Source organism: Lolium perenne, chromosome 4 (assembly GCF_019359855.2).
Source record: "Lolium perenne isolate Kyuss_39 chromosome 4, Kyuss_2.0, whole genome shotgun sequence".
Lineage (NCBI taxonomy): Eukaryota > Viridiplantae > Streptophyta > Magnoliopsida > Poales > Poaceae > Lolium > Lolium perenne.
Window position 1 is genome coordinate 292,651,941 of NC_067247.2, and position 71,530 is coordinate 292,723,470.

Sequence of the window (71,530 nt, forward strand, 5' to 3'; positions counted from 1 at the left end):
TATGTTGATTATGATATGCCTCCCATATATGATGATTATAATGATAGTGGTCTTTTGGTGCCGCCTACTATGGAGAGTAAATTTTATTATGATTATACTATGCCTCCAACACTTGATGAGAATAATAATGATAGCTACTTTGTTGAATTTGCTCCCACTACAACTAATAAAATTGATTATGCTTATGTGGAGAGTAATAATTTTATGCATGTAGCTCATGATAAGAATGTTTCATGTGATAGTTATATTGTTGAATTTGTTCATGATGCTACTGAAAGTTATTATGAGAGAGGAAAATATGGTTGTAGAAATTTTCATGTTACTAAAACACCTCTCTTTTTGTTGAGAATCTTGAAGCTACTCGTGTTTTATCTTCCTATGCTTGTCACTTTGCTCCTCATGAATTTATTTGTGTACAAGATTCCTTTTCATAGGAAGTGGGTTAGGCTTAAAATTTGTTTCATACTTGCTTTTGATGCTCTCTTTTGCTTCAACTCCTATTTCTTGCGAGTGCATCATTGAAATTGCTGAGCCCATCTTAATGGCTATAAAGAAAGCACTTCTTGGGAGATAACCCATGTTTTATTTTGCTACTGTTTTGTTGTGTCTTGGAAGTTGTTTACTACTGTAGCAACCTCTCCTTATCTTATTTTATTGCATTGTTGTGTGATGTCTACGGGTGCTTCTATTCTTGTAGACAGTGTTGGGCCTCCAAGAGCAGAGGTTTGTAGAACAGCAGCAAGTTTCCCTTAAGTGGATCACCCAAGGTTTATCGAACTCAGGGAGGAAGAGGTCAAAGATATCCCTCTCATGCAACCCTGCAACCACAAAGCAAGAAGTCTCTTGTGTCCCCAACACACCTAATAGGTACACTAGTTCGGCGAAGAGATAGTGAAATACAAGTGGTATGAATGAATATGAGCAGTAGTAACGGCGTCAGAAAAGTGCTTGCTGGCGTGCAGTTGATGGTAGTAATATTGCAGGAAGTAAACAAGCGGTAAAACAGTAAACAAGCAGCGATTTCAGTATTTGGGAACAAGGCCTAGGGATCATATTTTCACTAGTGGACACTCTCAACATTGATCACATAACAGAATAAATAAATAGATGCTAGACTCTACACCCTCTTGTTGGATGATGAACACCACTAACTGTGTAGGATTACACGAACCCTCAATGCCGGAGTTAACAAGCTCCACAATATTCAATGTTCATATTTAAATAACCTTAGAGTGCATGACAGATCAACATAACCAAACCAAGTACTAACATAGCATGCACACTGTCACCTTCACACTACGAAAGGAGGAATAGATCACATCAATACCATCATAGCAATAGTTAACTTCATAATCTACAAGAGATCACAATCATAGCCTACGCCTAGTACTACACGATGCACACACTGTCACCATTACACCGTGCAGGAGGAATAAACTACTTTAATAACATCACTAGAGTAGTACACAGATAAATTGTGATACAAAACACATTGCAATCATAAAGAGATATAAATAAGCACTTCACTATGCTACTCTGAATTACTCTCTGGCAAGATAACGAACACTAATTCATCATGTAGGAAAACCTTAAAGATGCATTCCCAAGTACTAATGAACACCCCACGCTGTCACTTTGAGCATTCACAGGAGGTACTAACACACCACAATTTCATAGAGACATCCAACTCAAATCATAACTCAGTGAATAAGTATTCTGTGAAATATAGCCTAAGAGACCCACACGGTGCACACACTGTCACCTTTACACACGTGGGACAAGGAGTCTCCGGAGATCACATAAGTAAAATCCACTTGACTAGCATAATGACATCTAGATTACAAGCATCATCATATGAATCTCAATCATGTAAGGCAGCTCATGAGATTATTGTATTGAAGTACATAGGAGAGAGATGAACCACATAGCTACCGGTACAGCCCCGAGCCTCGATGGAGAACTACTCCCTCCTCATGGGATACAGCAGCGTTGATGAAGATGGCGGTGGTGTTGATGGAGAAGCCTTCCGGGGGCACTTCCCCGTCCCGGCGGCGTGCCGGAACAGAGACTCCTGTCCCCCAGATCTTGGCTTCGCGATGGCGGCGGCTCTGCAAGGTTTTCTCTGGTTTCGTCGAACGTGGTAGGGTTTTCGCGACGGAGGCTTTAAGTAGGCGGAAGGGCAAGGTCGGTGGAGTCACGAGGGACCCACACAACAGGGCGGCGCGGGCCCTAGCCTGGCCGCGCCGCCTTAGTGTGGCGCCACCTCGTGGCCCCACTTCGTATCTCCTCCGGTCTTCTGGAAGCTTCGTGTGAAAATAGGACCCTGGGCGTTGATTTCGTCCAATTCCGAGAATATTTCCTTACTAGGATTTCTGAAACCAAAAACAGCAGAAAACAGGAACTAGCACTTCGGCATCTCGTCAATAGGTTAGTTCCAGAAAACGCATAAATATGACATATAATGTGTAAAACATGTAGATATCATCAATAATGTGGCATGGAACATAAGAAATTATCGATACGTCAGAGACGTATCAGCATCCCCAAGCTTAGTTCCTGCTCGTCCCGAGCAGGTAAACGATAACAAAGATAATTTCTGGAGTGACATGCCATCATAACCTTGATCATACTATTGTAAGCATATGTAATGAATGCAGCGATCAAAACAATGGTAATGATATGAGTAAACAACTGAATCATAAAGCAAAGACTTTTCATGAATAGTACTTTCAAGACAAGCATCAATAAGTCTTGCATAAGAGTTAACTCATGAAGCAATAAATCAAAGTAAAGGTATTGAAGCAACACAAAGGAAGATTGAGTTTCAGCGGTTGCTTTCAACTTATAACATGTATATCTCATGGATAGTTGTCAATGCAAAGTAATATAACAAGTGCAATATGCAAGTATGTAGGAATCAATGCACAGTTCACACAAGTGTTTGCTTCTTGAGATGTAGAGAAATAGGTGAACTGACTCAACATAAAAGGTAAAAGAATGGTCCTTCAAAGAGGAAAGCATCGATTGCTATATTTGTGCTAGAGCTTTTATTTTGAAAACATGAAACAATTTTGTCAACGGTAGTAATAAAGCATATGTATCATGTAAATTATATCTTACAAGTTGCAAGCCTCATGCATAGTATACTAGTAGTGTCCGCACCTTGTCCTAATTAGCTTGGGTTAACACTGATTATCATTGCATAACATATGTTTCAATCAAGTGTCACAAAGGGGTACCTCTATGCCGCCTGTACAAGGGTCTAAGGAGAAAGTTCGCATTGGATTTCTCGCTTTTGATCATTCTTCAACTTAGACACCCATACCGGGACAACATAGACAACAGATAATGGACTCCTCTTTTAATGCTTAAGCATTCAACAACAGTTATTATTCTCATAAGAGATTGAGATTTTATGTCCAAACTGAAACTTCCACCATGATTCATGGCTTTAGTTAGCGGCCCAATGTTCTTCTCTAACAGTATGCATACTCAAACCATTTGATTGTGAAAACCGCCCTTACTTCAGACAAGACGAACATGCATAGCAACTCACATGATATTCAACAAAGAGTAGTTGATGGCGTCCCCAGGAACATGGTTATCGCACAACAAGCAACTTAATAAGAGATAAAGTGCATAAGTACATATTCAATACCACAATAGTTTTTAAGGCTATTTTGTCCCATGAGCTATATATTGCAAAGGCGAATGATGGAAATTTAAAGGTAGCACTCAAGCAATTTACTTTGGAATGGCGGAGAAATACCATGTAGTAGGTAGGTATGGTGGACACAAATGGCATAGTGGTTGGCTCAAGGATTTTGGATGCATGAGAAGTATTCCCTCTCGATACAAGGTTTAGGCTAGCAAGGTTATTTGAAACAAACACAAGGATGAACCGGTGCAGCAAAACTCACATAAAAGACATATTGTAAACATTATAAGACTCTACACCGTCTTCCTTGTTGTTCAAAACTCAATACTAGAAATTATCTAGACTTTAGAGAGACCAATTATGCAAACCAAATTTTAGCAAGCTCTATGTATTTCTTCATTAATGGGTGCAAAGTATATGATGCAAGAGCTTAAACATGAGCACAACAATTGCCAAGTATCAAATTATTCAAGACATTTTATCAATTACTACATGTAGCATTTCCCATTTCCAACCATATAACAATTAACGAAGCAGTTTCAACCTTCGCCATGAACATTAAGATAGAACTAAGAACACATGTGTTCATATGCAACAGCGGAGCGTGTCTATCTCCCACACAAGAATGATGGATCAGATCTTATTCAAACACAAAACAAAAATAAAAGCACACAGACGCTCCAAGTAAAGTACATAAGATGTGACCGAATAAAAATATAGTTTCAAGAGAAGAAACCTGATAAATTGTTGATGAAGAAGGGGATGCCTTGGGCATCCCCAAGCTTAGATACTTGAGTCTTCTTTAAATATGCAGGGATGAACCACCGGGGCATCCCCAAGCTTAGACTTTTCACTCTTCTTGATAGTAGTATATCATCCTCCTCTCTTGACCATTGAAAACTTCCTCCACACCAAACTCGAAACAAACTCATTAGAGGGTTAGTGCATAATCAAAAATTCACATGTTCAGAGGTGACACAATCATTCTTAACACTTCTGGACATTGCACCAAGCTTCTGAAAGTTAATGGAACAAAGAAATCCATCAAACATAGCAAAAGAGGCAATGCGAAATAAAAGGCAGAATCTATCAAAACAGAACAGTCCGTAAAGACGAATTTTAAAGTGGCACCAGACTTGCTCAGATGAAAAAGCTCAAATTGAATGAAAGTTGCGTACATATCTGAGGATCACGCACGTAAATTGGCAGATTTTTCTGAGTTACCTACAGAGAATTCTGCCCAGATTCGTGACAGACAGAAATCTGTTTCTGCGCAGTAATCCAAATCTAGTATGAACCTTGCTATCAAAGACTTTACTTGGCACAACAATGCAATAAAATAAAGATAAGGAGAGGTTGATACAGTAGTAACAACTTCCAAGACTCAAATATAAAACAAAAGTACTGTAGCAAAATAAACACATGGGTTATCTCCCAAGAAGTTCTTTCTTTATAGCCATTAAGATGGGCTCAGCAGTTTTAATGATGCACTTGCAAGAAATAGTAGTTGAAGCAAAAGAGAGCATCAAGAGGCAAATTCAAAACAAATTTAAGTCTAACATGCTTCCTATGCATAGGAGTTTTGTAAATAAACAAGTTCATGAAGAAAAAAGTAACAAGCATAGGAAGATAGAACAAGTGTAGCTTCAAAAATTTCAGCACATAGAGAGGTGTTTTAGTAACATGAAAATTTCTACAACCATATTTTCCTCTCTCATAATAACTTTCAGAGGCATCATGAACAAACTCAACAATATAACTATCACATAAAGCATTCTTATCATGAGTCTCATGCATAAAATTATTACTCTCCACATAAGCATAATCAATTTTATTAGTTGTAGTGGGAGCAAATTCAACAAAGTAGCTATCATTATTATTCTCATCATCAAATATAGGAGGCATATTGTAATCATAATCAAATTTATCCTCCATAACAGGCGGTACAAGAAGACCACTATCATTATAATCATCATAAATAGGAGGCAAAGTATCATCAAAGTAAATTTTCTCCTCAATGCTTGGGGGACTAAAAAGATCATGCTCATCAGAACCAGCTTCCCCAAGCTTAGAACTTTCTATATCATTAGCAACAATGGTATTCAAAGTGTTCATACTAATATGTTCCATGGGTTTTTTAATTTTCGCATCAACCCATCCATGTCTTAAATCAGGAAATAGAATAAGAAGCACATTGTTGTCCATTATGCCTAACTAGTGTAAACAAGAAATAAAAAGATGCAATTGCAGGATCTAAAGGAAATAGCTTCGAGCACACACACAACGGCAACAGAAAAGTACTTTACCTGGGACCAGAGTATGAGAGCCTTTTACCTTTCCTCCCCGGCAACGGCGCCAGAAAAGTGCTTGATGTCTACGGGTGCTTCTATTCTTGTAGACAGTGTTGGGCCTCCAAGAGCAAAGGTTTGTAGAACAGCAGCAAGTTTCCCTTAAGTGGATCACCCAAGGTTTATCGAACTCAGGGAGGAAGAGGTCAAAGATATCCCTCTCATGCAACCCTGCAACCACAAAGCAAGAAGTCTCTTGTGTCCCCAACACACCTAATAGGTGCACTAGTTCGGCGAAAAGATAGTGAAATACAAGTGGTATGAATGAATATGAGCAGTAGTAACGGCGCCAGAAAAGTGCTTGCTGGCGTGCAGTTGATGGTAGTAATATTGCAGGAAGTAAACAAGCGGTAAAACAGTAAACAAGCAGCGATTTCAGTATTTGGGAACAAGGCCTAGGGATCATACTTTCACTAGTGGACACTCTCAACATTGATCACATAACAGAATAAATAAATAGATGCTAGACTCTACACCCTCTTGTTGGATGATGAACACCACTAACTGTGTAGGATTACACGAACCCTCAATGCCGGAGTTAACAAGCTCCACAATATTCAATGTTCATATTTAAATAACCTTAGAGTGCATGACAGATCAACATAACCAAACCAAGTACTAACATAGCATGCACACTGTCACCTTCACACTACGAAAGGAGGAATAGATCACATCAATACCATCATAGCAATAGTTAACTTCATAATCTACAAGAGATCACAATCATAGCCTACGCCAAGTACTACACGATGCACACACTGTCACCATTACACCGTGCAGGAGGAATAAACTACTTTAATAACATCACTAGAGTAGCACACAGATAAATTGTGATACAAAACACATTGCAATCATAAACAGATATAAATAAGCACTTCACTATGCTACTCTGAATTACTCTCTGGCAAGATAACGAACACTAATTCATCATGTAGGCAAACCTTAAAGATGCATTCCCAAGTACTAATGAACACCCCACGCTGTCACTTTGAGCATTCACAGGAGGTACCAACACACCACAATTTCATAGAGACATCGAACTCAAATCATAACTCAGTGAATAAGTATTCTGTGAAATATAGCCTAAGAGACCCATACGGTGCACACACTGTCACCTTTACACACGTGGGACAAGGAGTCTCCGGAGATCACATAAGTAAAATCCACTTGACTAGCATAATGACATCTAGATTACAAGCATCATCATATGAATCTCAATCATGTAAGGCAGCTCATGAGATTATTGTATTGAAGTACATAGGAGAGAGATGAACCACATAGCTACCGGTACAGCCCCGAGCCTCGATGGAGAACTACTCCCTCCTCATGGGAGACAGCAGCGTTGATGAAGATGATGGTGGTGTTGATGGAGAAGCCTTCCGGGGGCACTTCCCCGTCCTGGCGGCGTGCCGGAACAGAGACTCCTGTCCCCCAGATCTTGGCTTCGCGATGGCGGCGGCTCTAGAAGGTTTTCTCTGGTTTCGTCGAACGTGGTAGGGTTTTCGCGACGGAGGCTTTAAGTAGGCGGAAGGGCAAGGTCGGTGGAGTCACGAGGGACCCACACAACAGGGCGGCGCGGGCCCTAGCCTGGCCGCGCCGCCTTAGTGTGGCGCCACCTCGTGGCCCCACTTCGTATCTCCTCCGGTCTTCTGGAAGCTTCGTGTGAAAATAGGACCCTGGGCGTTGATTTCGTCCAATTCCGAGAATATTTCCTTACTAGGATTTCTGAAACCAAAAACAGCAGAAAACAGGAACTGGCACTTCGGCATCTCGTCAATAGGTTAGTTCCGGAAAACGCATAAATATGACATATAATGTGTAAAACATGTAGATATCATCAATAATGTGGCATGGAACATAAGAAATTATCGATATGTCGGAGACGTATCATTGTGCCAAGTAAAGTCTTTGATAGCAAGGTTGATACTAGATTTGGATTACTGCGCAGAAACAGATTTCTTGCTGTCACAAATTTGGGCAGGGTTCTTTGTAGGTAACTCAGAAAAATCTGCCAATTTACGTGCGTGATCCTCAGATATGTACGCAACTTTCATTTTATTTGAGCATTTTCATCTGAGCAAGTCCAGTGCCCCTAAAAAATTCGTCTTTACGGACTGTTCTGTTTTGACAGATTCTGCCTTTTATTTCGCATTGCCTCTTTTGCTGTGTTGGATGGATTTCTTTGTTCCATTAACTTCCAGTAGCTTTGGGCAATGTCCAGAAGTGTTAAGAATGATTGTGTCACCTCTGAACATGTGAACTTTTGATTATGCACTAACCCTCTAATGAGTTTGTTTTAAGTTTGGTGTGGAGGAAGTTTTCAAGGGTCAAGAGAGGAGGATGATATACTATGATCAAGAAGAGTGAAAAGTCTAAGCTTGGGGATGCCCCCGTGGTTCATCCCTGCATATTTCAAGAAGACTCAAGCGTCTAAGCTTGGGGATGCCCAAGGCATCCTCTTCTTTATCAACAATTTATCAGGTTTCTTCTATTGAAACTATATTTTTATTCGGTCACATCTTATGTACTTTACTTGGAGCGTCTGTGTGCTTTTATTTTTGTTTTGTTATTTTCATTCTCTGAATAAATTCATGCTTGTGTGGGAGAGAGACACGCTCCGCTGTTGCGTATGAACACATGTGTTCTTAGCTTTACTCTTAATGTTCATGGCGAAGGTTGAAACTGCTTCGTTCATTGTTATATGGTTGGAAACAGAAAATGCTTCATGTGGTAATTGGTATAATGTCTTGAATAATTTGACACTTGGCAATTGTTGTGCTCATATAGATCATGTTTAAGCTCTTGCATCATGTACTTTGTACCCATTAATGAAGAACTACATAGAGCTTGTTAAAATTTGGTTTGCATGATTGGTCTCTAGAGTCTAGATATTTTCTGGTTAAGGTGTTTGAACAACAAGGAAGACGATGTAAAGTCTTATAATGCTTACAATATGTTCATATGTGAGTCTTCCTGCACCGTTTTATACTTGAGTTTGCTTCAAACAACCTTGCTAGCCTAGCCTTGTATTGAGAGGAATTCTTCTCGTGCATCCAAATCCTTGAGCCAAAAACTATGCCACTTGTGTCCACCATACCTACCTACTACATGGTATTTCTCTGCCATTCCAAGCAAATACTTCATGTGCTACCTTTAAACAATTCAAAAGCTATTATCTCTTATTTGTGTCAATGTTTTATACCTCATGAGGAAGTATGTGGTGTTTATCTTTCGATCTTGTCATTTACTTCGGACAGACTTTCACCAATGGACTAGTGGCATATCCGCTTATCCAATAATTTTGCAAAAAGAGCTGGCAATGGGGTTCCCAGCCCCAATTAATTAACTTGCATTAATAATTCTCTTCACATGCTTTGCCCTGATCTATCAGTAAGCAGCTTAATTTTGCAAATAGACACTCCTCCATGGTATGTGAATGTTGGAAGGCACCCGAGGATTCGGTTAGCCATGGCTTGTGTAAGCAAAAGGTTGGGAGGAGTGTCATCTATAAATAATGAAACTAAAATACATGTGTAAACAAAAGAGAAGAGGGATGATCTACCTTGCTGGTAGAGATAACGTCCTTCATGGGAGCCGCTCTTGAAAGTCTGGTTGATAAGGTAGTTAGAGTACCCGCTGATACGTCTCCGACGTATCGATAATTTCTTGTGTTCCATGCCACATTATTGATGTTATCTACATGTTTTATGCACACTTTATGTCATACTAGATGACCCGTTGCGCTATCGCGCAAATGGCAGAATTCAATCAGAATGTGAACCATAAGTTTTGACTTATTTTAATATCAGAGGCTCGGAGCGGAGCTCTACTCTTCTTGCCACTGTCGTCACCATAGTGGTAAAGGGAGGGCATTCGGGTTGGGTGGCCATCCAGGCGAGCTATAACATCATCCGATGGCGTGAGTTGGATCCGATGGTGTGAGTTGGAGAAAATGTTCTCGATGGTCCATCCACCGTCCTTTGGCTACTCCATTTGCTCCCATGCCACGGCTCCTTCTGCCCCTCGTATGATCTGCTGCGCTATCGTGCAAATGACAGAATTTAATCAAAATTTGAACCATAAGTTTTGGCTTATTTTGATACCGGAGGCTCAGAGTGGAGCTTAGCTCTTCTTGCCGCCACCATCATCGTAGCGGTGAAGGGAGGGCATTCGGGTTGGGTGGCCATCCGGGCGAGCTATAGCAGTATCAGATGGCGTGAGTTGGAGAAAATGTCCTCGACGGTCCCTCCACCTTCCTTTGGCTACTCACTTTGCTCCCATGCGACGGCTCCTTCTGCCCCTTGTACGCCCTCCTTTTCCTCTTCCGACCCCTTAGACGCACTTGGCATCCGTGATGCTAGTAGCCGTCCTCAGACGAATTTATGTTAATTGTACAACAGTTTAAGACCTCTATCAATCAATGGTAGAGTTATATCTGCATGGTATCTTAATCTATGAAAGTGTAAGAATACAACAATGGTATTGAAGATGAAAGGTAAGTAAGATATAGCAAATCGGTTAGTGGGTAAATCAAGTGAGTTCGTGGTCAGACAACACGTAAGCTCCATGTTTATGTATGTATGCACACGTAAAAAAAGTGGGGAAAAAAATGAGATAATATTGTAACCATTCTGATAGATCCCTCATACGGAAACAGAAAGGAAAAAAGATGGCACAAAACAGAGCACATAGACACATAGCTGATCACATACAGAGCAAGCATATGAGCTACTCCGGCTCTGTGAACACGACCACCAACAACAAGTGGTCTTCGGCAGTTTTTGAGACTGGTGCTTCCGTTCTCACAAAGATCTCGAGATTCAGTCGAAAATTCAGACATAACACAATTGCACCGCCGATAATGCACGACATATCAAAACAGATTAACAAATGTGTAATGCTCACGGTAGTTGCAGAATCTTACAACTTCCAGCAAAGTAATAATAATGTAGAAAAAGCACCACCAAAAAGAAGAAAAGAAGTGCAAAAAGAAAAACCTCCCAGAGCAAGATATGAAATGCAGAAATAGGCCTCTCACTAAGTTAAACAACAGATATAGCACTACAGGTTCAACTTGGCTACATGGTACTACAAAAATAATCTAGGGAACAACGAACAGATCAGATCAGATACATAGTACATAATGAAGTATAGGAGCTAGGTCTAGCCTAACTTGCAGCCCATTTCGATTTCCCTTGTCTGAGAAGGTTATAATGGAGCTTCCTCCGCTTGTTTGACTTGTGGTTCCCAAAACCTGTGGTCTTCGGCAGCTTTCGAGATGGTGGTGTTTCCCTCTCAAGCTCAGGTTCTTTTCTCCAGTTTGCTCAAGGATATGCTTTCTGAACTGGCAATATTAAAGTCTCTGAATATTGATGTCGTTGATACGTCATCAGTTCTGCAGTTTCGTTACAAATTGGCGTCATATTGAGAAACATCAAAACTACATGTCAAAGAAAGGTTGATGCATAAATCCATCTGTAAATACAAGTGCTCTAGTGAATATGCTGTCCATGGCACAACCCTTTATATGCCGTACTGGCAGGATTCAAGAGATCAAGCTGAATCTAATTGTTATCAGTAGTTTGAAAAAAAAGAACTGACATGAGATCATAACTAAATGAAAATTTTCCCATTATGTACGAAACTCCTACAGTTTTTAATTCCATGAACCCATAACTTAATGAAACAAAAAAGTAAAATGCAATCATTCTTCACTACACCATGACAATATACACTTCTATATAGTTCCTTTGAAAACATATATGATATTTGAGCACTTCAAAAGACATGTCCAACTCAACGAAAAAGCTAGAGCCTACATGTTTCCTTAACATGCCGATTACCATAGTGGCCCATATTCACCGATGATAACTAAATGTCAATTACCATAGTGGCCCATATAAATAAAAAAAGTAAGTAAGTATCATAGCATACCAGTAAAGGACATGCTAGAGCATTGTCGATGCTTCCATCTCCCTGAATCATGAGTATGAGACTCCGAATCATCAGGGAAGCTGGAGAAATGCAGAATGCAAAAAATGGAACAAGCAAGAGGAGTAAGGAGACAAATCATGGCACAATGTGAGCAAAGAAAAGGCGATCTGCAAACTGGCCTTAACATAAGGGCCCTCTTTTGGAACAAAGAATCTCAAGAAATTTCAAAGCAACAACTCAATTAATGCGAAAATGAAAAAAAAATACATGTACAATGCACCAGACAGGGACTATGAAAGAAATCCAATTCAAGGCAGTGCTATGTTGACACCATATGAGCAAAAGCTACCCTGTCAACATAGCCAATAAATATATGGAAAACACTGCTAATCATCCGGCGGATCGCATGCATTGCGTCGTCCGGGCACGCGACCATCGGATCAAATCCATCGAGCAAACTCATTTTCGTCTGCCCCACTGCATTATCCTCTTCCTCGTCTTCTCCCCACGGGCGGCCCTCAATGCTGCCATCCTCCGTGGGCGTTGCTGCAGAGTGCCCACGCCGCCACCGACGCAGAGAATGAAGGTAAACACATCAAAACTCTAAGCCTTGCGTTAGGAGCTGCGCCCATATTAACATGTAGATTGCACAAATGTTGGCTCCACATATGAACTTCTGTGAAAAAATATATCTAACACTATTTCGAATTAACAATTGCTGCTACCGAATGGCGGCTTAAGTATAAATGCAGCACTAAGAGAATATCAATGTAGGACCTGACATCATCGTCGTCACTATCAAACATGATATCCTTAGGCTCCAACATCATCATAAGCATATATACTCGTTTGATTGCAAATATGTGAGTGAATGCAATAGAGGATTGATTGTCAGCAAGAATGCTTTGTTAAATCTTGCGCAGCACTAATTAATCACACGAAAAAAGGGATGCAGAAGGTTTGAAGTGGCTAAATTCTGATCCCAAATGGTCAGGCAAAAAACATGGAGCTGCGGGAGGGGTGCACACAAAGAGAAGAACATGGAGGAATAAAACCCTGAGAGCGGAAACTGCTGCAAGCCTATAAGCATATAAAATATCAGGTATGTGATAGTTTTGGTATCAGAAAAGATGAATAACACACAAAATCATGTTAGAAGTTATTAAATATCAGATATATGGAAAACGCTTAATTGCAGCATGCCGGACATTTTGTAAGTGATAATATGATCATCTGTCAGTGCTAACGAATTCAAGTCTTCTTTAACTAAGTTACCACTGCAATTTCTAAGTGACAAAGCAAAGAGCATGCGAGTAGGGAAATAACATCGGCAACAAAAAAAACTGCTCTCCTGCATTACAACTGGACGGTTCAACCAGTGGGGCAGTGGAGGTAAACATGGCCGGGTGTTCAAGTTATTTTTCAGCTTCTACTTTACTGCTAGAACTACACTTGACAGACTACAATGAATGGATACACCTTCAATCATGTGTGTTTGTGATGAACAAGCAGAACTGTATCAGAATTAAGAATGGAGTAAGGAGAATAGGAGATAGGTGACCTGAGTTGATTGCTTGATCCCCTCATGGTGGGGACGGTGGAGATTTCTATCGTCACAAGGTCCAGGGAGATGCTAGCAGATGGTACAGTTACATGGAGAACTAATAGTTACCATTAGCGTATCAGGGACATGAATAGTTCTGTAGTAGGATCCTCGTGACCTGGCACAAAAACAAATAACGCACAAAATAAACAAACAGCCAGGGGCTTCATTATTAGCCTAGAACTGGAAGACATTTAAACTTTGTTGCTGGTTTCAGTAACAGAGGCAAATATATGTAATTTGTGGGTGATGCAAAAATTGTCACATCAAGAAGAAAACATATGTGTTCATTATCAATACAGAAGAGAGGAAATGTGACGATGTACCTTGTTGCCTGGTGCTTGATGTGGAGGATCAGACCTGAATTATTTTCACAGTTTCCTACTTGCTCCCTTCCTATTCCACCAAACAGAGAGAGCCATTCCTAGGAGGAGAGGAAGAAGTCGATCCTAAACTGACAGAAAACAAACCGAAGGGCATTAAGACATGATTATAAAATTAGACAACCACCTCCACCCGTGAAAAAAGACAAGCATGATGGAATAGAGGAGAAGAGAGGTGAGTGGGATAATCATACCTACAGATGGTTGTTGTCGATGTCTGTGAATCTCCTGGATAACCAAACTGTAGTGGCTCAGAGAGTTTCTGAACATGACCTAACACCAGTTGATAAGGTAGTAATGCAGGGGTACCTAAGGAAGACCTCACAGTCGATTCACAGCTGCCAGAACACTTCCAGGTACTGCCTGCATCATAGTAATATTATCATCAGCCAAAATTAACCGTGACGCAAAATTACACACATCAGCGATGTGTCGACCAACTACACCATTGAATCAACCATTTGGTTTTCGAACCATATAAATAAAGGGCGCATTAAAATAAATAGCACATTAATTCATCCATATAGTCAAGCTTTACACATCACATATATAAATAACTCCAAATGAGATTTGTTTTACACAAATCAGCTTGCTAAATAGTAGCTTCAGTTGTTATTCTAGTTAGTAGTAGCAGCAAGTAGCTGGGTGTCCGAAATCTAGAGCTTCATACTCACCGGTTGGAATTTCTTGCATGTGAACTGCATGCATATGCAAAAGCTCTAGATAGTAGTAGCAACTGGGTGTCTGAAATCTAAAGCTTCATACTCACTGGTTGGAATTTCTTGCGTGTGAACTGCACGCACATGCATGACTTGCTGCTGCAAAAATCAAAGACGTTGAAAAACAAGATGCATCAGATACCAAAGGCTAAATCAATCAATATAATGAACCTGAAACTCATAGAGTAAATAGTCACAAGGACAAAATGTTGCAAGGACAAGGCTAAAACAACTTCAATTTCAATATGTTCCTGAGATGCACATTTCTTTAAGCAAGGACACAATATTGCAGGGAATGTTCGCAAATTACTAAGTATTTACTCCACAAACTATTCTTTTGTATTGAAGGACTGAGGTCCATTACGTGGTTCTTGCGATGTGCTTAACATTATCTGTCCATGGTGAGGAAATAAAACTTTGTTACTCATCTAAGTATACCAGACTAAATGTAACACTTCGAAATTTAATGAATGTCCTACTTCTACAACCTTTCATCTCATATATTTTGCACCGCGAAAACATATATATCCTTAGCAGGTAGCCAAACAACCAATAATCTAAAACCAGCTCAGACCGACGAAGGCGACGGAATACGTAAACATAACCTGAGCAATATAATCACAGAATACAAAGCTTGACGAGTAAGATAAATCACACGTTAGCAGCATGAGTGCAGGCTCTTATACCTTGGTGGAGGTAGTGTCATTCTGGCGCAGCGGCGACAGGAAGGGTACCTACAGAGGACACGCATAAAATCATATATTTGCTTTTGAAGATGAATCAGATACTACAAATTTTGTACTACAACATAAAACATAAGTTATCATTTGTATATAGTCCAAATACACCTTGCATATAGAAGTAGCAAAGGGAGTGAACTATGAAGAGGCAAACCTGGCATATTATCTCACTGCATCATAAGCAGAATATTTGAACTACATCAGCAAAATAAAGAAGTCAGAATACACATAACAAATGTAAAAAGGGAAAAAATTAGTAATCATTGTATTGCCTAAGTATTATTGGTACAGATTTGAAAATTACTATGATATTAGATGTCAACATTCTCACCTCAAATAGAGTATGACCAGCTGCCAATCCAAGTTCATGACGGAGGTAATGGCGGTCACTCGATGCAGTGACGCTGCTATTCAATAAACCACAAGAAGGCCAAGAAGATAGTTGCTTGTCGTGCTCCATATCCAACAGAAGGGTTCGACATGACCAAAAAGACCTATATCAACATCATTCAGAGGAAGTGATCAACATCACCATAGGGGAACCAATCCTTTTTTTAGCAGCTCACCATGCATAGACCTTTCCATCGTCTGGGTATTGGATCATGGACGAGCTCCTCAAGGCGAGCGCCACCCTGCTCCGTGCGCCCTCATGCATCGTCGTCCTGCTGCGAGCTACTGTGGCCATCCGTCACCCTCCTCCGGGACTCCCGCCCGTCATGTCTGCCATTAGAGCAAGATAATTCCAACAACAGTGAAAAATATAGCTAGAAAAACATTAATTACCGCTACAAATATGGCATTGTAAGGTAAGGAAATAATAATCAGCACTGAAACTATAAAAGTAATGGTACATCATGAAGATGAGTTATACCGTGGTAGATATTAGCATAGTACACACTTGGGTGAGTGCTACATGGGCAATGTCCAACCAATATTCAGAGAAATCAACAAACGCCTGCAGAAAAAAAAAGGTAGAGCTAGCTAGGATAATGCGAACAAAATGAACACACTCATACAAGGAAAACAGAGAGCGAAGTATACCTGAGCAAGGAAGAAGCGCAGCTGAGTTGAGACCTTTCCAGAGCAGCTCGAACCGTGATTTCTATAAAATTAGATGTGGATCTCATCTCCTGCAGCAAAAGATCGTTCAATTAGATGTGGATCTCATCTCCAGCAGCAAATATCTTTCAATTAGATATGGATCTCATCTCCAGCAGCAAAGATTGTTCAATGGCTAAAAGTGGAAAACAAACTCAACTAGATGGATTAAAAGAAGAAGGAGAGGGGATCCCGGACGGCCGTAAGGAACGCCACTGAGCCTCGAGTCCTCCCCGGGTTGGCTCCTTGCAACCCAAGGTCGTAGAGGACAAGAAGAAGGGACACCCAACCCTAGCTGCGAAATCCAAATTAAATTAGAGGCGGAAATCCAGGGAGGGTGGAAGAAGGGAGAAGAGGAGGTGTTGGTTACCGGCGTCGCTGTAGATGTAGGAGGAGGAGGACGTAGCCGGCGTGGAAAGATTCGCTCACCTTGGCTCACCATTGATTCACATCGCCCGATCCGGCGCTCCGACGCACTAGAGAGGGCGACCACCCTGTGGGGAGAGAGAGAAGACCGCTGGGGCGGCGGCTGATGCGGCCACGGCCTGATGCCCGCGACCGGTGGCTACCATGGCCTCCTGGCGCTCTACGCAGCGGCCCGAGCGAGGCACGAGGCGGCGGCGCCCGCGCTGCCTCCCGACCATGCTTCTCCAACGCTCGGAAGAGGAGCGGCGAGGTCGATGCGCGGTCCACTGTGCTCCGACCTCCTGGGCGACCTGAGTTGGGCAAAATGGGAGGAGGAGAGAATGCGGCGGATTGGGGAAGACAGGAGGAAGCGGAGCCAATCGTGGTGTCTAGGTTTTCAGCTTAGGCAAGAGAAATGACAGACTCACAGCACGAGCCCTCTTGCCTCTGCCACGCGACCCCACTCAAAGAAGACCCCAAATTTCATAGACTTCTCAGCACAGCGCTAACGTGAACGAGGAAGAGGTAAAATGGACGGTGGTCAATCGCTGCGGGAGGCAAAATTTACTGTCCAGCACCGATCGGACGACCAACGAAGGTTTGCCCCTTTGGATGCCCTGGTTGGCCGGGTAGTCTAGGAACATTTATAGAAGTAATTCGTGCATTTTCTGGAACTAACCTATTAACAAGATGCCGAAGTGCCAGTTGCTGTTTTCTGCTGTTTTTGGTTTCAGAAATCCTAGTAACGAAATATTCTCGGAATCGGACGAAATCAACGCCCAGGTTTCTATTTTGCTCGGAAGCATCCAGAACACACGAGAAGGACCAGAGGGGGGGGGCACTGGGCCCCCAGACCATAGGCCGGCGCGGCCCAGGCCCTAGCCGCGCCGCCCTATAGTGTCGGTGCCCCTTCGACCTTCTGACACCGCCTCTTCGCCTATTTAAGGGCCCTCGACCTAAAACCTCGATACGGAAAAACCACGGTACGAGAAACCTTCCAGAGCCGCCGCCATCGCGAAGCCAAGATCTGGGGGACAGGAGTCTCTGTTCCGGCACGCCGCCGGAACGGGGAAGTGCCCCCGGAAGGCTTCTCCATCGACACCGCTGCCATCTCCACCGCCATCTTCATCACCGCTGCTGCTCCCATGAGGAGGGAGTAGTTCTCCATCGAGGCTCGGGGCTGTACCGGTAGCTATGTGGTTCATCTCTCTCCTATGTACTTCAATACAATAATCTCATGAGCTGCCTTACATGATTGAGATTCATATGATGATGCTTGTAATCTAGATGTCATTATGCTAGTCAAGTGAATTTTACTTATGTGATCTCCGGAGACTCCTTGTCCCACGTGTATAAAGGTGACAGTGTGTGCACCGTGTGGGTCTCTTAGGCTATATTTTACAGAATACTTATTCACTGTTATGAATGGCATAGTAAAGTGCTTATTTATATCTCTTTATGATTGCAATGTGTTTGTATCACAATTTATCTATGTGCTACTCTAGCAATGTTATTAAAGTAGTTTTATTCCACCTATACGGTGTAATGTGCAACCGTGTTAGTACTTGGTTTATGCTATGATTATGATCTCTTGTAGATTATGAAGTTAACTATTGCTATGATAGTATTGATATGATCTATTCCTCCTACATAGTGTGAAGGTGACAGTGTGCATACTATGTTAGTACTTGGTTTAGTCGAATTGATCTTTCATGCACTCTAAGGTTTTTAAATATGAACATTGAATTGTGGAGCTTGTTAACTCCGGCATTGAGGATTCGTGTAATCCTACGCAATGTGTTCATCATCCAACAAGAGTGTAGAGTATGCATTTATCTATTCTGTTATGTGATCAAAGTTGAGAGTGTCCACTAGTGAAAGTCTAATCCCTAGGCCTTGTTCCTAAATACTGCTGTCGCTACTTGTTTACTACTGCTGCGTTACTACTGCTGCGTTACTACTGCTGCGTTACTACTGCTTGTTTACTGTCCTGGGCAAAGCACTTTTCTGGTGCCGTTGCCACTACTCATACTTATTTATACCACCTGTATTTCACTATCTCTTCACCGAACTAGTACACCTATTTGGTGTGTTGGGGACACAAGAGACTTCTTGCTTTGTGGTTGTAGGGTTACATGAGAGGGATATCTTTGACCTCTTCCTCCCTGAGTTCGATAAACCTTGGGTGATCCACTTAAGGGAAACTTGCTGCTGTTCTACAAACCTCTGCTCTTGGAGGCTCAACACTGTCTACAGGAAAAGGAGGGGGCGTAGACATCAAGCTATTTTCTGGCGCCGTTACCGGGGAGGAAAGGTAAAAGGTACTCACACTCCGGATCTCGGCTACTAAGCTATTTTCCGGCGCCGTAAGTACTCGAAGCTATTTCCTTTAGATCCTGCAATTGCATCTTTTTATTTCTTGTTTACACTAGTTTGGCATAATGGACAAGAATGAGCTTATTATTCTATTTCCTGATTTAAAACATGGATTGTTTGATGCGAAAATTAAAAAACCTATGGAATCTTATTTGCATGCTGGTAGTAATATTAGTATGAACGCTTTGAACACCATTGTTGATAATGATATAGAAAGTTCTAAGCTTGGGGAAGCTGGTTTTCATGATCTTTTTAGTCCCCCAAGCATTGAGGAGAAAATTTTCTTTGATGATACTTTGCCTCCCATATATGATGATTATAATGATAGTGGTCTTTTGGTGCCACCTACTATGGAGAGTAATATTTGTTGTGATTATACTATGCCTCCAACACTTGATGAGAATAATAATGATAGCTACTTTGTTGAATTTGCTCCTATTACAATTAATAAGAATAACTATGCTTATGTGGATGAGACTCATGATAAGAATGCTTTATGTGATAGTTATATTGTTAAGTTTGCTCATGATTCTACTGAAAGTTATTATGAGAGAGGAAAATATGGTTGTAGAAATTTTCATGTTACTAAAACACCTCTCTATGTGCTGAAATTTTTGAAACTACACGTGTTTTATCTTCCTATGCTTGTTACTTTGCTCTTCATGAACTTGTTTATTTACAAGATTCCTATGCATAGGAATCATGTTAGACTTAAATGTGTTTTGAATTTGCCTCTTGATGCTCTCTTTTACTTCAAATACTATTTCTTGCGAGTGCATCATTAAAACTGCTGAGCCCATCTTAATGGCTATAAAGAAAAGAACTTCTTGAGAGATAACCCATGTGTTATTTTGCTACAGTACTTTGTTTTATTTTTGTGTCATGGAAGTTGTTTACTACTGTAGCAACCTATCCTTATCTTAGTTTTGTGTTTTGTTATGCCAAGTGAAGCCTCTAATCGAAGGTTGATACTAGATTTGGATTTCTGCGCAGAAACAGATTTCTATCTGTCACGAATCTGGGCTATTTTCTCTGTAGAAAAATCAGAAAAATATGCCAATTTACGTGCGTGTTCCTCAGATATGTACGCAACTTTCATTAGTTTTGAGTTTTCTGATCTGAGCAACGGAAGTATTTATTAAAAATTCGTCTTTACGGACTGTTCTGTTTTGACAGATTCTGCCTTTTATTTCGCATTGCTTCTTTCGCTGTGTTGGGTGGATTTCTTTGTTCCATTACCTTCCAGTAGCTTTGAGCAATGTCCAGAAGTGTTAAGAATGATTGTGTCACCTCTGAACATGTGAGTTTTTGATTATGTACTAACCCCTCTAATGAAGTTTATGAGAAGTTTGGTGTGAAGGAAGTTTTCAAGGGTCAAGAGAGGAGGATGATATACTATGATCAAGAAGAGTGAAAGCTCTAAGCTTGGGGATGCCCCGGTGGTTCACCCCTGCATATATCAAGAAGACTCAAGCGTCTAAGCTTGGGGATGCCCAAGGCATCCCCTTCTTCATCGACAACATTATCAGGTTCCTCCCCTGAAACTATATTTTTATTCCGTCACATCTTATGTGCTTTACTTGGAGCGTCTGTATGCTTTTATTTTTGTTTGTGTTTGAATAAAATTGGATTACATCATTCTTGTGTGGGAGAGAGACACGCTCCGCTGTAGCATATGGACAAGTATGTCCTTAGGCTCTACTCATAGTATTCATGGCGAAGTTTCTTCTTCGTTAAATTGTTATATGGTTGGAATTGGAAAATGATACATGTAGTAATTGCTATAATGTCTTGGATAATGTGATACTTGGCAATTTTTGTGCTCATGTTTAAGCTCTTGCATCATATACTTTGCACCCATTAATGAAGAAATACATAAAGCATGCTAAAATTTGGTTTGCAAATTTGGTCTCTCTAAGGTCTAGATAATTTCTAGTATTGAGTTTGAACAACAAGGAAGACGGTGTAGAGTCTTATAATGTTTTCAATATGTCTTTTATGTGAGTTTTGCTGCACCGTTCATCCTTGTGTTTGTTTCAAAATAACCTTGCTAGCCTAAACCTTGTATCGAGAGGGAACACTTCTCATGCATCCAAAATCCTTGAGCCAACCACTATGCCATTTGTGTCCACCATACCTACCTACTACATGGTATTTCTCCGCCATTCCAAAGTAAATTGCTTGAGTGCTACCTTTAAAATTCCATCATTCACCTTTACAATATATAGCTCATGGGACAAATAGCTTAAAAACTATTGTGGTATTGAATATGTACTTATGCACTTTATCTCTTATTAAGTTGCTTGTTGTGCGATAACCATGTTCACTGGGGACGCCATCAACTATTCTTTGTTGAATTTCATGTGAGTTGCTATGCATGTTCGTCTTGTCTGAAGTAAGGGAGATCTACCACCTTATGGTTAAGCATGCATATTGTTAGAGAAGAACATTGGGCCGCTAACTAAAGCCATGATCCATGGTGGAAGTTTCAGTTTTGGACAATATCCTCAATCTCACATGAGAATAATAATTGTTGCTACATGCTTATGCATAAAAGAGGAGTCCATTATCTGTTGTCTATGTTGTCCCGGTATGGATGTCTAAGTTGAGAATAATCAATAGCGAGAAATCCAATGCGAGCTTTCTCCTTAGACCTTTGTACAGGCGGCATAGAGGTACCCCTTTGTGACACTTGGTTAAAACATGTGCATTGCGATGATCCGGTAGTCCAAGCTAATTAGGACAAGGTGCGGGCACTATTAGTATTCTATGCATGAGGCTTGCAACTTGTAAGATATAATTTACATGATACATATGCTTTATTACTACCGTTGACAAAATTGTTTCATGTTTTCAAAATCAAAGCTCTAGCACAAATATAGCAATCGATGCTTTTCCTCTATGGAGGACCATTCTTTTACTTTTATGTTGAGTCAGTTCACCTATTTCTCTCCACCTCAAGAAGCAAACACTTGTGTGAACTGTGCATTGATTCCTACATACTTGCATATTACACTTATTATATTACTCTATGTTGACAATATCCATGAGATATACATGTTACAAGTTGAAAGCAACCGCTGAAACTTAATCTTCCTTTGTGTTGCTTCAATGCTTTTACTTTGAATTATTGCTTTATGAGTTAACTCCTATGCAAGACTTATTGATGCTTGTCTTGAAGTACTATTCATGAAAAGTCTTTGCTATATGATTCACTTGTTTACTCATGTCATATACATTGTTTTGATCGCTGCATTCACTACATATGCTTTACAAATAGTATGATCAAGGTTATGATGGCATGTCACTCCAGAAATTATCTTTGTTATCGTTTTACACCTTTCGGACGAGCAGAACTAAGCTTGGGGATGCTGATACGTCTCCGACGTATCGATAATTTCTTGTGTTCCATGCCACATTATTGATGTTATCTACATGTTTTATGCACACTTTATGTCATATTCGTGCATTTTCTGGAACTAACCTATTAACAAGATGCCGAAGTGCTAGTTGCTGTTTTCTGCTGTTTTTGGTTTCAGAAATCCTAGTAACGAAATATTCTCGGAATCAGACGAAATCAACGCCCAGGTTCCTATTTTGCCCGGAAGCATCCAGAACACACGAGAAGGACCAGAGGGGGGGCACTGGGCCCCCAGACCATAGGCCGGCGCGGCCCAGGCCCTGGCCGCGCCGCCCTATAGTGTCGGCGCCCCTTCGACCTTCTGACGCCGCCTCTTCGCCTATTTAAGGGCCCTCGACCTAAAACCTCGATACGGAAAAACCACGGTACGAGAAACCTTCCAGAGCCGCCGCCATCGCGAAGCCAAGATCTGGGGGACAGGAGTCTCTGTTCCGGCACGCCGCCGGAACGGGGAAGTGCCCCCGGAAGGCTTCTCCATCGACACCGCTGCCATCTCCACCGCCATCTTCATCACCGCTGCTGCTCCCATGAGGAGGGAGTAGTTCTCCATCGAGGCTCGGGGCTGTACCGGTAGCTATGTGGTTCATCTCTCTCCTATGTACTTCAATACAATAATCTCATGAGCTGCCTTACATGATTGAGATTCATATGATGATGCTTGTAATCTAGATGTCATTATGCTAGTCAAGTGAATTTTACTTATGTGATCTCCGGAGACTCCTTGTCCCACGTGTGTAAAGGTGACAGTGTGTGCACCGTGTGGGTCTCTTAGGCTATATTTCACAGAATACTTATTCACTGTTATGAATGGCGTAGTGAAGTGCTTATTTATATCTCTTTATGATTGCAATGTGTTTGTATCACAATTTATCTATGTACTACCCTAGCAATGTTATTAAAGTAGTTTTATTCCTCCTACACGGTGTAATGTGCATCCGTGTTAGTACTTGGTTTATGCTATGATTATGATCTCTTGTAGATTATGAAGTTAACTATTGCTATGATAGTATTGATATGATCTATTCCTCCTACATAGTGTGAAGGTGACAGTGTGCATACTATGTTAGTACTTGGTTTAGTCGAATTGATCTTTCATGCACTCTAAGGTTATTTAAATATGAACATTGAATTGTGGAGCTTGTTAACTCCGGCATTGAGGATTCGTGTAATCCTACGCAATGTGTTCATCATCCAACAAGAGTGTAGAGTATGCATTTATCTATTCTGTTATGTGATCAAAGTTGAGAGTGTCCACTAGTGAAAGTCTAATCCCTAGGCCTTGTTCCTAAATACTGCTATCGCTACTTGTTTACTACTGCTGCGTTACTACTGCTGCGTTACTACTGCTTGTTTACTGTCCTGGGCAAAGCACTTTTCTGGTGCCGTTGCCACTACTCATACTTATTTATACCACCTGTATTTCACTATCTCTTCGCCGAACTAGTACACCTATTTGGTGTGTTGGGGACACAAGAGACTTCTTGCTTTGTGGTTGCAGGGTTAAATGAGAGGGATATCTTTGACCTCTTCCTCCCTGAGTTCGATAAACCTTGGGTGATCCACTTAAGGGAAACTTGCTGCTGTTCTACAAACCTCTGCTCTTGGAGGCCCAACACTGTCTACAGGAAAAGGAGGGGGCGTAGACATCACCCGCTACCATTCGTTGACAACAACAAACACCTCTCAAAACTTTACTTTTATGCTCTCTATATGATTTCAAAACTTAAAAATCTCTAGCACATGATTTAATCCCTGCTTCCCTCTGCGAAGGGCCTTTCTTTTACTTTATGTTGAGTCAGTTTACCTACTTCTTTCTATCTTAGAAGCAAACACTTGTGTCAACTGTGTGCATTGATTCTTACATGTTTACCTATTGCACTTGTTATATTGCTTTATGTTGACAACTATTCATGAAAAGTCTTTGCTATATGATTCATTTGTTTACTCATTGTCTCCATCATTGCTTTGAATCGCTGCATTCATCTCATATGCTTTACAATAGTATTGATCAAGATCATGTTGGTAGCATGTCACTTAAGAAATTATCTTTGTTATCGTTTACCTACTCGAGGGCGAGTAGGAACTAAGCTTGGGGATGCTTGATACGTCTCAAACGTATCTATAATTTCTTATGTTCCATGCTAGTTTTATGACAATACCTACATGTTTTGTTCACACTTTATGTCATTATTATGCATTTTCCGGAACTAACCTATTAACGAGATGCCGAAGTGCCAGTTCCTGTTTTCTGCTATTTTTGGTTTCAGAAATCCTAGTTAGGAAATATTCTCGGAATTGGACGAAATCAACGCCCAGCATCTTAGAATTCCACGAAGCTTCCAGAACACCCGAGAGCCACCAGAGGAGAGCCACAGGGGACCCACACATGGGGCTGGCGCGGCCAGGCTAGGGCCCGTGCCCCCCTATTGTGTGGCGGCCCCGTGGCCCCTCCGACTCCGCCTCTTCGCCTATAAGATGCCTCCTGACCTAAATCTTCGACACGGATTGACGAAACACCAGAAAACCTTCCAGAGCCGCCGCCATCGCGCAACTCCAATTCGGGGGACAGAAGTCTCTGTTCTGGCACCCTGCCGGGACGGGGAAGTGCCCCCGGAACGCATCTCCACCGCCATCTTCACCGCCATCGCTGCCTCCATGATGACTCTCCCGAGGCTAAGGGCTGTACCGGTAGCTATGTGGTTAATCTCTCTCCTATGTACTTCAATACAATGATCTCATGAGCTGCCTTACATGATTGAGATTCATATGAGCTTTGTATCACTATTAGTCTATGTGCTACTCTTGTGATGTTATTAAAGTAGTCTATTCCTCCTTCACGGTGTAATGGTGACAGTGTGTGCACCGTGTAGTACTTGGCGTAGGTTATGATCATAATCTCTTGTAGGTTATGGAGTTAATTATTACTATGATAGTATTGATGTGATTTATTCCCCCTTCATAGTGTAAAGGTGACAGTGTGTATGCTATGTTAGTACTCGGTTTAAATTGCAAAGATCTATTATGCTCTAAAGGTTACTTAAATATGAATGCCGAATGTTGTGGAGCTTGTTAACTCCGGCATTGAGGTGCTCTTGTAGCCCTACACAACGAATGGTGTTCATTATCAAACAAGAGTATATGTAGCACAAAGGAAGAGAACTTATTTATTTATGTGATCAATGTTGAGAGTGTCCACTAGTGAAAGTATGATCCCTAGGCCTTGTTTCCAAATACTGCAATCATCGCTTGTTTAATGCTTTTACCGCATCTTTACTTCTGCAATATTACTACCATCAATCGCACGCCAGACAAGCACTTTTTCGCGCCGTTACTACTGCTCATATTCATTCATACCACTTGTATTTCACTATCTCTTCGCCGAACTAGTGCACCTATACATCTGACAAGTGTATTAGGTGTGTTGGGGACACAAGAGACTTCTTGTATCGTGATTGCAGGGTTGCTTGAGAGGGATATCTTTGACCTCTTCCTCCCTGAGTTCGATAAACCTTGGGTGATCCACTTAAGGGAAACTTGCTGCTGTTCTACAAACCTCTGCTCTTGGAGGCCCAACACTGTCTACAAGAATAGAAGCACCCGTAGACATCAATGAGGTGATGATCTTGAGGGGGTGCTGGAGTCAATGATGGTCGTCTCCCTCTTCAGATATGATCTCCTCTATTCTGGGGCGAATGGTGGCTGCTGCGTTGCGTTTCTTCTGTTGTGTCCTTCACGAAAGATTCTTGCCTTAATATGGGAAGGAAACGGCGTGCAGTGCGAGCGGGCGGTACGATCGGCCTCGCCTGTACAGGTGCCCGCTAGAGTCTCTGCTGTGCCCGGATGGAATTGGCCTCAAAAGGAAATCTTCTTATTTCGTTGCAATCAGCTCATAATTAAATGTCCTAGGATCCTCCATAAATGATGGTTTCCTGAAATACATAACTCAAAAAAAGGTTTTGCCTGGATTGCGATATTAACATTAGTAGAAACACAAAATCCAATGAAACCAAGTGGTAGATAGTGAAGAATCCGTAGTAAAAAACATCAAAATTGGAGCTATCACTGCCCTGTCGCGTTGACCGAGCTCACTGGCCCACGTGTGATTGTGCGCTGGTATCGGCACTACCGGCCCACCTATGACAGTACTACCGGCCCATGCCGCAAACCCCAACGGGCAGAAAAACAGGGCTCCTTTTTAATGCATCTTCCTCTCTCTTTTTGCTATGCTTCTTCTCCCCCTCTCTCTCTCTCTCAAGATCCTCCACCATTGTTGTTGATCTTTGAGCTTGAGATCTTTCTCCCCATCCAATGATTCTTGCATCTATTTGAGAGAAAGTTTGAGGAGATGTAGATCAACATTTTGACCAAACCAAATCATCTCCTTGTGAGTAAATCTTTGGGATCTAGATCTTGGAGAATTTTGTGTTCTCCTATTTGTTCTTCCTCTCCTATTCCCCCAATATCTTTTTTAGCTTTGTTGGAATTTGAGAGAGAAGGATCTGAGCATCTTTGTGGTTTTCTTACCATTGTATTTGGTGCATCGGTTTGACTTCTCCGCGATGATACGTGGAGGTGCAAGTTCGTGAGATAGTACCTTCGGGAGCTTGTTCCCGGAGCTTGTTCCTCTTGGGTATTTGGTCCCTAGACGGCTTAGTGGTCTTTGTGGTGTTCTTGGGGACTGCAATTAAGTTGTGGAGATTCTTCAAGTATAAGACCTCTGTGGCGGTATATTGGGAGCCTCCAATTAAGTTGTGGAGATTTCCCAAAGCTTTGTGCAGGTACGGTGACCACCCTTAAGGTTCCATAGTGGATCGAGGTCTTCCCATGTGGTGGGAAGGCTCGAAGAGAATATGGTGAGAACTTCATAGCGTTTGGAGTGCTTTGTCCTCCATACCGCTCTAACAGAGACTAGCACTCACAAGATTGTGAACTTCAGGATACATTGTCATCTCCGCGTCACCTCAATTATTCTATACCTGAGCTATTTACTTATGCACTTTACTTTATGATAACCTTTGTGCTTGAAGTTATATATCTTGCTATCATATAGTTGCTTGTCTTGCTTAGCATAAGTTGTTGGTGCACATAGGTGAACCCTAATTATTACGCACTTGTTAAGCCATATTCGTAAAAGTTTTAAACCACATATTCACCCCCCTCTAGGCGGCATCCGTGTACTTTCAAGTGTTTTCTAAAAACTTCATATAAGCAGTGTTCTGTCACACTTTTGTTTAATAGTCAGACCATCACATGTTTTTTTATCAAATAGATAAAAATAAAGTTAAATATTGCACCAGCAAAAAGTCTCGACTTGCGTCGATCTTATTAGATCTAGCTTTTATATGGGTTTGGTTGATTGTTTTGCCAACTTCATAATATTTAATACAACTATATTATCAAGCAGAACAAATTGTGTTTACAATCAATTTTGGTAAAACCCCTTCCTTCCAAGAACCCCAGCACAAATGTTTTAGATAAATGATAAACGCTTCCCAAATTTTATTAGAAGTATTATTAACAAATGAATACTCCATCCGTCCCAATTATAAGTCATGTAAGGTTTTTAGCACAAAAATTAGCGCAAGATAATTTGGCCTCTTTTGCCTCTAAGAACCAAATGAAAAGCAAGGAATGTGCAAACGGTAAACCCTAGAACCTTGGCAAAGAACTCATACTACCAATATAAATCTACTCCCTTCTCCCCATTTGGCATCACAACACCAAAAAGGAATAAAGAATAGGAGATGCTAGCATGACCCCGCTAGAAGAAACGGCAAGGATGATCATCCTCCAAAACGTATTCCTCCTCTTCCTCCTTTCTCTCATCTGCAGTTCCTACACCTTGGGAAGCGCTTGAAGAGACATGATCAACTGGCGGCATTGGAGGCATTGGGTAGCCGTCCAGAGGCGAAAAAATCATTCATAGGATGCATCACATAGTGGTTGTATTGAAATGTATCCATCTCGGGACCATCTTCTTGAGTTGGGGGAATTCTTGGAGCCAAAGAACTCATTTTGTCTCCTAATAGTCTCTTGGCTCAACTCTAGAGCCTTGTGGTTCACATTGTAGGAGGAGCGACACACTTCTTAAAGACGGTTGAAAAAATCTAGCCGCTCCACTTGAAATCTTGGAACCTCCACGAAGAGAGCTATAAGAACAAAGTGGATCATGGCTAGCCTGGTGCCATGCTCATGTGGAGACATACATCTCAGGAACATCTGCAATGGTACCATGAAGTTTGCAAGCAAGAAATTATTGAGAGACTCTCCACAGGTGAACTCCGGAGGTACGATGCATCTTGTTGATAAACCTTTTCACGAAGGTACAATAGTTGGGAGTCATGCGACTCTCCATGGTCCTCTGATCTCACCATAAATATAGTCACAACAATTAATCTTTAATTGGCGTTGAACATGGAAATAGTATATGAGCTTGAGAAGATGCATGCGGTAATTGACCAAGTCTCCTGCCTTGCTCACAAGATTCCCACATAAATTCTTTGCATAACTGTGGTAAAAATAGTACATGCCTGAGATACTTGGTGGCTTATACTTGGGGTTTGGAGGATAGTAGAATGCAATGTTGCTAGAATACTTGGCCTTCTCCGAATACATCTAAATACCTCTATCCCTTGCTCCACCAAAGCCCAAAGCATCCAAAAAAAATCCTCAAATTGCCTGAAAACTATTTATTACCGGTCATCCAAGTCATAGTGCGGACACCATCATCATGGAAATAGACTTTGCAGAATACATGATGTCAGGGTAATAGTTGTTATAGTTGTGATCCAAATTCAGTAAGAAGGCCAATGATAGAGCGAAGTAAGGCCCGTCCTCGGGAGGCATGGGCCGAACAAGGAGAAAAGAAACTATCACTCCTAAAATTGGGCCGAACAAGGCTTGAGCGAAACGACAGAGTTCTGCAAGTATTGTAAGAAAAGTAGAAAACTAATCACAACACACTGATGATTGTTGGAAGCTGCACAACAAGGAGAAATTAAATGATACCTACTAACCAAAACACAAATCTTATGGTGGTGTTAAGGTTGTTGTTATTTCCAGTAATAATTCAGATGGTGAATGCCTCACTGTTTTAATTGCATGTGTTTCTTGTAATGATGAGTGGATACATTATACAGAATGTTCTTTTTATACTTTCTATAACAAAGTTTGGTTCGGTTCATATGAGTTTGTAAAGATCGGAGATTTTGTGGGGGGGGTGGGGGGGCGGTGAAATCCATTATCATATTGTTGGCATTCATTTAGTTCGGATCAGGACACATGATGACATGACACGCACATTGACTAGGGTGAAACACATACCCACCATGGCAAGAAATTTGATCTCCATCACTCCCTTTATGTTGATGGGTACAAGTACGCTGGTGGGCGTAGAGTTCTAAAGGTATCAAAATGTTCTCTCATTCACATGATATGTGATATGAATTATGTAAAATTATATGTTTTCAGAGGTAGCACTTTGCTTGGCATTCTTGTTGTTGTTATTCCTTATGACATGGTAAAACTCATATGTGCATATGTGTATTGGGCATATGAATGAAAGAATTGCGCAAGAAAGACATGTTGGATGGATGCAACATCAGTAAGTTGGAATTCTATGAGCACTGCATTTTTGGTAAGCATAAGAGGGAAAAATTCAATGCTTCCGTTCATACCACCAAAGTGATTTTAGATTTCATATCACTAAAAGGAATTTTTGATTTCATACCGTTAAAGGGATTTTAGATTATGTGCATGCTAATGGCGGGGACCTTCCCGCAAGACTTCTATTGGTGATGCAAATTATAAGCTTACTATTATTGATGGTTACTCTAGAAAAGCATGGCCTTTCTTTATGAAACATGAATCTAATGTGTTTGATACTTTTAGAAAGTAGGAAGTAATGGTAGAGAAGCAAACTGAAAAAGAAAGTAAATTTCTCTATTGTCAATGGGATGGAATTTTGTTCTACTAAATTTAATGATTACTGCAGCAATGAAGGCATTGTCAGGCACCATACCATCACATATACTCCTCAACAAAATGGTGTGGCTCTGTGTATAAACAGAACCATCATCTCCAAGGCTTGATGCATGCTTTCAAATTTTTGCATGGGTAATTTTTTGGGGGCAAAGCAACCTACACCACATGTTACTTGCTAAACAGGTCACTATGCATTCCACTTGATAAGAAAACTCCCATTAAGGTATGGTCATGTTAACCTGCTAAGTATTCATAGTTGGAAGTTTTCGGGTGCACTGCTTGTGCACCTGTTGATAATGGAAAGCTAGATCCTAGGATTGTTAAGTGTGTGTTCCTTAATTATAGTTCAGGAGTTAAGGCATTAAAGTTATGGAATCTTGAAACTAAAAAGGTTTTGATGAGCCATAATGTAGTTTCTAATTAGGATTTTATGTTTAACTACATATGTTTCTGATGCTTTTGATATTTCTGATGTTTTTGATGATGAGCAATAGAAGATTAGTGTGTAGGTGGAGCACATGGAGGAGAAAGTAAATGAGGTTGCTAAAAATAATAATGATAATATTGATGTTCCACATTCAACACCTCTTTTGCGGCAAACAAATAATTTCGTTGATGTTAATAGACCGAGTCATAACAAAGATCCACGTTGTTCATTATGCTTTGAGTTGTGCTGAATAGGTGGCGAACAATTCTGAACCTGCTACATATAATGAAGCCGCTGCATCCATAACGACCGGAAGTGGATTTCTGATACACAATAGGAGATAAAGTTGCTTGAGAAAAAAGACACATGGGATGTTGTGCACTTACCTGAACAAAAGAGGGATGTTAGCTGTAAGTGGATTTTCAAGAGAAATAAAGCTTTGTCTCCTAATAACCCTCCAAGGTTTAAGGCAAAGTTAGTAGCAAAAGGTTTCATCTAGATTCCACATATTGGTTATGATGATGTATTCTCTCCGGTTGTCAAACATAGTTCAATTAGTGCATTTTTTTGGGTACCGTGGCTATGAATGATCTTAAGCTTGAGTAGTTAGATGTGAAGATTGCTTATCTGCATCGAGAACTTGAGGATGGGATATACATGGACCCTTCTATTTTTGTTGTGCTCGATAAGAAGGATCTTGTTTGCAAGTTATAGAGGCCCATTTATGGTATAAAATAGTCTCAAAGACAATGGTATAAAAGGTTTGATTTATTTGTGCTTGCACATGATTATAAGAGATCTCAATATGATAGGTGAATTTATATCAAATTTGTTAATGGATCACCTATATAATTGATGTTATATGTTGATGATATGTTAGTTGCTGCCAAGAGCTAGAAAGAGATCACTACTTCAAAGGAACAATTAAGTAGTGAGTTTGATATGAAGGATGTTGGTGCTGCTAAGAAAATTGTAGGTATGGTAGTTTATTATTTTTTAGTCAACAAAGTTACATTAAGAAAGTCCTTCAACGTTTTAATATGCTTGATGCTAAGTTTGTTGGTACTCCTATTGCTCCTCACTTTAACTTGTCGGCATTGCAATGTCCTAGTTTTGATAAAGGTTTATAGTACATGTCACGAGTTCCATATTCTAGTGATGTTTGTTCCTTGATGTATGCCATGGTTTGTTCTGATCCTGCTTTATCATGTGCTATGAGTTTGGTCAGTCGATACATGGCTAATCCTAAAAAAAAATTGTAAAGTTGGTCTGTGGATTTTCAGCTACCTTTATAGCACATCCAATGCTTGCTTGAAATTTAGCAAGACTGGTGAGGGGACTCACTGGGGATGTGAGTTGGAAGGCAACACTGCAAGCAGTTGTTGTGAAATTTACTACTGAGACTGGATACATTGTTATTGCTAAAAAATGAAAAGAATTTGTTCGGTTGAAATATTTTGCTAAGCTTTGTAGAGATGATTCTTGAGTTAATATGTTTTGTGACAGTTAAAGTGTCATATAGTAAGCTAGAGATCAAATATTTCATGAGAGAATGAAGCACATTAATATCAAATAGTATTATGCTCGTAACATTGTTGCACAAGGTAATCTGGTGGCTGTGATGACAAAACCAGAGCTTCGCTCAAGCTTAACTGGTAACTGTTTAGTCTAATCAGTTGTTCGCGTTAGAATTTTTTTATTTTGTAATTCAGGATATTGTTAATGTTCATGCTAAAGGATGGAAAATTTGTATTAAGATGGAGTATGTTGAAATAAAGTTGCGGAGAGTGAAACTATAACAAGGAAGGTTTGTGGAGTATACTATTCTTTTTTTTTCGAATAAGTAGTATTCGACTGCTCCGGTCCTTGGAAATTAGCATGCATTTTCTTCTACTACTAATAATACAACTGTCAGGTTCACATCCGTGGCGTTAACACAACTGTCAAGACGGTAGTACAGAAATGATGAGCAGAGGCGCCTGGGATATGATCCCCTCGCCAGCTCCCAGCTGGTTAAAACCGATTCCGCGGCGCTGATGTCGTGAAAATCATCATGTCGAACTCGTGAAACTATTTGAATGGAACACCATGCATCAACCCGGCCGCTCTCATCACAACGTCGGATTAGTAGAATAACCCACCAACCCGCATCTAATCCCTCACAGGGCTGTTGATTTGCCGGAAGGAAGCAGTTGCCCGGGCGATAAACTAGGACTAAACAAGAACCTCGAGTCTCTTCTCTAATCAAACACATAAAAGAACCGTTTCCTTGGGATCGTCACTAACCCATGCCATTGCTAGTTAAATGAGGAGGGGGGAGCTCATGCTTCCGTCGCGTGCGTCTCCACCATCTCGACATGTTGTTACCGTGCCCATCTCACCGGAGCCCCACTATATGTATGCTGGTACCACCACCCTGCGGTGATCTCATCAGGGGGCACCAGAGGTTGGTGCTGGTACTTGTAGCTCGAGTTCGATCGGTCACCATTAGGAAGAAGGTGCCGGGGATGGGGCGGCCACCGTGCTGCGACAAGGCGAACGTGAAGAAGGGGCCGTGGACGCCAGAGGAGGACGCCAAGCTGCTGGCGTACACCTCCAACCATGGCACCGGCAACTGGACCTCCGTTCCCCAGAGGGCAGGTCGTCATCTTGCTTTACAGCGCTGGAATGCGGCTGGCCGGACTTTGCCATCGAAATGGTGTCGAGTGTGCATGGTTTTTGGCTGATATGTTCCATCATTTCATGGATGCAGGGTTGAAGCGGTGCGGGAAGAGCTGCCGGCTGAGGTACACCAACTACCTGAGGCCAAACCTGAAGCATGAGAACTTCACGCAGGAGGAGGAGGACCTCATCGTCACCCTCCACGCCATGCTCGGAAGCAGGTGCCTCTGCAATTTACTTTCCTCCATCATCATTCAATCATCTTGTCATGACTGTTGTCCAAGCTTGTTTTGGATCTCTCAATGATACTACTACACAACTAAAGTTCAGATCTTAATTAGGAGTACTGTAGTAACCTTGCAATCATACATAACCTGAGACGTTTTGTATCTTACACTAGTATTTCTGAGGTTCAGTACAACCTAGAAAGCATCCCAAAGAATCATAATTTTCCTATGATTTGGTCTAGTCTAACAGGGTTATTCGTTTTGCAAAAAAATTGACAAACAAGCTATCTCGAGTAAACATTGATGTTTCATATAAGAATGATCAATTACAGCCTATACCGCACCCACAAATATCAGTATTGTTTTGGATGGATAATTTTTTTCTATGAATTTTCAGCTTGTTACAAATTTGGGTATAAATTTAGAGAACTAATATGCGTTACCGAGAATAGCTGGTGGAATATGCAACAAATTAGGGGTAGAAGTGGTGGAAACCGCAAAAATATCGATCCACGAAAGCTGAGTGAAGAGAGTGGAAACCTCAATTTCCTCTAGAGAATCAGCCGATTTCTCACGTGCATACCAGAGTTGGCGTTCTACTTCAGTCAAAATTTTATTCCAGTCGTTCGTAACAATCGAACAGAATTTACTACTGTGACTTGTGCCATGTTTTCAGTGTTCTTCTGAATATGATTTCCTACCAGAATCTAGTGAAAGTGTTGAAAAACGAATGAAGATTTGAATTGCATGCCTTCTGAAATCTGAACTGCGCTTGTCTTTGTAAGAAAATTTTGCGAAAGACACATTGAACACTAACACGGCAGTGTACGTGTATGTATTCTTGGCGCATGCAGGTGGTCTCTGATCGCGAACCAGCTGCCGGGGCGGACGGACAACGACGTGAAGAACTACTGGAACACCAAGCTTAGCAAGAAGCTGCGGCAGCGGGGCATCGACCCCATCACCCACCGCCCCATCACCGAACTCATGCAGAGCATCGGCACCCTCGCCATCCGCCCTCCGCCCACCGCCGCCGGCGCCTCCTCCTCCACTTCCTCCTACTTCCCCATGAACCCAGCGGAGGCGCCGGCGTTCCACGACGATGTCCCGTACCACCACGCCCTGCACCAGCAGCAACAGGTCATCACGCTCCTCGACGCGGACGCGCCAGGGGTTGCGGCGTCGCCGGACCACCATCAGCTCAAGTGGAGCGACTTCCTGGCCGACGACGCCGCGGCGCTCGAGGCAGCGACGCCGCAGGCCGTTCTTGGCCAGTACCAGGAGGCCGCGGTGGCTGTTGGCGGAGCACGCGCGTACGGAGACATTGTAGACGGTACCGCCGCTGATGTCGGAGGAGGCGGGGAGGACAGCGCGGGTTCGGCCTTCATCGACGCGATGCTGGACAGTGACAAGGAGATGGGTGTGGACCAGCTCATTGCCGACCTTCTCGCCGACCCAGCGTACTACTACGGCGGTGGCTCCTCGTCGACGTGGGGCTGTTGAGTAATTAACCAGAGGTTACATTAGGACCGATGGCTTTTAGGCTTATATAGGGTATTTCGTTTGATTCTAGTACCATGAACTTTGTTATGGGTGCATCCCAATCGTTGATGAGCTGAAAACGCATGCGCTCGTGCTCTTATTTGATGTCTTTGTGGCAAATAAACGGGCAGGATTAGTTGGGGAATAGCCAAATGGCGATCCTCATCATAGAAGCGTTTGTCAGAATACAACTGCGGAGTGGAGAGTGAAACTGAAGCGTTTGATTGTGTGTGTTTTTTTGTTTGGATTCCGTTACTTATCTCTGTATGTAATCGTTTATGGTGCTTGGCTGTTCGTGGACCTAAAATTTGGCTTCAAATTTCCAACCGGGCTTACGCGGAAACCATGACACCAATCTCCATCCAGTGGGGCTAACAAAATTAACTCTCTCTGTCTCCGGCCTGTGAATATCCATGGCCCAAAGAGATAAAGATAGGACACAGGAATACATGATCCTCTAAAAAGCAAATAAGTCAAGGATACAGTGGCATCTATTCTAAAAAGAGGTCGAATATATGCTGATTGTGTGGATTTGATATCTACAATTGGAAGTGTTTCTTTTAAACATAGGATAGGCGTCGATTGAATCCCCCATTCGGGATAGGTGGCCGCTCTGCTTGCGGTGTACCCGAGTGGGCGGAGGAGGGGGGGGATCAAATCTCCCAATCGGGACAGACGTCGATTGAATCCCATCGCCGACATGACAGCCATGGCGGCTCTTGTGCTCGGCATCGACTTCGATGCGATGGATGAAGGCATATCTAAAATTGGCATGACAACCGGGTTAATTGGCCATGCCATGTCGCTGACGTAGCCGGATTCGTAGTCGCGTGTCCAACCGTTACATGAGGACGTGTGAATTTCACTTGAACAGGAGAGGCTTCATAAAAAAAGGGCGATTTGACCTTTTCTCTTGTGACAGACTAAAGGGTGCTTTAGGAGCCAAGAAATTGAAACAACCTATTTGTTGGAGATATGCCCAAGAGGCAATAATAAAAGTGGTTATTATATATCTTTATGTTTATGATAAATGTTTATATACCATGCTATAATTGTATTAACCGAAACATTGATACATGTGTGATATGTAAACAACAAAGAGTCCCTAGTATACCTCTTAACTAGCTTGTTGATTAATGGATGATTAGTTTCATAATCATGAACATTGGATGTTATTAATAACAAGGTTATATCATTGTATGAATGATGTAATGGACACACCCAATTAAGCGTAGCATAAGATCACGTCATTAAGTTATGTGCTATAAGCTTTCAATACATAGTTACCTAGTCCTTATGACCATGAGATCATGTAAATCACTTATACCGGAAAGGTACTTTGATTACATCAAACGCCACTGCGTAAATGGGTGGTTATAAAGGTGGGATTAAGTATCCGGAAAGTATGAGTTGAGGCATATGGATCAACAGTGGGATTTGTCCATCCCGATGACGGATAGATATACTCTAGGCCCTCTCGGTGGAATGTCGTCTAATGTCTTGCAAGCATATGAATAAGTTCATAAGATACCACATACCACGGTACGAGTAAAGAGTACTTGTCAGGAGACGAGGTTGAACAAGGTATAGAGTGATACCGATGATCAAACCTCGGACAAGTAAAATATCGCGTGACAAAGGGAATCGGTATCGTATGTGAATGGTTCATTCGATCACTAAAGTCATCGTTGAATATGTGGGAGCCATTATGGATCACCAGATCCCGCTATTGGTTATTGGTCGGAGAGAGTTCTCACCCATGTTCACATAGTTCGCGAACCGTAGGGTGATACACTTAAGGTTTGATGTTGTAATGTTAGAACTTGAATATGGAATGGAGTTTGAAGTATTGTTCGAAGTCCCGGTTGGGATCCCGGACATCACGAGGAGTTTCGGAATGGTCCGGAGAATAAGATTCATATATAGGAAGTCATTTTATAAGATTTAAAATGATCCGGAAGATTTTATGGCAGGTTCTAGAAGGTTCTAGAAAAGTCCGGAAGAAATCAATATGGAAGGCGGAGTCCCGAAGGGACTCCACCTCCCATGGCCGGCCAACCCTAGAGGGGGGAGTCCAAGGTGGACTCCACATAGGTGGCCGGCCAACCCCCCTCATGGAAGGGTGGGAATCCCACTTGGGTGGGAGTCCCACCTTGGGTAGGTTTCCCTACTACATGGAAGGTTTTGGGTTGGGGTCTTATTCGAAGACTTGTAGTCCAACACTTGGGGGTTCCACCTATATAATGAGGGGCATAGGGGAGGGGGCCGGCCACCACAAGCCCTCAAACTGGCCGCACCCCTAAGTGGCCGACCACCCCCTCTCCCAAACCCTAGCCGCCCCCTCTCCTCCACCTCTCCCGCAACGCTTAGCGAAGCTCCGCCGGAGTTCTCCATCGCCACCGCTGATGGCGTGTAACTCACACGTTCGTTGGGAACCCCAAGAGGAAGGTATGATGCGCACAGCAGCAAGTTTTCCCTCAGAAAGAAACCAAGGTTTATCGAACCAGGAGGAGCCAAGAAGCACGTTGAAGGTAGATGGCGGCGGGATGTAGTGCGACGCAACACCAGGGATTCCGGCGCCAACGTGGAACCTGCACAACACAACCAAAGTACTTTGCCCCAACGAAACAGTGAGGTTGTCAATCTCACCGGCTTGCTGTAACAAAGGATTAACCGTATTGTGTGGAAGATGATTGTTTGCAGAAAACAGTAGAACAAGTATTGCAGTAGATTGTATTTCAGTATAGAGAATTGGACCGGGGTCCACAGTTCACTAGAGGTGTCTCTCCCATAAGATAAACAGCATGTTGGGTGAACAAATTACAGTTGGGCAATTGACAAATAAAGAGGGCATGACCATGCACATACATATCATGATGAGTATAGTGAGATTTAATTGGGCATTATGACAAAGTACATAGACCGCCATCCAACTGCATCTATGCCTAAAAAGTCCACCTTCAGGTTATCATCCGAACCCCCTCCAGTATTAAGTTGCAAAGCAACAGACAATTGCATTAAGTATGGTGCGTAATGTAATCAACAACTACATCCTTAGACATAGCATCAATGTTTTATCCCTAGTGGCAGCAGCACAACACAACCTTAGAACTTTCACCTTTGTCCCTGTGTCAATGCAGCATGAACCCACTATCGAGCATAAATACTCCCTCTTGGAGTTACAAGCATCTACTTGGCCAGAGCATCTACTAGTAACGGAGAGCATGCAAGATCATAAACAACACATAGACATAACTTTGATAATCAACATAACAAGTATTCTCTATTCATCGGATCCCAACAAACGTAACATATAGAATTACAGATAGATGATCTTGATCATGTTAGGCAGCTCACAAGATCCGACAATGAAGCACAATGGGGAGAAGACAACCATCTAGCTACTGCTATGGACCCATAGTCCAGGGGTAGACTACTCACACATCACTCCGGAGGCGACCATGGCGGCGTAGAGTCCTCCAGGAGATGATTCCCCTCTCCGGCAGGGTGCCGGAGGCGATCTCTGGATCCCCGAGATGGGATCGGCGGCGGCGGCGTCTCTGGAAGGTTTTCCGTATCGTGGCTCTCGGTACAGGGGGTTTCGCGACGGAGGCTTTAAGTAGGCGGAAGGGCAGGTCAGGAGGCGGCACGAGGGCCCCACACCACAGGGCCGCGCGGCCAAGGGGGGGCCGCGCCGCCCTAGGGTGTGGCCCCCTCGTGGCCCCTCTTCGTCTCCTCTTCGGACTTCTGGAAGCTTCGTGGCAAAATAGGACCCTGGGCGTTGATTTCATCCAATTCCGAGAATATTTCGTTACTAGGATTTCTGAAACAAAAACAGCAAAAACAAAGAATCGGCACTTCGGCATCTTGTTAATAGGTTAGTTCCAGAAAATGCACGAATATGACATAAAGTGTGCATAAAATATGTAGATAACATCAATAATGTGGCATGGAACATAAGAAATTATCGATACGTCGGAGACGTATCAGCATCCCCAAGCTTAGTTCTGCTCGTCCCGAGCAGGTAAAACGATAACACAGATAATTTCTGGAGTGACATGCCATCATAACCTTGATCATACTATTTGTAAAGCATATGTAGTGAATGCAGCGATCAAAACAATGTATATGACATGAGTAAACAAGTGAATCATAAAGCAAAGACTTTTCATGAATAGCACTTCAAGACAAGCATCAATAAGTCTTGCATAAGAGTTAACTCATAAAGCAATAATTCAAAGTAAAAGCATTGAAGCAACACAAAGGAAGATTAAGTTTCAGCGGTTGCTTTCAACTTGTAACATGTATATCTCATGGATATTGTCAACATAGAGTAATATAATAAGTGCAATAAGCAAATATGTAGGAATCAATGCACAGTTCACACAAGTGTTTGCTTCTTGAGGTGGAGAGAAATAGGTGAACTGACTCAACATTGAAAGTAAAAGAATGGTCCTCCATAGAGGAAAAGCATCGATTGCTATATTTGTGCTAAAGCTTTGATTTTGAAAACATGAAACAATTTTGTCAACGGTAGTAATAAAGCATATGTATCATGTAAATTATATCTTATAAGTTGCAAGCCTCATGCATAGTGTACTAATAGTGCCCGCACCTTGTCCTAATTAGCTTGGACTACCGGATCATCGCAATGCACATGTTTTAACCAAGTGTCACAAAGGGGTACCTCTATGCCGCTTTGTACAAAGGTCTAAGGAGAAAGCTCGCATTGGATTTCTCGCTATTGATTATTCTCAACTTAGACATCCATACCGGGACAACATAGACAACAGATAATGGACTCCTCTTTTATGCATAAGCATGTAACAACAATTAATAATTTTCTCATATGAGATTGAGGATATTTGTCCAAAACTGAAACTTCCACCATGGATCATGGCTTTAGTTAGCGGCCCAATGTTCTTCTCTAACAATATGCATGCTTAACCATAAGGTGGTAGATCTCTCTTACTTCAGACAAGACGAACATGCATAGCAACTCACATGAAATTCAACAAAGAGTAGTTGATGGCGTCCCCAGTAAACATGGTTATCGCACAACAAGCAACTTAATAAGAGATAAAGTGCATAATTACATATTCAATACCACAATAGTTTTTAAGCTATTTGTCCCATGAGCTATATATTGCAAAGGTGAATGATGGAATTTTAAAGGCAGCACTCAAGCAATTTACTTTGGAATGGCGGAAAATACCATGTAGTAGGTAGGTATGGTGGACACAAATGGCATAGTGGTTGGCTCAAGTATTTTGGATGCATGAGAAGTATTCCCTCTCGATACAAGGTTTAGGCTAGCAAGGCTTATTTGAAACAAACACAAGGATGAACCGGTGCAGAAAAACTCACATAAAAGACATATTGAAAGCATTATAAGACTCTACACCGTCTTCCTTGTTGTTCAAACTCAATACTAGAAATTATCTAGACCTTAGAGAAACCAAATATGCAAACCAAATTTTAGCATGCTCTATGTATTTCTTCATTAATGGGTGCAAAGTATATGATGCAAGAGCTTAAACATGAGCACAACAATTGCCAAGTATCACATTACCCAAGACATTTATAGCAATTACTACATGTATCATTTTCCAATTCCAACCATATAACAATTTAACGAAGGAGAAACTTCGCCATGAATACTATGAGTAGAAACTAAGGACATACTTGTCCATATGCTACAGCGGAGCGTGTCTCTCTCCCATAAAGTGAATGCTAGGATCCATTTTATTCAAACAAAACAAAAAACAAAAACAAACCGACGCTCCAAGCAAAGCACATAAGATGTGATGGAATAAAAATATAGTTTCAGGAGGAACACGATAATGTTGTCGATGAAGAAGGGGATGCTTTGGGCATCCCCAAGCTTAGACGCTTGAGTCTTCTTGATATATGCAGGGGTGAACCACCGGGGCATCCCCAAGCTTAGAGCTTTCACTCTCCTTGATCATGTTGCATCATACTCCTCTCTTGATCCTTGAAAACTTCCTCCACATCAAACTTAGAACAACTCATTAGAGGGTTAGCGACAATAAAAATTAACATGTTCAGAGGTGACACAATCATTCTTAACACTTCTGGACATTGCATAAAGCTACTGGACATTAATGGATCAAAGAAATTCATCCAACATAGCAAAAGAGGCAATGCGAAATAAAAGGCAGAATCTGTCAAAAACAGAACAGTTCGTATTGACGAATTTTATCGAGGCACCAGACTTGCTCAAATGAAAATGCTCAAATTGAATGAAAGTTGCGTACATATCTGAGGATCATGCACGTAAATTGGCTTAATTTTCTGAGCTACCTACAGGGAGGTAGACCCAGATTCGTGACAGCAAAGAAATCTGTTTCTGTGCAGTAATCCAAATCTAGTATGAACTTTTCTATCAACGACTTTACTTGGCACAACAAAACACTAAACTAAGATAAGGAGAGGTTGCTACAGTAGTAAACAACTTCCAAGACACAAAATAAAAACAAAGTACTGTAGGTAAAAACATGGGTTGTCTCCCACAAGCGCTTTTCTTTAACGCCTTTCAGCTAGGCGCAAAAAGTGTGTATCAAGTATTATCGAAGGGTGGTACTTCTACAGCGGGGTGTGGATTTTTCTCAACTATGCATCTTATATTTTCTATGTGAGTTTCAGAGGCTCCCTTTTCATTAGTCTTGGGCTTGCTACTCTCATCAAACAAATCTTCAGGAACAATCCAATCAAAATTCTTTTCTAGTGCCTCACACATTCCCAAGAGCTTGCAAGGTATTGATGTTTTAATATCCCCCTCATAATTAACTTCATTAGTGTACTTTTGTCTATCCTTTTCCATCCTCTCAAGGGTACTGGCAAAGTTGGTATAAGAGCCTAGCATATTATATTTAGTGAAGACTTTTCTAGCTTCTCTCGCTATTCCCCCAAATTCTTTAAGAAGGCTTTCTAATACAAAATCTTTCTTTTCTCCTTCTTCCATATCACTGAGTGTAAGAAACATATGTTGAATCACAGGATTAAGATTAACAAATCTAGCTTCTAACGCGTGTACTAAAGAAGCAACAGCAATTTCATAAGTGGGGGCAAGTTCTACCAAATGTCTATCTTCAAAATCTTCGACCGTACTAATATGAGTGAAAAAATCTTCTATATTGTCTTTCCCAAGGATAGACCCTCGGCCTACCGGTATATCTTTAAGAACAAACTTAGGAGGAAACAAGATGAAATAAGTAAAGTAAATGCAAGTAACTAATTTTTTTGTGTTTTTGATATAGCGAACAAGATAGCAATTAAAGTAAAACTAGCAACTAATTTTTTTGTATTTTGATTTAGTGCAGCAAACAAAGTAGTAAATAAAACTAAGCAAGACAAAAACAAAGTAAAGAGATTGAGAAGTGGAGACTCCCCTTGCAGCGTGTCTTGATCTCCCCGGCAACGGCGCCAGAAAAAGAGCTTGATGGCGTGTAACTCACACGTTCGTTGGGAACCCCAAGAGGAAGGTATGATGCGCACAGCAGCAAGTTTTCCCTCAGAAAGAAACCAAGGTTTATCGAACCAGGAGGAGCCAAGAAGCACGTTGAAGGTTGATGGCGGCGGGATGTAGTGCGGCGCAACACCAGGGATTCCGGCGCCAACGTGGAACCTGCACAACACAACCAAAGTACTTTGCCCCAACGAAACAGTGAGGTTGTCAATCTCACCGGCTTGCTGTAACAAAGGATTAACCGTATTGTGTGGAAGATGATTGTTTGCAGAAAACAATAGAACAAGTATTGCAGTAGATTGTATTTCAGTATAGAGAATTGGACCGGGGTCCACAGTTCACTAGAGGTGTCTCTCCCATAAGATAAACAGCATGTTGGGTGAACAAATTACAGTTGGGCAATTGACAAATAAAGAGGGCATGACCATGCACATACATATCATGATGAGTATAGTGAGATTTAATTGGGCATTACGACAAAGTACATAGACCGCCATCCAACTGCATCTATGCCTAAAAAGTCCACCTTCAGGTTATCATCCGAACCACCTCCAGTATTAAGTTGCAAAGCAACAGACAATTGCATTAAGTATGGTGCGTAATGTAATCAACAACTACATCCATAGACATAGAATCAATGTTTTATCCCTAGTGGAAAAAGCACAACACAACCTAAGAAATTTCTGACAATGTCCCAGGTGTCAATGCAGGCATGAACCCACTATCGAGCATAAATACTCCCTCTTGGAGTTACAAGCATCTACTTGGCCAGAGCATCTACTAGTAACGGAGAGCATGCAAGATCATAAACAACACATAGACATAACTTTGATAATCAACATAACAAGTATTCTCTATTCATCGGATCCCAACAAACGCAACATATAGAATTACAGATAGATGATCTTGATCATGTTAGGCAGCTCACAAGATCCGACAATGAAGCACAATGGGGAGAAGACAACCATCTAGCTACTGCTATGGACCCATAGTCCAGGGGTAGACTACTCACACATCACTCCGGAGGCGACCATGGCGGCGTAGAGTCCTCCGGGAGATGATTCCCCTCTCCGGCAGGGTGCCGGAGGCGATCTCCTGGATCCCCCGAGATGGGATCGGCGGCGGCGGCGTCTCTGGAAGGTTTTCCGTATCGTGGCTCTCGGTACAGGGGGTTTCGCGACGGAGGCTTTAAGTAGGCGGAAGGGCAGGTCAGGAGGTGGCACGAGGGCCCCACACCATAGGGCCGCGCGGCCAAGGGGGGGCCGCGCCGCCCTAGGGTGTGGCCCCCTCGTGGCCCCTCTTCGTCTCCTCTTCGGACTTCTGGAAGCTTCGTGGCAAAATAGGACCCTGGGCGTTGATTTCGTCCAATTCCGAGAATATTTCGTTACTAGGATTTCTGAAACCAAAAACAGCAGAAAACAAAGAATCGGCACTTCGGCATCTTGTTAATAGGTTAGTTCCAGAAAATGCACGAATATGACATAAAGTGTGCATAAAACATGTAGATAACATCAATAATGTGGCATGGAACATAAGAAATTATCGATACGTCGGAGACGTATCAACCGCCACCACGCCGTCGTGCTGCCGGATTCAAGGAGGAGCTACTACTTTTGCTGCCCGCTGGAACGGGGAGAAGGATGTCGTCGTCATCAACACCGAACGTGTGACCGAGTACGGAGGTGCTGCCCGATCGTGGCACCGTGATCAAGATCTTCTACGCGCTTTTGCAAGCGGCAAGTGATCGTCTACCGCAGCAATAAGAGCCTACTCTTATAGGCTTTGGAAATCTTCAAGGGCGAGTCTCGATCATCCCCTCGTTGCTCCCGTCTTCTAGATTGCATCTTGGATTGGATTGCGTTCTCGCGGTAGGAAATTTTTTGTTTTCTATGCAACGAATCCCTACAGTGGTATCAGAGCCGTGTCTATGCATAGATGGTTGCACGAGTAGAACACAATGGTTTGTGGGCGTTGATGCTTTTGTTGTCTTTAGTTTGAGTACTTTGCATCTTTGTGGCATAGTGGGATGAAGCGGCTCAGACTAACTTTACATGACCGCGTTCATGAGACTTGTTCCTCGTTCGACATGCAACTTGTATTGCATAAAAGGCTTTGCGGGTGTCTGTCTCTCCTACTATAGTGAAGATTCAATTTACTCTTCTATTGACAACATTAGTATCACCGTTGTGGTTCATGTTCGTAGGTAGATTAGATCTCTCTCGAAAACCCTAAACCACGTAAAATATGCAAACCAAATTAGAGACGTCTAACTTGTTTTTGCAGGGTTTGGTGATGTGATATGGCCATAATGTGATGATGAATATGTATGAGATGATCATTATTGTATTGTGCCAAGGGCAGGAGCCTTATGGTTGTCTTTAAATTTCATGTTGAGTAGTATTTCAAAGTAGTTGTAATAGTTGCTACATGAGGTGAACAACCATGAAGACGACGCCATGGACCTTGACGCTACGCCGACGATGATGGAGATCATGCCCGTTGATGATGGAGATCATGTCCGTGCTTAGGAGATGAAGATCAAAGGCGCAAAGACAAAAGGGCCATATCATATCACATATGAACTGCATGTGATGTTAATCCTTTTATGCATCTTATTTTGCTTAGATCGCGACGGTAGCATTATAAGATGATCCCTCTCACTAAAATATCAAGATAATAAAGTGTTCTTCCTTAGTAGCACCGTTGCCAAGAATTGTCGTTTCGAAGCATCTCGTGACGATCGGGTGTGATAGAATCAACAAGTGCATACAACGGGTGCAAGCCAGTTTTGCACATGTGGATACTAAGGTGGCCTTGACGAGCCTAGCATGTACAGACATGGTCTCGGAACACGTGATACCGAAAGGTAGAGCATGAATCATATGATTGATATGATGAACACTTTGAGTGTTCGCCATTGAAATTACATCTTGTCTCGTGATGATCGGACTTAGGTGTGATGGATTTGGTTCGTGTGATCACTAAGACAATTCGAGGGATATTGTTTTGAGTGGGAGTTCACCTAGATTTTTAATTATGTTGAATTAAAATTTGAACTCAATTTGTCATAAACTTAGTCTAAACTATTGCAAATATATGTTGTAGATATGGCGTCCCCAATCAATTTTAACCAGTTCCTAGAGAAAGAAAAGCTTAAGAGCAACGACAGCAACTTCACCGACTGGTTCCGTCATGTGAGGATCTTCCTCGCTGGCGGAAATCTGCAATATGTGCTTGATGCACCGCTAGGTGACCCTCCAGCAGAAACTGAAATCGATGAAGTAAAGAATGTTTACGCGGCTCGGAAAGCTCGGTACTCTCAAGTACAGTGTGCCATCCTGTGCAGTCTGAAAGCCGATCTTCAAAAACGTTTTGAGCACCACGATCCTCATGAGTTGGTCAATGAGCTGAAAGCTATATTTGAGACTCATGCGGCCGTGGAATGCTATGAAGCATCGAAACACTTCTTCAGCTGTATGATGGAAGAAGGCAGCTCCGTTAGTGAGCACATGCTCGTTATGACCGAGCATGCGAAGAAACTCAGTGACTTGGGAATAGTGATTCCTAATAGACTGGGGATTAATCGTGTCCTTCAATCACTGCCACCTAGTTATAAGAACTTTGTGATGAACTACAATATGCAGAACATGAACAAGGAGTTACCTGAACTCTTTGGCATGCTAAAAGCTGCAGAGATTGAGATCAAGAAAGAGCACCAAGTGTTAATGGTCAACAAGACCACCAGTTTCAAGAAACAGGGCAAGTCTAAGGGAAAATTCAAGAAGGGTGGCAAGAAAGCTGCCACGCCTCCTATGAAACCTAAGAACAGCCCTAAGCCTGATGCTGAGTGCTATTACTGCAAAGAGAAGGGACACTGGAAGTGTAATTGCTCCAAGTATCTGGCTGATCTGAAGAGCGGCCTTGTCAAGAAGAAGAAAGAAGGTATATCTGATATACATGTTATATATGTTTATCTCACTGGTTCTCGTACTAGTACTTGGGTATTTGATACTGGTTCGGTTGCTCATATTTGTAACTCGAAACAGGAACTAAAGAATAAACGAAGACTACTGAAAGATGAAGTGACGATGCGTGTTGGAAACGGATCCAAAGTCGATGTGATCGTTGTCGGCACACTTCCTCTACATCTACCTTCGGGATTAGTTTTAAGCCTAAATAATTGTTATTTTGTACCCGCGTTGAGCATGAACATTATATCTGGATCTTGTTTAATGCAAGACGGTTATTCATTCAAGTCTGAGAATAATGGTTGTTCTATTTTTATGAATAATATCTTTTATGGTCGAGCACCTGAAAAGAATGGCTTATTTATGTTAGATCTCGATAGTAGTGATACACATATACATAACATTGATGCTAAGCGTATTAAATGGAATGATAATTCTACTTATATGTGGCACTGTCGTCTTGGTCATATTGGAGTGAAACGCATGAAGAAACTCTATACCGATGGATTACTTGAATCACTTGACTTTGAGTCACTTGATAGATGCGAAGCATGTCTGATGGAAAAAATGACTAAGACTCCATTTTCTGGCATGATGGAGCGAGCCACTGACTTATTGGAAATCATACATACCGATGTGTGCGGACCAATGAGTGTAGCATCGCGCGGTGGTTATCGTTATGTTCTAACCTTCACAGATGATCTGAGTAGATATGGGTATATCTATTTCATGAAACATAAATCCGAAACTTTCGAGAAGTTTAAGGAGTTCCAAAGTGAAGTAGAAAATCAACGTAACAAGAAGATTAAATTTCTACGATCTGATCACAGACGTGAATATCTGAGTTATGAGTTTGGCATGCATTTAAAGAAATGCGGAATACTTTCACAATTGACACCGCCGGGAACACCACAACGAAACGGTGTGTCCGAACGTCGTAATCGAACTCTCTTAGATATGGTTCGTTCTATGATGTCTCTTACTGATTTGCCGTTATTATTTTGGAGTTATGCATTAGAGACAGCCGCATTCACTTTAAATAGAGCACCATCAAAATCCATTGAAACGACACCGTATGAATTATGGTTTAACAAGAAACCTAAGTTGTCGTTCCTTAAAGTTTGGGGTTGCGAGGCCTATGTAAAGAAGTTACAACCGGACAAGCTAGAACCCAAAGCGGAGAAATGCGTCTTCATAGGATACCCTAAGGAAACTATAGGGTACACTTTCTATCACAGATCCGAAGGCAAAATCTTTGTTGCTAAGAACGGAACCTTTCTTGAGAAAGAATTTCTCACTAAAGAAGTGACTGGAAGAAAAGTAGAACTCGATGAGATTGATGAATCTTTACTCGTTGATCAGAGTAGCGCAGTACCGGAAGTTGTTCCTGTACCGTCTGCACCGACAACAGAGGAAGCTAATGATAATGATCATGAAACTTCAAACGAGGAAACTACTGAACCTCGCAGATTGACAAGGGAACGTGCCACTCCTGATTGGTATGATCCTTGTCTAAATGTCATGATTGTGGACAACAATGATGAAGACCCTGCGACGTATGAAGAAGCGATGATGAGCCCAGATTCCAACAAATGGCAAGAAGCCATGAAATCTGAAATGGGATCATGTATGATAACAAAGTATGGACTTTGGTAGACTTACCTGATAGCCGCAAGGCTGTCGAGAATAAATGGATCTTCAAGAGAAAAACAGATGTTGATGGTAATATTACTGTCTATAAAGCTCGACTTGTCGCAAAGGGTTTCCGACAAATTCAAGGTGTTGACTACGATGAGACTTTCTCACCGGTAGCGAAGCTAAAATCTGTGAGGATTTTGTTAGCAATAGCTGCATTTTTCGATTATGAGATTTGGCAGATGGATGTCAAAACGGCGTTCCTTAATGGAGACATTGAGGAAGAGTTGTATATGGTACAACCCAAAGGTTTTGTCGATCCTAAAAATGCTGACGAAGTATGCAAACTTCAGCGTTCAATCTATGGACTGAAGCAAGCATCAAGAAGTTGGAACCGACGCTTTGATAAGGTGATCAAAGACTTCGGGTTTATACAGTGTCATGGAGAGGCCTGTATTTACAAGAAAGTGAGTGGGAGCTCTGTAGCATTCCTGATATTATATGTAGATGTCATATTATTGATTGGGAATGATATAGAACTATTAAGCAGTGTAAAAGGTTATTTGAATAATAGTTTTTCAATGAAAGACCTTGGTGAAGCATCGTATATATTAGGCATCAAGATTTATAGAGATAGATCAAGACGTCTAATAGGGCTATCACAGAGTACATACCTGGACAAGATTCTAAAGAAGTTTAGAATGGACGAAAGTAAGAAAGGGTTCTTACCTATGTTACCAGGCAAGGTCTTGAGTAAGACTCAAGGACCGGCTACGGTAGAAGAAAGAGAAAGGATGAGTCAGATCCCCTATGCCTCGGCAGTAGGCTCTATTATGTATGCCATGCTATGTACTAGACCGGATATAGCACATGCTGTTAGTTTGACTAGCAGATATCAAAGTGATCCAGGGGTGGAACACTGGACATCGGTCAAGAATATCCTAAAGTACTTGAAAAGAACTAAGGATATGTTTCTTTGTTATGGAGGTGACCAAGAGCTCGTTGTAACAAGTTACACCGATGCAAGTTGGAACACTGATCCTGATGACTCTAAGTCATAGTCTGGGTACGTGTTTATATTGAATGGTGCTGCGATGGTGGGCAAGCTCGAAGCAGTGCACGGTGGCGAAGTCTTCAACAGAATCAGAGTACATAGCGGCTTCAGAGGCTTCATCAGAAGCGGTATGGATGAAGAGGTTCATTGTAGAGCTTGGTGTGGTTCCTAGTGCATTGGACCCACTAGTCATCTACTGTGACAACATGAGTGCCATCGCCAATGCACAAGAACCAAGGTCACACAAGAGGCTGAAGCATATCAAGCTGCGTTACCACTCGATTCGCGAGTACATCGAAGATGGAGAAGTAAAGATTTGCAAAGTACACACTGATCTGAATGTAGCAGATCCGTTGACTAAAGCTCTCCCTAGGGCAAAGCATGACCAACACCAGAATGCCATGGGTGTTAGGTACATTACAATGTAATCTAGATTATTGACTCTAGTGCAAGTGGGAGACTGTTGGAGATATGCCCAAGAGGCAATAATAAAAGTGGTTATTATATATCTTTATGTTTATGATAAATGTTTATATACCATGCTATAATTGTATTAACCGAAACATTGATACATGTGTGATATGTAAACAACAAAGAGTCCCTAGCATGCCTCTTAACTAGCTTGTTGATTAATGGATGATTAGTTTCATAATCATGAACATTGGATGTTATTAATAACAAGGTTATATCATTGTATGAATGATGTAATGGACACACCCAATTAAGCGTAGCATAAGATCACGTCATTAAGTTATTTGCTATAAGCTTTCAATACATAGTTACCTAGTCCTTATGACCATGAGATCATGTAAATCACTTATACCGGAAAGGTACTTTGATTACATCAAACGCCACTGCGTAAATGGGTGGTTATAAAGGTGGGATTAAGTATCCGGAAAGTATGAGTTGAGGCATATGGATCAACAGTGGGATTTGTCCATCCCGATGACGGATAGATATACTCTGGGCCCTCTCGGTGGAATGTCGTCTAATGTCTTGCAAGCATATGAATAAGTTCATAAGAGACCACATACCACGGTACGAGTAAAGAGTACTTGTCAGGAGACGAGGTTGAACAAGGTATAGAGTGATACGGATGATCAAACCTCGGACAAGTAAAATATCGCGTGACAAAGGGAATTGGTATCGTATGTGAATGGTTCATTCGATCACTAAAGTCATCGTTGAATATGTGGGAGTCATTATGGATCTCCAGATCCCGCTATTGGTTATTGGTCGGAGAGAGTTCTCACCCATGTCCACATAGTCCGCGAACCGTAGGGTGATACACTTAAGGTTTGATGTTGTAATGGTAGAACTTGAATATGGAATGGAGTTCGAAGTATTGTTCGAAGTCCCGTATGGGATCCCGGACATCACGAGGAGTTTCGGAATGGTCCGGAGAATAAGATTCATATATAGGAAGTCATTTTATAAGATTTAAAATGATCCGAAAGATTTTATGGCAGGTTCTAGAAGGTTCTAGAAAAGTCCGGAAGAAATCAATTTGGAAGGCGGAGTCCCGAAGGGACTCCACCTCCCATGGCCGGCCAACCCTAGAGGGGGGAGTCCAAGGTGGACTCCACCTAGGTGGCCGGCCAACCCCCCTCATGGAAGGGAGGGAATCCCACTTGGGTGGGAGTCCCACCTTGGGTAGGTTTCCCTACTACATGGAAGGTTTTGGGTTGGGGTCTTATTCGAAGACTTGTAGTCCAACACTTGGGGGTTCCACCTATATAATGAGGGGCATAGGGGAGGGGGCCGGCCACCACAAGCCCTCAAACTGGCCGCACCCCTAAGTGGCCGGCCACCCCCTCTCCCAAACCCTAGCCGCCCCCTCTCCACCACCTCTCCCGCAACGCTTAGCGAAGCTCCGCCGGAGTTCTCCATCGCCACTGCCACCACGCCGTCGTGCTGCCGGATTCAAGGAGGAGCTACTACTTCCGCTGCCCGCTGGAACAGGGAGAAGGACGTCGTCTTCATCAACACCGAACGTGTGACCGAGTACGGAGGTGCTGCCCAATCGTGGCACCGTGATCAAGATCTTCTACGCGCTTTTGCAAGCGGCAAGTGATCGTCTACCGCAGCAATAAGAGCCTACTCTTATAGGCTTTGGAAATCTTCAAGGGTGAGTCTCGATCATCCCCTCGTTGCTCCCGTCTTCTAGATTGCATCTTGGCTTGGATTGCGTTCTCGCGGTAGGAATTTTTTTGTTTTCTATGCAACGAATCCCTACACTATTTTCATCTAATCGACCGAGGTTAAAGAGGCTGCGGGCTATACTACAAAACACTCTCTACGAGTGTGTTTGGTAATGGAATGGGGTGGAATGTAATGGAACCGTTCTGTTCCTAGAGGCTATTCTTATGTTTGGTTAGGCAGGAGGAATAGAAGCAAGTGGTTTCTCAAAATGGAATATACCCCTTAGATTCGGAATACACCCATTCCACCAAATCGGTGGAACCTGGTGGAACGAGCAGCTAATCAACACCGCGTTGAGCGAGAAAAAAAAAGAAAACTCCTTACGCTCACCGAGCGAGCCAACCCTCGCGTCTCCCCTCGTTCACCCGTGCCCGTCTTCCCTCGTCCACCCCGCGCCGCCACGCCTCTCCTCGACTCCTCGCCGCCACGCCTCCCGCCTCTCCTCATCTCGCACGCCTCCTCTGACCGGTAGAAAGTGAGCAGGCGATCGGGCGGCAGCCGCAGGCGGCGACCGGGCGCAAGCGGGCTGTAATACCCCAGGTTTAGAGGCAATAAAATGAGAGAACACCAAAGTGTGCATTGCATTCATGCATAGAAAATCCGGGGAATTTTCGCGCTTCAAATAAAACTTACCACAGTAACTGAAGTTTCACTTGACTTGCTGGAATTGAAGTAGATCATCAAGTCAAGCGCTATAAACCTCACTGTGATTTTTGCTAAAACCTTATTTTGGGTAGAGATGATTTGATCTATGGGCTAGATCAAATAGAAGTAGATTTACAACAAACAACACCTTAAGTAAGGATTAACTACAAGATCTTATAAAGGATCTCAACATGACATTCCTTACAACAACACATGAATAATTATTCAACTATAAATCAAAGAACACAAATAAATAAGACACTATTCTTTACTTATCTTATCCATGTCTTCTACTAAATAAATGTTCCTACCATGAGTCACATGGTATATCTTTTCAACTACAATACTTGAACCAAGTCAAGAACATGCATATTCATTCTTCATTAACTTTGACAATTCCAACCTTGTTTCCCAACTCATATCATTAAACCTAGAGAAAGGAGAGAATCATTCATGTGCATATTCTATCCATTGAATAAAACCTAGATTACAATTTAAACCTTATCCAATTGAGGTACTTGTTGATACTAACCAATGATACAAGAAATGTAAGTCAAGTATTAAACTCTACTTGACCTAGCTCACACTTGATGGTAAGCAAGAACCCATTCTTCTAGTAATTATAGAGAGGCAAGTGTTGTGATCATTACAACTTGGTAATGATCATAAACCCTAGAGGAACCTTACCTATTCAGAGTAGCTCAACCTACAAAGGTATACTCAAGTATATGGACTTATACTTAATCTTGGAGAGAGAACCATAATTCACTAATGAGTTGTTATGAGACCAACACATTGATCATGACAAATTGGGTGATGATCATAAACCCTAAGAGTCTAATTGAGTGTGTTGATAGAAGGATTAAAGAAGAGAGATTAGTGAGGAATAAGTGGATCATGTCTAATGCATGATCTTATCTTATAAATTGAGATGATAAGTTAAACCTATATATGTGATCCATAGATCTCATCTATCACATGAAATGATAAATATATAAATAGTAGTTAATCCAGACCAATACTCATGCCTTGTATAGAGTAGTAATGATGTTGTATTTAAACCTTGCCAATCCAAATATCACTTTGGATTATAATTAGAACCCTGCCATACCTCATGCCTATTCAATACTTCAATTAGTGAAGCATTACCAAAACCCTAGTCCTTTCACATAGGATTAGCTCCACATAAAATATTGTTTCCTAACTTGTGTATTATGTATCACAAATAATAACCCAAGCCATATATACCTTTAAACTAGATTCCATTTGGTGAGTAGGGTGAAACCAATAACCAATTCCACTTTGGTTTCCAATCACCTTGTTTAGTTGCCCAAATGGAATATTGTGTCATAATTAAACAAACACTTTAACAAATGAGTTAACCATAATGAACTTAGGATCTATCTTAAATAATTCAAGTCAGTAGTTTGCTAAGCAAGATTATTTAATACAGAGTGAAGACAACCATATTCTTAAACCTTTGGAAACAATTCTTCACATAAAATCATGAACCAATCCATTCCCATTGCCATTTATTTTAAACCCTAGCTATAATTATAATATGTGCACAATCCATATTATGATGTACAAGTCAAACTTAACAAAGTGTTCACCAAGCACATGTTATAATTTTCAACCATTCAAAAAGAGTGGTTCCTAAATAAAAGGAATAGAGATAAACATTTAAAACCATGTTCATTTTCAATTTAAAATGCATTTCACAAGAACACCAAATTAATCAATTATGAAATAATTGTTTATAAATAAAAAAATACAACAGGTAGCCTTATCAAATTGTTCTGATATTAAAATATTTTAAAATCTGCAAAACAACACATAATTCAAATCAAGTTAAAACCAGTAAATAAAAACAGAAAAAGAAAACAGAAATTTGAAAAAGAAAATGGAGGGAAACTTACCTGGTGGACCTCAGAAACCACAGCAGCCCAGCAACCACCACGTCCACCAAGCCCAGTATCAGCCCAGCCCAAAACCACTTACCGTTTGGGTTGCTTTAAGAATCGTGCGAGAGGAAAAAATCGACCGTCGTCTTCCCCGGCGTCGACAGCGAGCTTGCGCCAGTAGGCCACGAGCCTCGTCGACGATAAGGACGCCCCGGACGCGTGGAAGCTTCCAGAACTCCTCCCTATGTCTCTCGCGTCCGAGCCTATCCGGAGGAAAAAGATCGGCGCCCAGACAAACTCTCCAGACGCCGCCACCTCTTCAACATTGCCGTCGTCGTGTCGAGGCCACCGAGCTCCCCTCGGCTTATAAATAGGGGGGAAAGGCACCGCCAAGCACTTCTTGACCTCATCCACCCCTCCAGATCTTCCCTATCTCTCTCTCTATATCTCAATTTCATCTGCGCCAGTTCGCCGGAGTCGAGGAAGAAGCCATTGCTGGAGGCCATCCCGAAGTCCAGGGCGTGGCTCAGTCGACGCGCCTGGTCACGTAGAGCATCTGGGAGGAGCCCAGCATCAAGGGGAGGTCGCAGCAGAGCAAATTTGAAGGTTCCCTTTTGCAGTACCTCGCCGGTAACGGCGAAATTGAGCTCGTCCCCGTCAGTAATCGACGTCGCCGACCACACCAGCAAGTCCAGGGTGAGTTTGCGCACCGATAGGGCATCCTTTTGTTTCCTAGAATCATTTCTAGCTCAGGTTAGCCATTTGGCCGGTGTAGCTCCACCGCGGACATAATTATCGGCGATGCTCCGGCGAGTTTCTCGGCAAACCACCGCTACCATCGTGTTCAGTAGGTCGTGGGGATCCAGAAAAGTATACTCGCGCATCCCGGGACGCCACAAATCGGCGGCGCCACCGTGCCCTGGCCGCCGGCGGTAAACGCCGGTGCGGTCAACAGCCCAGTCCACTTTGACTAGTCGTTGCCTGCGTGGCATCCGACGTGGAGACAAACCCCACCAGTCAGTGACTCAGACTAGAAACGAACCGGTACGTTTAGTATTTCGTTTAAATTTCAAATTCCAGAAAATCACTGAAACTTTGTAAAATCATAGAAAAATCATTTCAACTCAGAAAAATATGAATAATATATCAAAATGCTCACAAAAATAAACTCCATTCAAATAAAATATAAAACAAAATGTGTGTCAAAATAAAAATTCAATTAATTTTAATTTGGTTAATTAGGCCTTTTCAATTATTTAAAAAACAAATTGAATTCAATCATTAGTGAAATTTAAAAATTAAATTTTAACTATTCAGTAACTAAGTAAAATGTTAAGATTAATTTTATTTATCATATTTGCATTAACTTAATTATTAGTGGTAATTCATAAACTCTAATTTGCAAATTACCATTTACCATTTTCTTTAAATAGTAATAACTCAAGAAAATATTAAAAGCCAATACTATTTTGGTAGCCCAACAATTGTTTACTTAAACATTTTAAGTCAAATACTTTAAACCTAATAAGAATTATTAAACCCTGATTCCTAATTAAACCAAAATAAGAGTTACCCTAATTATTAATTCTTGTGGAAAGTTAATAAAATGTCAAACCATTACTAGTTTTGATTCAAAATAATTAGTAACCACAACTTTATTTATCAATTATTATTTTAGGAGTTGTACCATAACTTAGAAACCCTAGTTTCAATTTAGTAAGACTTGGATCCCATTATTTCATGTGATCAACCTAAATTAGTAGTAACTATAAAACCCTAGTTATGTGTCATATGAGATCATATGAGATTCACATATACCTATAGAACCCTAATAAGAAACCAATGAATGCATGCTTATGATCCATTAGCATAAACCAAGTCACATGAGATTATCATTTCATGTTCCTATTCTCAATTAAAACCTATATGATTCACTAGTATCACTTAGGTATAAACCCTAGCTTGTTACCAGATGTTAGCACCATTGATCATCAATCCTACATACCATACCATTAGAATCAACCTCAACCATCAAACCCTAGTAGAACTATTATGATAAACCCTAGTACCAACCTTGTGTAGCAATTCACATCACATGCTCCTATTCAACTAAACCCTACTTAGGAAATGATAAGCCACTTAGCTTAGAAACTATTAGAAATTATTTGGTAAAGCAAATCTGAAGACATAGTAAACCCTAACTCATAGCAACACCTTAATAACCATCCTTTGATATAATGCTTAGGAGAAACCATAGTAATAAACCTACTAATACTTGCTGCATTTAGATCACTTCTACTTAAGCACCAACTGGCCCTATTAGTAAACCCTAATAGTACTTAGCTCCTATTTAAAGTAGTTCTTGTCCTTATTAACATGTTCTTCAAAAGTTATTCTTTTGAAGTACAAATGTTAATTAAACCATAGAAGCCTTAGTTCCTATTTAAAGTACTTACTATTTCTAAATCAACATGTTCTTCAAAAGTTATTCTTTTGAAGTATAGAATAAGTAATCATCAACCATGTCCTGTAGAACTTAAAATTGACCACTGTTCTTTACATATTGTTCCACCACTATTCTTTATATGTGTACTTGTTATGATGTCTTATATCACTTGGTTATGATGCTAATATAACCAAACCCTAATAAGAACCTTGTTTGAGAACCATTCTACAAGTGCAACCAACCCTAAAGAAATCTTTACAACTCATACATCCTTAATCATCGAGGTTAGATTACGCTCGGGACGATTGCATCTCATACTATGCATTATAGCATCTTTGCCAGTTCTTTAAACATTGTCCTTACCGGACGATGATGGTATTTCAGCATTTGGAGTTATCACGCATCGAAGCTTTTGCCTGCATAATCTTGCAGTCAAGAAAGGCAAGTTCATCGCTTGCTCATGTCATTTGATTATTTGTATCAAACTATATGCAAAGTACTATACTTATCACTCATGCATTGAAAAGCAAAGTATTATTTTACAATTATGAATATGACTATGTGGTGGGCAATGGAACCATGGTATGTGTTGATATGGTGGAGGTTCCATTGCATGGGTACTACTCATCTAGGACTAAGTACCAATGCCGTCCAGTGATTCTAGCGCCGTACATATCGCGTTATCCATAAGATCTATAATGGCTCTGGGGAAGTCAGCTGTATCTTTTCCCTTCTGCACGCCAACGGATTGGTAGAGCCGGCGGGGTGTTGGAGGCACTGCCGTAGGTTGGGATAGCCTTTTAAATCCCCATCCATTAGTGATGATGGCTCTACGATCTATGATGGATTGTCCGGAGTACACCATGAGTAAAGCCGTATTATCGGGGGAAGTCTACTGGAGGTGTACGGTTGGACAAAAGGGTGGGTTTGCAGGGTCGCGGAGAAGGCAGTGATTGGCTTGGATCTTATCTGGGCCTCACACCAAAGGAAGTGTGGACGAGCTGAGGACATACTCTCGATCGGCAACATGGTTAAGATCTCTTGTGGGGTAAAGTAACGCACCTCTGCAGAGGGTATCAAGAATTGTGGCTTGTCACTCCTCGTTCGGGAAGGGAACTGCGAACGCGGCAGGAAAGGAACTCCACGAAGTTCTAGTCAACCTGTGAAGACTGACGGGCATAGTTTTCAGAATAAATAAACCTTTTGAAGAAATGATTACAAAAACTTGCATTGGCCTATGACTTTCTGGTCTATGGCTGTAGCTAGTGCATGATACACATATTTCCTAATATGAACTTGCTGAGTACGCTCGTACTCATTCTATCCCATTTGAACCCCCTTCTTAGATCAAGGCACTGAAGGAGAAACTACCATGGAACTCGAAGACAAAGGAGTCAACTGCAACGAGATGAAGAATCCAATCAAAGAAGTCAATGGAGTCAACTTCTGCATCAGCTATAATGGAAACCTAGACTAGTAATAGAAGGGAACCTTTCCCTAAATCCTAGCACCTAAGTAGCTAGAGTTCTATAGCAAGCCAATTAGCTCTTAAACTTGAGTTAGCTATAATATAGACTACGAGTCGTTCTTCTGGAGCTTTATTTGAAGTTTTACCTCACTGTAAAGTAGGAGGCTGTGTGGATCTTATGTAAACAGTTCGTGTGTACTTCTATAGACATACCTTGGACTCGCATATGTTTCTGTTGTACCACCCTGAGAGATGTAATATGAGTGGAACGGTGTTTCACTTGTGTTATGTCAACGACTTGTGTACTGCACCATGCAGTGGTACGCTGGGTCACCACACGGGCGGAGCAGCGGCAGGCACCGGCGGCAGGCAGCAGCGATATATGCCATGTGCTCTTTTTTTGGCAATATCTTTTTTGGCAACCTTTATATGGCTGGACAGGAATGGACACCGGGGGAAGTGTCACCGGGGCAAGCGGGAGCACTACCAAGAGTGAGGTGGTTCACTGGACCACTCCCATGTCTACCATGAGGCTAGGATTCTTGGCCGACCTTGTGGCTAGTGGTGCTTGAACATCAAGTGGATTTAAGACTTACCATCACAACCAATGTGCTAAGGTTTTGAATGACAATTTGAAGCTTCCTTTAACCGGAGATCAGATTAGTAACCATCTTACAAAGTGGAGGAATATTTGGGGCAAGCTAGTTCAATTGAAAAATCTGAGTGGAGCTATATGGGACGAGGATACTTGCACTATTAGGCTTAGCGGTGAACAGTATGCAGGGTATTGCATGGTAAGTTTTTATCTATAGTATGTTACTCAGTTTGTTAGTCACTTGCCTTCTTTTTGTCTATAGTATGTTAGTCACTTTTGCATTTTTTGTAGAACAACAAATCTGATACCCCGTTGTTGAATACCCCAATTGAACACTATCGTGCAATGGAAACAATTTTTGGGTCAACCACGGCTACTGGGAAATATGCAAAGTCCGGCAATGATACATTCTCTATTGATCTTGATGAAGAAAGTGAGCTGCAAAGGTCACCAAATGTAGGCGAGTCTTCTGCCAAAGCACCACCAAAAAAGAAGGCTAAGGTTGTACACATTGAAGATGATCCATTAGTCACCACTCTCAAAGATGGGTTCAAAATGATGGTTGTTGCTCTTATGAAGTCTGGTGGAGACAATGAAGCTATACCTGATGGCTTGTGGGATGCTTTGGCAGCCATCAAGGGATTTGATGATTCACATATAGCTCACTACTATGCTTATCTTGTTGATAGTCCTAAAATCGCGAATGCATTCATGACGCTGAGCCTTGACAACAAGTTGGTTTGGGTGACTAGGTATGTGGAGAAGACCTTGAGGGTGTTCTATAATTTTAAATGATGGTATCGTGTTCAGTTATGTGTTGTTGTAAGACTACTATTCCTACCACGTTATGTGAACTTTCCCCAATTCAGTGGATTGCAATGAACTCTAAATATTGCTTTTGTATGGATACGTGGCATTAACTAGCCGTGTCACGATGATAATGGAATGTGTGGTTGTATGGGCTGAAATATGTGTCATGTTCAACAGTTATATGTGTGTTTTGTCTCTCAGTAAATATTTGTTATTGCGTATTGAGGGAAATACAAAAGAAATGCTGCCGAATTTTTTTTGTTACATGTGGGAGGTATGCTCACCATCGCTCATCGCAAAGTTAATCTTAAGCCCCGACATATTCTCGAAGCAGAGAAGTAGAAGCTTAAGATTAGCAATCCCAGCCTCGGAGGGCTCCAGCAGAATCAGGGTGTCGTCTGCGTATTGGAGGTGGGTGATTCCGCCCGGGATGAGGTGAGGCACCACACCCTTGAGGTGCCCAGCTTCGGTGGCCCTGGCAATGATAGCCGCCAGGGAGTCCACCATAAAGTCAAACATGATCGGGGATAGAGGGTCTCCTTGCCTCACACCCCGAGCGTTCCTGAAGTTCTCCCCGATGACACCGTTAACGTTGACTGCAGTCTGGCCACCCGAGACTGGTTGCATCAAGCGGTGCACGATCATGGGAGAGAAACCCTTCCGCAACAGCACTTCTCTCAGGAAGTCCCAGCTTACCCGATCGAAGGATTTCTCAAAGTCTAGTTTGAGGAGAAGGCCCTTAAGTTTCTTGACCCTCAACTCATGGGCGATCTCATGCAAGGCAAGCACTCCCTCGTGCAAGCCCCTGCCCCTGATGAAAGCCGATTGGCTACGGTCAATAGTCCTATGCGCAATAGGTGCCAGGCGGGTAGCATAGGCCTTAGCGACGAATTTAAAAATGACATTAATGAGACCGATTGGTCTAAATTGCTTGATGGTGTCCGCACCCTGGATTTTCGGAATAAGGGATATGACTCCAAAATTAAGGCGTGCAATGTCGACTCTCCCTAGAGCGAAGTGGTTGTGACAGGGGTCACGGACCTGGAGCGTCAGAGGGTGGCTGACTCCCTGAACTGCAAGCTCGGGAGCTTGCCGTTTCATTACCTTGGCTTACCTGTCAGCTACCGCCCCCTCTCAGTCGTGGACTAGAACTTCCTCACGAAGAAGGCCGGACACAGGGTCGAGCCTTGGCAGGGCCTTTTCTTGGCATCCGCTGGGAGACTTGAGCTCACCAACTCTTGTCTCTCAAGCCTCCCGCTGTTTGCCATGGGCCTATACCTGCTTCATGACACGACTCATGCAGCGATGGACAAGCACCGGTCCCGCTTCTTCTGGGAGGGAGTGGGGCCCAAACGCAAGTACCATATGGTTGGCTGGGCAACTGTGTGCAAACCTCGGGTGTTTGGAGGGTTGGGAATCCTAAACACCAAGTCCATGAACATCGCCTTAATGGTAAAGTGGATCTGGAAGATCTACCAGAACGAGGAAGGCCTATGGGCAGACCTTCTTAGGGCCAAGTACCTTGGGGACCATGACTTATTCTCCCCGGCGGTTCCCACCAAAGGATCGCAATTCTGGAACGCCATACAGAAGATCAAATGGTACTTTAAAATGGGCGCCAAACACCAGATTCATAATGGGCGTAGGACCTACTTCTGGTTGGACTGGTGGACGGGCGCTGGGCCCCTCCGTTTCACCTTTCCACGGCTGTTTGCTTGCTGCGACAACCACTTTGCTACTGTCCAGGGGGTCAGGACCAACGAGGGCTGGAGGATAAGGTTCCGTCGCACCTTCGGCCTAGCTGAAAGGGTTGAATGGGACAACCTCTGCAGGATCTTTGATCTCTCGCCCGCTTCTGAGGGCGACGATGTGGTTCGTTGGGCTCTTGAGCCTTCCGGTGAGTACTCCACCATCTCGATGTACTCCAAGCTATCCCGATGGGGGACGGTTACCCACTTTAAGGAGATTTGGTGCACGAGGGTACCGCCAAAGATCCGGGTCTTCCTCTAGCAACTTCTCCGGCGTAGCCTGCCCTCCGGAGACCAGCTGCTCAAGCGGAATGGGCCATCGAATGGGCGATGTGCCCTATGTTGAGAATGGGAAACATGTGACCATATCTTCTTCACCTGCCACATCACAAAATTTATGTGGGCAGGGATTAGGGAACTCCTTGCGTGCTCTTGGGACCCAGCAGGGGCTGCGGACTTCGTAGCCATTGCCAACGGCTTGTCGGGTAGACTTCATAGGATAGCTTGGTTCACCTTCGCCGCTCAAAGTTGGGCGCTTTGAAACATCCGCAACAAGCTAGCTATTGAGGGCTCCCTGATCACCAGCCCGGCTGATGCTATCTTCAAAATATCTATCTATATGCAGAGCTGGAGGGTTCTGGTCAGACCGAGGGACCGACCACTGCTGTACGTGGTGCTGGACGAGGTTAGGAGGCTGCACGCGAGGATCCGGGCCGGAGGACACCGACGTCATCGACATCCTGGATGGAACGACGAGTACATGCTGCCTCTCCTGCTACCTTGGCGCGGCTCCACGCTTGCCCTATGTTGTTTTACTTTGGGTTTTGGACTTTGTATTCGTATGGTGGCACTAGACTGATGGAGGTACCTGTTATGTGGTGTGTGTTGTATCGCTACTACTATTCGCCATGAGGGATTTATATATAAAGCCGGGCCAAAGGTGTTATGTTTAAAAAGGTATGCTCACCATTGGCAAGTAAAGTGGCGCGGTGAACCCAATTCTAACCGTTCCATTCCACTTGTTGGGTCCGAACTAAATATAAAATGGAACCGTTCCATTACACATTCTTATCCAAACCAAACAGGAGAATGCCCTATACGTGTATATATACATGATACATCGCATGGCAAAAAACTACTAGTATAGCACAAATGCGTTCCCCGCGGGCCGTTGCCTGGGTCCGGCGTCAGGGCATCTCCAGCGGCGCGACGCATTTCAGTTCCAAAAGTGGTCGCGAGCGTCCGTTTGCGTCGCCCCGTGGATATATTTTGTCCGCTCGTCCGTTTGTGTCTGGGTGTGCTCCCACCGAGGCGGCCCATTTTTTGAATTGCAACATAGTACAAACATTGAAAGTAGTACATAAAAATGCATAAAAACTATACAAAGTAGATCTATAGACCTAGACTACTTGCTTTCTGACGGGCCGGCACCGTCGTTGCATCGCTCCATCGCCTGCTTCTCCGCCGCCTCCCGCGCGGCCGCTATGGCTCGGTGCGCCGCTGCGTTCTCTTGCAGGCACTGCTCCAGCCCCGCGTTGGCGGCCTCGTCCTTGAGCGTCTCGAAAGACTCGACGAGGGCCCGCTGCTCCGCCGCCCTCTCCTCCGGCGCCGGCGCATCAGGGTCATCGGATGACCATGATATCTCCGAGTCGGAGTCCTCGGCTGCAGCGGCAGCCGCGAGCCCGCGGGCTGCTTGTTGTTCATTTCGGCGTCCAACGCCGCGTGGCCCGCTAGCTCCTCCTTTGCTTCCTGCGCCGCGAGTGCCAGGGCTGCGGCGTCCCTGACCGGGTCGAGGAGGTCGTCCGTGCTGTCGTCAGAGTCGAACTCCTCGGAGGAGCTCGACGTCGGAGGAGGTGGAGTGGGAGGTGAAGGTGGAGGTGGAGGCGCGGCAGCCTGGCCGCGTCTGGCGCTGCTCATGGTGGATTTGCTTGAGAGGAAGCGGCGCTACGACAGTGGCGGCTAGGGTTTGTGGGGAGGAGGTGCTCATGGTGAACCCCTGTATATATAGCGCGGAGGCAGGGCGACGGCCGCGCCACGCGTGGCATCGCCATTACTACGTGCGCAGAGGTAGGCCACGGCCGCGAGCCACGCGAGGCATCGCCATTAACGCGGCCGCAGACTGCCGAAGCGACGCCTCGGTGCCAGTACTGGCGGAGAAGACGCATCGACGCTGCGCACGCTCGCGGAAGCCGAGGCACTTCATTAACGCGGCCCTGCAAAGGCTGCAGCGCGGCGCCCGGAAGTGATGCCACGGAAGACGAAGCTGTTGTGCCGCTGCCAGGCGAGCCCGTGCGAGGACCGAGCGGACATTTTCCGCGACCGCCGAGTGTCCGCGGAGACGCAAACCTGGCGCATATTTGGGCCAGGTTTCCGTCTCCGTGGACGGCCCAGTCACTTTGCATCGCCTCGCTGGAGGTGGTGCCAGACGCATTTCCGGTGACGCTGGAGATGCCCTCGAGGCCTTGATGCGATAGGCACGCGCGGGGCGGAGTAGCAGCAGACTGTGCCGTGGCTTGCTTTTCCCCATGCATGGCATGCCACCTCCGGGCCCGACCCAACTGGCCAACGTGTCGCCTTTCCCCGGCCGGACGCCCCAACGTACCTTCCAGAACCCACCACTGCAGCACGCAGAGCCGCAGAGGGCCCGATCGATCAAATCCTCCACGCCGACGCCCTCTCTCTCGCATGCCGTGGACTCGTTCGCTACTGACAGGAGAGTCGAGTCGAGTCGCTCTGCCTATGGACCGGGCTCACGTGCAGCGTAACGGCGAGCGGAGATCCCATGCGCGCACTCCTTTTCAGCGCGAAACCAGGAGAGCAAAGAGCCGGCCGGGGCCGGCCCGGGGAGACAAAAGCGACGCGCGGCCCCACCGACCGAACCCAGTCTCCCCTCTCCGTCCGGCCCCACCTGTCATTCTACTTCCTGCGCTCGCGTGTACGCCTTGCCTCGGTGGGCGTGCCGTGGGGAAAGGCCAAATTCCAAGCGTCACGCCTGCTGCCACTGCCACGACCGGACGGGCCCCTCGCGCTGTGCCGCCTTGCGTACAACCCAAGCGTCCTCCACGCACCCCTGACCCTAATCAGAACGACACGCGGGCCCGCCACCGACCGGACCCACTGTCAGCGACAATAGCAGCTGCTGGGTGCGTGGCCTTTCGCTTTATCCGAACGAATCCAAGTGACACCATGATTAGCAAGCAAGCAAGCAAGCGCAAGGCAAACAGGTTCCATTCCGAGACTGTGTCGGCGTCTCGCCTACTTGGCAAACACTGTTTCTCCCAAATTTGCACAGCCACTCCCCATCGTCTCCACCGGCCTCACGCCTCAAATAGGCGCTGCTACTGCCCTATTGGCCTCGTCCACACTTGCTCCTTTCACTTGGGAAGGACGTTCCACACCGACGACCCAAAACCAGCACTTCTCAATACTAGTACGTATTTCTTTTGACAAAAAAACTTAAATCTAGCAAATAGGCATATAAATTTGATTAAAATTTTTCCAAGTACCAATTCAAATGTTGGCCAACAACCGGGCACCAACTCGTCGTTATCGTACCACCGTACTGTAGCTACAATGCTATGAAGGTGGCCTGGGGCGTCTCGACACCCTGGCCACACTAGTGATGCCATGGGAGGGGTGCGCACGACGCGGTGAGATTCACCACCGATGACTCATTCTCGCGCCGATCCGCGGGAGGATCCATCCTTCGAGCTCTACTCCCACGTCCGGGACACATTCGGGTGTGGGAGTTCAACCCGTGCCGCCGAGCCGACTACCTGGACGATGTCGAGTACTTGACCCGCAACTGCGCCCGTGTTCAAAGCACCGCTATCGCTTCTTATAACGAGGCGCCCGACCCCCAGACATTTATTATTTAATAATAAAGTGGGTCGAACCGTTGAATGCTCCATCAACAAGTAAACACTAGTCGGGACAGCCTGAGACCCCCATCCAGCAGAATCTCCCAAGTACCCTTTGGAAATCGCGGCCGGTGTACTTTTACCAAACAAAGCGTGTGTACTGCACCTTGTTTATGTTTGTGTCGTTAGGGTACGCTGCTGAATTCCATGCATGATTTGCTCATTAACAAAACGCAAAGTACGAACGACGTCGGTTTTTTTTTCTTCCGTTGTTCCATCCCGTACTATACTACAGGAACTGCAAGTGCCAAAGAGGAGCGGCACATGATTGACACGTTTCTTTTAAGACCGTAGTCACAAATTATGAATTCCTTTGATTTGTAGGATTTTAAAAAAATCTTTGCCGAATTGAAATCTGATGAAAATTTCTTTTTTACGAAAACTTCTCCGATCTATTAATAATCATCAATAATAGTACAAATAGTTCAAAAAATAAAGAAAATTATAAATTGCTACTCGGATCACCTAGCGATGACTACAGACACTAGCACAAGCCGAAGACGCACCGTTGTCCTTGCCCCTCCATCACTAGAGCTAGGCAAAGCTTGTCGTACTAGTGCTTGTTGTAGTAAATAAACAGAAAATCGTCGTGCTAAGGTCCCAAAGGATCATCGCACCAGAGCAACAACCATCACCAATGATGATTTTTTTAAACCACTTAATTCATAAGATCATATCCTACAGAGAATAAACACATAGAAATCTTATAGTGTATTTTTTTTTAATTTTTTGACTGGACTTCATAGAAAAATCTTTATCAAAATAAAAAATTCATCTTTTCGTAGGATTCAACTAGACATGTCGTTTTAATCCCTACCTATTGTAATGGCAACTATCGACGTCATTTTACCCCTATGTAAGTGTCCCACACGTTGACACGTAGAAATCCGTCATCTGAGAGCGAATTTGTGGTTTATGCACGTGAAAAATATACTACCTCTATCCATAAATAGATGTTTTAGAAATGTAACGAAATGCTGCATAGTTTAGAGTCCAATACGAAAGAGTCACTCTTAATGTCATTTTACTCTCTATGCTAGTCACTACAGGAAAGCATGCCGCGGAGAAGATTGCCGACACAGGAAAACCGTTTGCGTAGAGCCAACCTCAGAAAAAGGCCGTCCGCACAGGTTTTCTTTCCTCTTTAGTCGGCACAAGCTTTTTTTGCTCCACGCACCTCCTAGGAATCGCTTTCTCAGTTTTCAAAAAAATATACAGTAAGAAAATGTAATTTTCTAAAAGAATAAATTTCCTGTAGTGAGTGGAACCGGAGTAGAAATCGGTCTTTATGCTCGTGAAAAATGTATACCAAAATATTGTTATTAATCGAATATATTTCCAAAATTTGGCTACTATACACGAAACCACTGCATCACCCTGTAGTTCCTCGCTCGATCATAAATTCAGACCATAGCATTTTTTTTCTCCACTGTCCCGTCCGTGCCTCCCGTTCCTCTTCCTCACCCGACCCAAAGCTGCTCCCTTTCTCCTACACTGTATCACTACCACCTCCTGCCCTGCCCTGCCGCAGCTCACGCCTCAACCTCCCCCATCCCCTCCGCCTCTCACGCGCGACGCCGCCATTGCCGTCCCCGCTCCTCCTCGTCGCGCCATCGCGTCCCCGCTGCCGCCACCCCACCCCATTGGGTTTTCAGGTACGAGCTTCTGTTCATCCAACGGTTACTCAGATCCCACTGACCCCCGCAATTTCTTTGGTGCGCCGGTGCACGCACGGCGCGCCATCTAGATCCGCCCCTCCGTGGAAGCTCGATGCCGCGATTTGCCCCGCCTCGGTTTCTGTTCTATTTTACTTTTTTTTCGAGTAGAGGCCTCGATTCTTGGTTTTCTTTCTGGCTGGATCGTACATTGGTTCCTGCGTCGTGCTGGTAGTTTTGCGGTTTGAAAAATGAGTGGTGTACCAGTGGTGGCTGGTGACAAATGGACCGCCTCTGGTCTGTCTACCTATCCCTTTGCGGTGTAATGGTAAATTGTTCATCGTGGTACCAATGCACATTTCAGCTCTGCAGGATCCATTGCCGGAAGCAATCTGGCAATAATGCCTGATCTGTTGGTTTTAGCTAGGATGGAGCAAAGATCTGTAGTGTTGTTGAACTCCTCCAGGAGTTGGTTCAGTCAAAAGAGCAATGTGCGAAATATTCCACAGTCCATTGATGTATAATATATAGTTCTTATTGTTTGATCTTCGGCTAACAACTCAATTTTGCTTACACTTGATCCGAAGTTTTCATGATTTAAGGAACCCAACTTCTAATGTACATTTCAGATTGTATTTTTTTTTCAGTCGGTGAAGATTAACGAAAGATTTGTGGTATGGTTTATTTTAGGTTCATGATCCATCTGGAGGGATGAACGGGAGTCGACAGATGGAACTCCACTACATAAACACCGGATATCCGTACACCATGACCGAGAGCTTCATGGATTTTTTCGAAGGCCTGACATACGCCCATGCGGATTTTGCTCTTGCAGATGCCTTCCAGGATCAGGTATCAAACATTATATTTGTCTATTTTCTCAACCTAGTGCAACAGTTAGCTGATTCCGCTTCCTCGATCCTTTCACTGTAATACTGCTTTCGTACTGATGCACATATATCTTCGATGTAATATTATATCTGGCCTGGGATTGGTAAAGGCCACTCTTTAATATCTTGTGCTACTTTATAAATCAAACATGATACTTACGAATTTCAAATTTTGATTGTTTACGTTCCTCATGAATCTAGATTATTTTCTTGCAAGTCTAGTAGCAGCTTCTTTTTTAAGAAACAGAAAGAAGGAAATAGAGTCACTCAATGGAGAATATGATGATTCCTGAAAGCTCACTTCCACATTTTTATGAGTATCACAATAGTTTCAGTCACGACCTTTGTCGCTGTTTCATCAATCCTTATCATTTTCTGTTCTATTTCACACTTATTTGTTGCTAACGTGCAGGCCAATCCATACTGGACAATGACGCAAACAAACTCGTATAAGTACGGATATTCTGGTGCAGGAAATTACTACAGTTATGGGCATGTATATGACATGAATGATTACATGCATAGAGCAGATGCTGGACGCAGAGTTTGGGATAACCCCATGCCTGTAAGCAATACTGACTCCCCCAATGTAGTCCTTCAGGGTGGTGAGGCTCCTCATGCAAATGCAAATTCTACTACAGAGGAACGTAAGTTCAGTACTTTGGACATATGGTTTTTGAAAGTTGAAATAATCATTACTCAGGGGCGTTGGAGTTGAAATAATCATTATTCTGGGATGTCAGCCACATAAGCATAAGTTCGCTTAAAGTACTAGGATTGACTGTAATATTTTTCAAGGTAGCAATGTGAAGTTCCTGATACTAGCGTATTAAAACAGGGTTAAAGGCCGGTTCCATCTGTCACTAGATTGTAGCTGCAGTAACACACTTCACTGTTTTTGGCTGTTTTTTTATCAATATCTGGTTAAGACACATGTTAAGTTGTTAACATGTTACGGTGCTTGAAACCAAGGTAGTTTGTATCTAGATTGGGTAATGAACTGAATAGTACCTCCATTAGCCCTTCCTTTCAAAAAAGACTAGTAAGCACATACCCTTTGCTTACTGTTAGTCATATAACAGTGGAAGTTTGTTAGTGTCAGACTATTAGTGACTGGCATTCTATGGTTTGATCCAATTTTTAGTTGATTGAATTCTTACAATATTTAGTAAAAGAGAAGTCTGGAAGTTGGCTCATAAAATACATGTGTGTGGTTAGACTACCGTTGTTATTTCATTATGCATTTATAGATTATACTGCAAACTTGGTTGGCTTGGTCATGATACTGATGTTATATCCAGCTGTTTTACTTGTTACATAGTTAACTGATTAATGGCTATTTTGGAATACAAACTGTGCACATGCTATCTTAATGGATCCTTATGATTTGGTTACCACATAACATGATAGCAGTAACCGACTATTTTTTTTTTAATCTTTACCTTGTAGCCAAACAGTTACTCGAATGATACATCTCTGACACTCTCATTTTGTTTTCACTTACAGGCATCCAAACACCAGTGCACCAAAATTCAAGCAGCCCGCAGGTAAATGAGTTTTTGTAGCTTGCGTATTTTTTAAGAACTAGTACTTTTTCCCTTTGTTTCTGTATGTCATGTGGAAACTTTGTTTCCCATCAATTCACTGAAAGTTAGTATTGTTGTAATTCCAGGCTGTTTGGCAAGACAACATCGATCCTGACAACATGACATATGAGGTTAATGACTTCTCTTGCATGCTTGTGTCTCCATTTTGTCATGCTCCCTGCTTCCTGTATATCTTTGAGTTGAGCGAGATAGGTAGAGAAGTCTGCAGAGATTACACCATGCACAGTTGGATTGGTCAATGTATAGTTCTTATTTGGGTGCTTCGAGGATCAAAATACTGAACATTAATTATGGTGTGACTTCAGATGAAGAAACTTTTTGTGACTTGAATAATCACGTAGAAGTACTTTTTGGCGTGCTTATCTAAAACTTACTTGCTTGACAACTCATGGGTAGACACATCCATACGTCACACTACTTTTCTTGGTCTCATGCACTGAAACTATTCAACGACAATACTCTTCAATAGTTAAGCTGTATATTCATCAATCGTTCGTTTCATTGCTAGTGTCTTTTGTCTCATTTGATTGCTTCTGGAAGTTGGTTCACTAATATGTACAATTTCTGTTGACAGGAATTGTTGGATTTGGGCGAGGCAGTTGGAACCCAAAGTCGTGGTCTCTCCCAAGAAAGCATTGCATCACTTCCGGTCACAAAATACAAGTGTGGTTTCTTCTCGAGGAAGAAAGCACGCCGTGAAAGGTTAGATCTTGCTGCAATTTCGTACACCATCAGTTCTGAACCGTACCGTAGTATCTGTCTACATCGGCACACTGCTTCATCATGAGTGCAATATTTTGTCTGTGCTTACCTGTAGAGGATACAATTACACCGAATTGGTACTGACTCTTGAATAGAAAGGAAGATAATCTTTAGAACTTCCCTATGGGTAACAGGTGTGTAATCTGCCAAATGGAGTATAGGAGAGGGGATCTGCAGATGGCACTGCCCTGCAAGCATGTTTACCATGCCAGCTGCGTGACAAGATGGCTTAGCATCAACAAGGTCAGTGATAAGAAAAAGGAACAATCTATATCTGCTTTCCGTTTCTACACATCTGCTTCTTTAGCTCACAAGAGTATACTACATTTGCTCTGCAGGTATGTCCTGTTTGCTTTGCTGAAGTTCCTGCTGAGGAGCCGAAGATGAAATGAGTTATGGCAATTAACCACGAAGTTCTCGCGCTCGGACTCGCACCACCACCGTTCCCCCAACTGATGCATGATTTCTGCCTGAGGGCAGCTTTGTCCCCCTCTCCCTTTTAGAGTTGTATATTAGTACCAGATCACCAGATATAGGTTATAAGCAGATGTAGCTGGAAGCTGTAACCCGCTTCCGAGAGGTTTGCCTTAGGCTGTAGAGTTTGACCGTGAACCATAACCAACGTGCTAGACGGAGATTGTGTCGATCACGCATGCCCGCGAGGTGCTTTTGTCCACCACGAAGGGAGTGTGCTAGTTTCTGTTAATTCGAATTCGATTAAGATTTTTGTGAACAGAGAAAAGATTCATTTGTAACATCTTCTTGCTATGTCCTGCATTTCCTTTGTCGTGATGTGTTCATGATCTTCTTTTGTGGGAGGCTCTGCATCCATCTTTTGTTGCACCATTAGCTTACAATTCTTCCTGGTACATTAGGCTCTGCAGGGCAATGCTCCAAGGTTTTTTTCCACAGAATGGGGTTGCCGGCATATACCAGTCCTCAAAGATTGCCGTGGCAGCCCGCCCCTGACGATCTTCCTCCGTCCAGTATTGATGGCGATCACCTGATGACAGTCGGAAACTGCGATCTACACCCAACTTAATTCGCTAGCTGAAGGTCTCCGAAACTTTGGACGAACAGACATCTCCAAATCAAGAGCAGATTGGCATGTGTGAAAAAAGCTTCCCTTCCTTCTCCTTGCAAATCCTGTCACACTCAGGTGCTCAGAGTGGGAGCAGCTATCAGTGTGACACAGTGACAGTGTCAC

At 42.8% G+C, this 71,530-nt stretch overlaps 3 protein-coding genes and 3 long non-coding RNA genes across 6 annotated transcripts; 3 read left to right on the plus strand and 3 right to left on the minus strand.

Annotated features, from left to right (window-relative positions):
* Positions 1-10,868: 10,868 nt before the first annotated feature.
* LOC127348977 (uncharacterized) lies at positions 10,869-13,498 on the minus strand. The gene is made up of 2 exons (XR_007880050.2): positions 11,941-13,498; positions 10,869-11,401 (listed from the first exon to the last, which is right to left on the minus strand). It is a non-coding gene; the product is annotated as an uncharacterized lncRNA (long non-coding RNA).
* Positions 13,499-13,527: 29 nt separating this feature from the next.
* LOC127348978 (uncharacterized) lies at positions 13,528-15,832 on the minus strand. Its single transcript, XR_011756855.1, has 7 exons — positions 15,717-15,832; positions 15,540-15,580; positions 15,332-15,379; positions 14,696-14,744; positions 14,121-14,289; positions 13,870-13,997; positions 13,528-13,661 (listed from the first exon to the last, which is right to left on the minus strand). It is a non-coding gene; the product is annotated as an uncharacterized lncRNA (long non-coding RNA).
* Positions 15,833-15,953: 121 nt separating this feature from the next.
* On the minus strand, positions 15,954-16,889 carry LOC127348979 (uncharacterized). The gene is made up of 4 exons (XR_007880052.2): positions 16,854-16,889; positions 16,427-16,778; positions 16,257-16,340; positions 15,954-16,105 (listed from the first exon to the last, which is right to left on the minus strand). It is a non-coding gene; the product is annotated as an uncharacterized lncRNA (long non-coding RNA).
* Positions 16,890-33,602: 16,713 nt separating this feature from the next.
* On the plus strand, positions 33,603-35,486 carry LOC127347720 (myb transcription factor 42-like). Its single transcript, XM_051373883.1, has 3 exons — positions 33,603-33,735; positions 33,848-33,977; positions 34,838-35,486. The coding sequence occupies exons 1-3, from the start codon at positions 33,603-33,605 to the stop codon at positions 35,484-35,486; spliced, it is 912 nt and encodes a 303-aa protein (XP_051229843.1).
* Positions 35,487-61,046: 25,560 nt separating this feature from the next.
* Positions 61,047-61,751, plus strand: LOC127347721 (uncharacterized mitochondrial protein AtMg00310-like). The gene has a single exon (XM_051373884.1). The coding sequence runs from the start codon at positions 61,047-61,049 to the stop codon at positions 61,749-61,751; it is 705 nt and encodes a 234-aa protein (XP_051229844.1).
* Positions 61,752-66,844: 5,093 nt separating this feature from the next.
* LOC127295777 (E3 ubiquitin-protein ligase BIG BROTHER) lies at positions 66,845-71,091 on the plus strand. Its single transcript, XM_051325774.2, has 8 exons — positions 66,845-67,064; positions 67,755-67,916; positions 68,367-68,601; positions 69,461-69,501; positions 69,627-69,671; positions 70,136-70,263; positions 70,458-70,566; positions 70,662-71,091. The coding sequence occupies exons 2-8, from the start codon at positions 67,776-67,778 to the stop codon at positions 70,713-70,715; spliced, it is 753 nt and encodes a 250-aa protein (XP_051181734.1). The 5' UTR covers positions 66,845-67,064; positions 67,755-67,775; the 3' UTR covers positions 70,716-71,091.
* The last annotated feature ends 439 nt before the right edge of the window (positions 71,092-71,530 follow it).

Bases quoted from the DNA above. Each gene is read 5' to 3' on its own strand.
- LOC127347720 (XM_051373883.1), top strand. From the start codon at position 33,603: ATGGGGCGGCCACCGTGCTGCGACAAGGCGAACGTGAAGAAGGGGCCG. The intron at 33,736-33,847 runs GTCGTCATCTTG...TCATGGATGCAG, and splicing joins CTCCGTTCCCCAGAGGGCAG to GGTTGAAGCGGTGCGGGAAG. The intron at 33,978-34,837 runs GTGCCTCTGCAA...TGGCGCATGCAG, and splicing joins CACGCCATGCTCGGAAGCAG to GTGGTCTCTGATCGCGAACC.
- LOC127295777 (XM_051325774.2), top strand. From the start codon at position 67,776: ATGAACGGGAGTCGACAGATGGAACTCCACTACATAAACACCGGATAT. The intron at 69,502-69,626 runs GTAAATGAGTTT...TTGTAATTCCAG, and splicing joins AAAATTCAAGCAGCCCGCAG to GCTGTTTGGCAAGACAACAT. The intron at 70,264-70,457 runs GTTAGATCTTGC...TATGGGTAACAG, and splicing joins AAGAAAGCACGCCGTGAAAG to GTGTGTAATCTGCCAAATGG.
- LOC127347721 (XM_051373884.1), top strand. From the start codon at position 61,047: ATGGACAAGCACCGGTCCCGCTTCTTCTGGGAGGGAGTGGGGCCCAAA.